At 34.4% G+C, this 72,089-nt stretch overlaps 6 protein-coding genes and 1 pseudogene across 6 annotated transcripts; 5 read left to right on the top strand and 2 right to left on the bottom strand.

The window, feature by feature from the left end:
• The first annotated feature begins 24,499 nt into the window (after positions 1-24,499).
• On the top strand, positions 24,500-34,029 carry LOC140181233 (uncharacterized). The gene is made up of 4 exons (XM_072224759.1): positions 24,500-26,246; positions 26,937-27,061; positions 27,995-28,119; positions 33,936-34,029. The coding sequence occupies exons 1-4, from the start codon at positions 24,500-24,502 to the stop codon at positions 34,027-34,029; spliced, it is 2,091 nt and encodes a 696-aa protein (XP_072080860.1).
• A 7,123-nt stretch (positions 34,030-41,152) lies between these two features.
• On the top strand, positions 41,153-43,615 carry LOC112771768 (probable L-type lectin-domain containing receptor kinase VII.2). The gene has a single exon (XM_025816586.3). It carries the CDS (start codon positions 41,309-41,311, stop codon positions 43,421-43,423), a length of 2,115 nt encoding a protein of 704 aa, XP_025672371.1. The 5' UTR covers positions 41,153-41,308; the 3' UTR covers positions 43,424-43,615.
• A 142-nt stretch (positions 43,616-43,757) lies between these two features.
• On the top strand, positions 43,758-46,533 carry LOC112771769 (L-type lectin-domain containing receptor kinase VII.1-like). Its single transcript, XM_025816587.2, has one exon. The coding sequence runs from the start codon at positions 44,250-44,252 to the stop codon at positions 46,296-46,298; it is 2,049 nt and encodes a 682-aa protein (XP_025672372.1). The 5' UTR covers positions 43,758-44,249; the 3' UTR covers positions 46,299-46,533.
• An 874-nt stretch (positions 46,534-47,407) lies between these two features.
• On the top strand, positions 47,408-50,429 carry LOC112772914 (probable L-type lectin-domain containing receptor kinase VII.2). Its single transcript, XM_025817925.3, has one exon. It carries the CDS (start codon positions 48,118-48,120, stop codon positions 50,212-50,214), a length of 2,097 nt encoding a protein of 698 aa, XP_025673710.1. The 5' UTR covers positions 47,408-48,117; the 3' UTR covers positions 50,215-50,429.
• On the bottom strand, positions 50,378-56,106 carry LOC112772915 (probable serine/threonine-protein kinase At1g54610; annotated as a pseudogene).
• A 6,723-nt stretch (positions 56,107-62,829) lies between these two features.
• LOC112770937 (mannan endo-1,4-beta-mannosidase 2) lies at positions 62,830-66,480 on the top strand. Its single transcript, XM_025815436.3, has 5 exons — positions 62,830-63,832; positions 64,182-64,379; positions 64,912-65,034; positions 65,373-65,584; positions 65,833-66,480. Exons 1-5 carry the CDS (start codon positions 63,467-63,469, stop codon positions 66,224-66,226), a joined length of 1,293 nt encoding a protein of 430 aa, XP_025671221.1. The 5' UTR covers positions 62,830-63,466; the 3' UTR covers positions 66,227-66,480.
• Positions 66,467-67,440, bottom strand: LOC112770938 (uncharacterized). Its single transcript, XM_025815437.3, has one exon. It carries the CDS (start codon positions 67,438-67,440, stop codon positions 66,658-66,660), a length of 783 nt encoding a protein of 260 aa, XP_025671222.1. The 3' UTR covers positions 66,467-66,657.
• Positions 67,441-72,089: the final 4,649 nt, after the last annotated feature.

Genomic DNA, 72,089 nt, shown 5'->3' with positions numbered 1-72,089 from the left:
TTATGGTAAAGTAAATAGTTTGCACCTAACTATCATTTTAATAAAAAATTGTGTTTTTGATTGACATTGTATGAATGAGTATTTATAGTTTACTAACTTAAAATGAAAGTAAGAATAGTGTATATTAATTTTTTTACCAAAAAAGAGTGTGTATTTATTCGCTAATATTTTCTACATCGAAATTATTTAATTTTGTTATTATAAAGTGTTAATTTATTTTTTTTAATTCACGTATAATTATTTTTATGTAAAGATGGGAATTAAAAATTATTAAATAATAATTTAATTAATATATTAAATTATTTAATAATTTTTAATTATAAATTTTATATAAAAATAATTACGTATAAATTTTATTTTTAAAATTTTATACTCCAAAATCTATAAATTGAATGATTTAAGAAAAAACAATGTTCAGCAATGATATAGTCTGAGGAATAGTGGTATGTGGGTTGATATAATGGGTCTAAAAAGGGATGATGACATGATGACCTCAATATTTAAGGAGGGGTTAGATTATTTTCAATAGGGAACTCATCTCAATTTCTATTTATAGTCTACCTGTCATAAAAAGTAACTTCACATCAGCTTTTGCGTCATAAACAGTAAATAGGAACTCAAAACATCTCTCTCTTCTTCGTTAGGAGGAACTAACTTTAGTCCCTATTGTGGTTTCACTTAATTAATTAATTAAAATACTTAAAATTAATATAATTGATTTTTTTCAATAATATTATTTAAATTTATAAATTTAAAAATAATTCACTATTAAAAGATATTAATATTAAATAAATTTATATATAACAATAATACACAATATATCATTCGGGATTCCACTAATTTGTAGACGGTAACATAGTAACGGCTAATTTTGCAACGGCTAATTTTACAACTACTAATTTTAATAATATCGTTAGCATTTTAAATTTTAAAAATAAGAATAACCAACCCAACTAAAAATTATTTTGTAAGATGTAAAAATTAAATTTATTTTTTAATGTAAGTAAATTTAATTAATTATAATTTAATATAATAATATAAATAATATTCAATATTAATTATGATATAAATAATTAATATAAATTAGTAATTAAATAAAAATTTAATTATTTAATCTAATTAATTATTAAAATTATTAATAAATTAATTATAATTTAATTATTTAATTAATTATAATTTAAATAATTAATATAAATTATTAATTAAATAAAAATATAATTATTTAATATAATTATTTAATTATTTTATATTTTATATAATTATTTATTTTTATAATAACTTGCCAAGTGGCAAGTTATTATTGGTGAATTTGAGTCCCTATTTAGAGGAACTCCCTCACCTGTGCAGAAACTCATTCCTTTTCCCCTCCAACGGTTTCTTGCTGCTTTTGTCAGAAATAGGACTTCAAAATCCTACCCATTGGAGTTGCTCTTAGAATCGAATTGAGGACGGTAGTAGAACCAAATTTTTTATTTAAATAAATAAAATAAATATTTTAATTATTGAAATAAACAATTATAAAAATTATTAACGAAATTCGTTCTCTAACTTTATCTAGTTAATATAAATGAGATAAAGTTGGGGGACGTCTATATATACATTTCATTGACAGCAAGATTTCGAGCCCCAGTTCGAACTTATCAACCACTTTTCTCCTCTCTTTTACCCATTTCTGACTATATTCTCGAGTAATACGAAGATGGCGCGCGCTGATGCACGTGATTGGGACATCAACAGGCTGAATGCGACATGACACTACATTGGGGTAGACGACTTTGCAATTAGTTATTGGCCCGTTTGGTTACTGTCTATGTCTATCAATGACATAGACATGGTGACACACGTTTAGTGTTTGTTGTATGAGACACAAAAAAGTGAGAGACATAATTATACACAAGAATACATGGAATACGTATATTTTGTGTCTCTTCCAAATAGTGAGACACAAATTTTTAAAGGTGGACACAAATTATATCAATTTTTTGGACAATTTCATTCTTACTAATTTTATAAAATTCCTAACACTACCCTCCTTCCTACTTCATCTCCTCCCACTTCATCTTTCTCGGTGAATCTGAATTCTTCCATCTCCTTACCTCCATCTTTCTCTTTTTCTTCATCATTGTCTATTTCTCTTCCAGAATAGCTACATATTTTTCTCTTCCTCCTCTTCATCTTTGTCTATTCCCCTAATCTCCTTTTTTATTCTTCTTCTTCTTCACCTACTCCTCTGCCTCTTCGACTTCTTATTGTATTTACCTTTGTTTATGCTTAAATCCGCCATTATTATTACTCCATATCGCATTATCATCATCTTTAATGTCGTTAGCTTCCATATCTGCCATTCTTCTTCTCCTTTTCTTGATTTGCTTCTGTTTTTGTCTCTCTTGTTCAAAAGTTTCATCATTTTTGAAATCAAAGTTACGATAATGGCTACTGGCCTTGCTGGTGGATCTTTAAACTGAAGATAGAAGGAAGACCTTGGTGTTGTTGGAGGCAAATGGTTAGGATTATTTGTTGATGGAGTGTTCTTTGCTTTTTTAAAAACAAATTGTATTTTATTGGAGGCTGATTAGGACCATTTGTTAAATATCTTGAGTTATTTTATTTGATTAATTTCTTTTATTAGTTCAAGAGTTGTTAATGGTAGTAGAAAAGCGGAGGTGGTTGTTTAACCAGTGGCAGTGGCAGAAAGAAAATGGTGATAGTGGTGGTGATATTTTATGGTAAGGGCAATGTTGATATTTTATGAAGAGTTAATTTATTGTTGTGTCTTGTGCTTACTTATCAAACAAATTAAAAAAATACGTGTATCACTATGTCTATATTTTCAATGTCTATGTATTTGTGTTTATGTTTCAAACTACACATAAACCAAACACAGTATATATTATCTTGAGTTTTATGTAATCCCATACATGTATAGCTATGGTTAGGGTATTTACCAAGAACTCGAATACAATTTGTATGATTAAAAATAGGTCACTGGTAGAAATTAGTAATTCCAGAAATGTGGTTATTATTTTATGTAATTTCATATATGTATAGCTATGGTTAGGATACTTTTCAAAAACTAGAATGCAATTTGTATCATTAAGGATAGGTCACTGATAGAAAATAGCAATTTTAGAGTTGTGGTTATCATTTTTTGGTAATTAAGTTGTTTATATAATTATTAATTTAGTTTTTAAATGCAAGAGTAGATGTTTTCCAAATGTTGAGTCTAGTTTATTGGTCATACATGTCTTAATTTATTAATTTAATTAGTAACTAGCCAAGTATGATAATTAGCTTATTAAGTTAACTCAAAGTTTGATAGTTAGATTATTAATTACTTTATTGAATGTTTTAATTTTACGTAACGCAATGAGAAAATATGTATTAGTTAAGACAGTTTAGTATGTCCATATACCACTCGTACCCAATCTTACTTGGACTATAAGTGGCGTTTATAAGGTATCGCTTGCCCTCCGTCGACTTGAAACAAGATATGAAGTTTGCGGCCATGTGTCTAATACAATAAGCGTAGAATGCCCTAGGAGGTTGCCAACCACTATCGTTGACCCTGAGTGCAGCCTTGATCGCGTGTGATCTATCAGAGATAATCAACAGGCCCTCTTGTGGGGTGACATGTCGTCTCAAGTTAGTAAGGAAGAACGACCATGACTCCGTACTCTCAGACTCCACAATTGCAAAAGTAATAAGGAGGATATTGCTGTTGTCATCTTGTGCCACTGCAATAAGCAACACCCCATCATATCTGTCATACAAATGCGTGCCATCGACGGAAATAAACGGCTCGCAATACTTGAAAGCCTCAACACAGGATGAAAAATCCCAAAATACTTTGTCGAACATGCTACAGTCACGGACCAGAAGGTGCCCATCGTAGTAAGGTACGACCTTGAGCTCACAAATAGTTCCGGGACAACAACTCTACAGTGTCTATAGCAGTTTCAACACTTTATTATATGACTTCTCTCAATCCCCGTATATTTGCGCAATTGCCTTTTGTTTCGCCATCCAGACTTCTTTGTATGAGGGTTTGAAGTGATAGCTTTGTTGGACTGCACCTTGCAGGATAGGGATGCTGACGAATGGGTTGGACTGTATTAACGACAGGATAACCTTGCAGATGAGGCTTCTTTCTAACTATTGATGGTCTTGAGACATTGTCGGTGCTAGACAAGTATGCGATCCACCAACCCTCCAGACCTCCCTAATGAAATAAAACATCCATGGTTGGAAACTACTCAATATATAGCAATCATAAATGAGTAAGTACACCTCAATTAAACTTGAACTCACCAGTATCTGAGGTTTTATCGGAGGGCAACATGTAGACTCCACAGACATTCATTTGCATCTTGATGGCAATGCACATGGTACTTTAATTGGTCCGATTCGACCACTCGGTGCTCAACACTTCTACGAATACTATAGTTCTTCACACCCTGCATTACTGCATCTCGGCATTTGAATATGTGGCCGACCCGAAACTCAACCCCACGTCTAAGTTGTAATCCTCTTCCCCAATGTTAGAAAATGGAGATTTCTCATGCATGGCATCCAGATCCAATGTATGATAGTGACTTGGTACATCTGAGAGCGCCGGAATCGGGTGGGGGAGGCAAAACATAGCGTACCGCTGTCTTAGCCAGCGTCTCTGATACAAACTCCTCCTCCTCCTCATCCTTAGACGAATCACTATCGTTGTTATTCGCAACATACTCTTCGTCGGCGTCTTTCTAATCCACCTCCATGTCTTCCACTCGTATGGCAACATGAATCGGTGATGGTGCGAGAAGTGGGTCATTCTGCACAAATGTCGAGTGTACAGAACTACCACCACCAACATCACCAACTTTGACGGAAAGCTCCATCACTTGTTCTGCCATAATTCTCCCATGGACGTCGAACATGAGTCGCACATGCTCGTCACCGAGGAGCCGAAATAGTCAAAATCGAAAAACTCCATTACCCAATGGTGCTAGCAACCTATACCCCACTTTTTCGATCTCTCTTCTCCCTGTGCCACCAAAGTTACTCAATATCAAATTTTTCAACTCAGACAATAAACTTACGTGCCGAGTACGCAATAATGACAGATTCTGACACTCAAATATCACCTCATTATCGCTGTTTCTCATACGACAATTTGGTACACACAGACAACTATATATCCGCTATTACGGGATATTTTTGCCTACTTTTTGTAAGAAAAACAGAAGAGAAGAAGATATAAAATGTATGTGAAGAATGTCAAGGGTTGCACATCCTTTTATAGCAGTTGGAACTTTGTCTTACTATATCTCGTTTACACTGTAAACGCATTAATTTAACACGTATCTCATTTAAAGTTTAAACAAGATAAGCATGCATGTATCTCGTTTACACTATAAACAAGATATACAAGTGTCACACGTATCCGTCTTATCTCGTTTACAGTGTAAATGAGATACATGCATGCTTATCTCATTTATACTGTAAACGAAATAAGGCTAAAGAACAGATTTCGATAATAATTTTTATAATTATTTATTTCAGTAATTAAAATATTTATTTTATTTATTTAAATAAAAAATCCAATTTCTATGTGAAGCCATTTTTGCTGGTAATTTGCAAGAACCTGGACAAATATGGCGAGCAGAATATGTGTAGTCGAAATTTATCGAAAAAAAATCAATCTGCCCACTGTTGACCTTAGCCAAGTCTCTAATCCGAATGTAGTTTTGCAAGATAAAGAATTGGGTTAATAGTTAAATTCATTTTAAATATTACTCATTTTTTAAATTAGTCTTCAAAAGATTTTTTAGTCATATTAGTCATTGAAAGATAAAAGGTAAGTTAAATTGGTCCTGTTCTTGTGTGGATACCTGAAGGGGAGCTCGGTTTAGGGGAGTCGGCGCCGAGTTGTTATCTTCGGTGCTGATCTATAAACCTTGAGCAAGTCCTAGTTTCACGCATAGGGGATGTCCAATTGTGCAGAGTGTGAACAAGAAACAAGGGGGGAGTATACCTGCAAAGGCACTCCGAAGTTTAAGTCAGTATTGAGAATTCAATGTGTCTTTAGGATAGAAGATCATACCTTTTATAGGTGATAGTACATAGGTCGGTTACTTTTCTTCTTTTTTGTTTAAATTAAAGAGCAGTAATCAGGATGTAACAGACGATGATATTGATCGGACATTTTGACTGCTAAACGCAGTCTGTTGGGTATCTGTAACGCCGAGCTATAACGTAAGTTTGCCGAATTTATGACTCATATTGCTGATTTATTACGTCGGGTTTGTAACGGCCAGATCATAGCACCTAAGTTTAGCCTGGAAATGTGTTTAATGAAGCAGATTGAGCTTTTTAATGAGTTATAAGTCGGCTTATTGAGAGAAGGTGTAGCTCGGCTAGTTTGGGTTACCTTTGGTGCCCCCAGTTCAAGGTGCTTTATTAAACAGTAATTGAGTTGGAGGTGAGAGAAAATTAACTGAATTCTTATTAATGACGTGCGTATTTCCAATGCACATCATTTCACCTGGGGTAGTTGAAGTGATGGATTAGTGGTATTGGGAAGCGGTTTTTGGTTTTTAATTAACACTTAGGATACGAAAGGTTTGATATTTGCACAAGGGTTTGAGTTTATCACAGGCATTCGAAGGGAAAATGAGCAAGCGAGGTACTTTCCTATTTTCTCTGTAGCTTTCTGCAATTTTCTCTTCTCTATCTTTCTGGGTGTTTTTCTTCTTTTATATTTGTCTTTGCTAATGGGTTTTGAGAAGGAGAAAAAGGGGAAAATTGATTGGTCGTATGATTGGGTGAATGAGGATGTGAAGAATCATGCATTTTTGTTTTTGGATGATGGTGTTGTGAATGAGATAGATAAGGGTAGGGTTGTTAGAGCTGGTTCTGGGGTTCGACTGGAGTTGCTTCCATGTTGTCATAGTGATCGCATTTTCCACAGGGGGATGGATTTGAATACTTTTATATGTATAGTTGCATCTTGGAAGAACTGAGGGTGGAACTCCCTTTTAGTGAGTTTTAGTGTCAGGTTCTTAAGCAGTTGAACTGCGCACCATCTCAACTGCATACTAATGGGTGGGCCTTCGTTCATGCCTTTGAAGTTTTGATGGATCTTCTGGAGGAGGAACCTACAGTGGAGTTGTTCTTCTCATTGTTCTAGGCAAAAGGTATTTGGAAAGAATTGTGGGTGAACTTGAATAGTTCGCCAAGGTTTGCTGTCTTCAAATTTTATAAATCGTCTTTTAAGAACTTTAAGGAGATGTATGTTAAAGTAAGGAGTGTAGAGGGGGAGTTTCCATTTTATATGGATGAGCATTTTGGGGAGAAGTTCCCGGTTTGGTGGTGCTTGGAGCCGCAGAGCATTCTGGGGCCAGAGAATATTAATGCTAGGAATGAGTGTATCATTGAGTATTTAGTTGAAGCTATTGATCGGAAAGAATTGATTTTGGTGTTTGAATTGCTTCAATGGGACGAGAATAGGCAAGCAGTGATAGAGTATTTAGGTGAGCTGTATTATCTTGCTAATTTGAGTATAATGGGATAATTGTGTTAACTGTGTTATTTTGTTGTTGGCAGGTGGAAAATATCCTGGGGTTTCGGCATCTACCCTGAGAGCTCGGGTTAAGAGCAAAAATGTTGATAAGGAGGGATCTACGTCGAAGGTGGAAAAAGTTGTTGGAGCTGGCGAGGTTAATCAGCCGAAGCCAGTGAGGAGGAAGGTTATTTTGAAGAAAAGAAAACAGGTGTTGTCGATCTGTCTGAGTGTTCTGAGGATGATCTGGGTGAAGTTCCTATGGAGAAAATTCATAATTTTGTAAAAAATCAACAGAGATTGCACGACATTGCCGATCAAAGTGATGGCTCGTTGTTGTGGGGAAAAGACTTCCCCTATATGGTTGTTGCTGATGATGTATGCAAATCTTTGGCGGATGTGATGCTGGCGGAAAAGGTTGGTGATATCGCCATAGATCAATATATGCAGGTAATTTTGAATGTTTGGTTGTTTATTAGATAGATTAAAATCTAAAGGTGACTTCGATCTGTTTCGTGTTTAAGGTAATTGGTTTTTGGCTTGCTAGTTTGGGGCGTAGCCAGGAGATGAAACACCGGAGGTTGTCCGAGGTTAAACAAGATCCGATTTTAAAGGAAGAGTTGGAGTTGAAGAGTAAGAGACTGGCTGAGTTGGAGAGTAAGTTATCGGAGATTGAGAAGGAGTTGAAAGTGATGAAGGAGAATTATGCGAAAAAGGTGGAGGATCTTAAGAAGAAGGAAGCCGACCTTTCTAGTATGGGTGCTCAAATTATTGAGGTTACCGCGAGATTGAAGGAGGTCGAAAAGCAGAAAGGGACGGAAATACTTGATTCATTTGTGGAAGGTTTCGAGCGAGCTTCTCAGCAGGCCAGGTTTCTTGCTCCTGATGTTGACTTGTCTCAGATGGATCCGAGGAAGATTATTCAAGACAGGGCCATGGTGGAAGATGATGGTGATGTCGAGGGAGAGGCCGAGAATGTTTGAATGAATTGCTGTGTTTGGTAACTTATTTTGTGTATGTGTTGTATGTTTGTTTTTGGACTATTTAGTAATTATTTTAGTTGGACTTGTTGCTCCTTTGTGAGCTTTTTTTAACACTGTTATAGTTGCCTTTTAAAAAAAAAAGGCATATGATGTTAGTTTGCATGAATAACTTTTGATAAAGGTTTGTATTAATTTGCTTGTATAGGCATTGTTGTTTGGGGATGCCGTTTTTAAGCTGTAGGTTTTGAAGGTTTAATTGATGATGGGATAATGATTTACCAATTTCGATTTGGGAAGATAGATGATTGTATTTTTGTTTTGTCAAGTTGAAGCATGTATTTGTATAATACTTGCTCTGTATGTATAGGTGTATAAATTGAGTTGTATGATATGGTCGGTGATTGTTGTATGATCGGCAATTGGTGTTAGGTCGGCGACTTCTGATTTGATTGGTGATTTTTGATAGCAAATTGTTTTGTGGTCGGTAACTTGACCGAGTTGATTGGTCATTGTAATTTGATCGGCACTTGTTCTATAATCGGTGTGTTAGGATTTGATCGGCCTTTAGTATTTGATCGGATTTTAGTATTTGATCGGCAATCTGTTTTGACTGATAAATTTCGAATAGTCGGATTTCGGGATTAGATCGGATATTTGGTTGACTGATAGATTCCGAATGGTCGGTTTCGGAGTAAGATTCGCTATGTTGTTTGGCGGATAGTTTCCGAATGGTCGGATTCGAAGTATAGATAGGTGGTTTAATGTTTATAAATAAAGGAGAATTGTAAAATGCAAAAATATTGACTTGATGAAATAAGAAATTTATTTGTTGGAGAACCTTTGATTTCAAAGGCCCAGGTAGGCTAGCCTCGTTAAAACCTCTCCAAGCAAAACCCAATTTGGGAAAAATCTTGGTAGCAGAAAAAAGAGTACTAGCCTGTCCCTGGTTTTAATTATAATATAACTTTAAAGAAGATACATTCCAAGTGTTAAGCAGATCTTTACCATCTAAGGTTTGTAATCGGAAAGCTCCATTGCTGATGACTTCAATTATTTGGTAAGGGCCCTCCCAGTTGGCTGCTAGTTTGCCATGGCTTGATAGTTTTCTGGCCTGTTCGATTCTTCTGAGTACAAGGTCGTTTATTTGAAAAGACCTTGGGTGAAGTATTTGATTGTATCGCCGAGTTATGTGTTGTTTCATGGCTCGGTGTTTGATTGCTGTTGATGATCGGACTTCTTCGACGATGTCTAGGTCGGTCTGCCGGGCTGTGTTTGCCGTTGTATGTTTGGCCAGTTGAGTTCACAATGATGACTGGGAGATCTCCACTAGTATCATAGCGTCGGAACCATATACCAAACGAAAATGGTGTTTCTTTTGTTGTTGAGTGGACCGTGGTATTGTACCCACATATGATTTTTGGTATAAGCTCGGCCCAGAGGCCTTTTTCATCGTCCAATTTCATTCTTAGGGCATGTAGTATTACTTTGTTTGCAGCCTCTGCTAACCCGTTTTTCTGTGGCTGCTCTACTGATGAAAAATGTTGTTTGATTTTCAAGTCCTGCAAAAAGGATGTGAACTTATGATCGGCAAACTGGCGACCATTATCTGTGATAATGTGCCGAGGTATGCCGAATCGACAAATAATATATTTCCATACAAAAGAAAGCATTTTTTGTGATGTAATCTTGGCTAGAGGCTGGGCCTCTATCCACTTTGAGAAATAATCAATTCCTACAACAAGGTATTTACTTGCCCTGCTGCTGTTGGGAAAGGGCCGAGGATATCTATACCCCATTTGTTGAAGGGACAGCTTACCTCGGAACAGTGTAGGAGTTCTGTTGGGAGATGTGTGATAAGACTGTGTTTCTGGCAGTTGTCACAACTTTTGACTTTTGTTTTACAATCTTGTTGTAGCGTTGGCCAATAGAAACTTGCTCTGAGGATCTTTGAAGATAGGCTTCAGGCTCCGAGGTGTGTACCGCAGATACCCTCATGTGCCTCGGCGAGTGCAATATCGGCTTCTGTTCTGCAAAGACATTTTAGTAAAGGACGAGAGAATCCTCGTTTATATAGGCAATTGTTATACATTGTAAAGAAGGTGGCTTGTCGGCGAAAGTGCCGAATGTTTTCGACGTCGCCTGACAAGATTCCTGTCCGAAGATAGTTTATGTATGGAGCTCTCCAATCTGCATCATGTGTTACACTCATAACCTCTGTTAATTCTATGCTAGGTTTTATTAAGGTAAAATGGTGTAGGGAGGAATTATTTATTTGTGTGCTGGCGAGCTTAGAGAGTATGTCAGCTCGGCTATTGTTCTCCCGAGGTATATGTTCAATATGACATTTATGAAATTTTGAAAGTAAAGTTTGTATGATTGTTAGGTATTTGGATAATAAAGGTTCCTTTACCTGGTACTGCTCGTTTACCTGTTGAACAATTAGCAGAGAATCACATTATACCTTAAGCTCGGTTATATTGAGATCGGAAGCTAGTCTGAGGCTGGTAATAAGGGCTTCATACTCACTCTGGTTGTTGCTTGCCTTGAAGGAAAAGTGAAGCGATTGTTCAATGACATTACCATCTCCATCATCGAGTATGATCCCGGTGCCACACCCTTGTGGGTTAGAGGAGTCGTCTACATACAGAGACCATTCTGGGGAACTTTCGGCAATGTCTGCTATTGTGAATTCAGCAATAAAATCGGCCAGGAATTGGGATTTGATAGATGATCGGCCCTGGTATTTGATGTCGAACTCGAAAACTTCGACCGATTAGTCGGCCAGCCAGTTCCGATTTCTGAAGGACTTGTCGCAGAGGATGATCTGTCCGAACATGGATTACATGACTCTGGAAGTATGGGTGAAGTCTTCTGGCCGAGAAGACTAGGGCTAGAGCGAGCTTCTCAATGCTCGGATACCGAAGTTCGGCATTCTGTAATATTTTGCTGGTGAAATAAATTGGCAACTGTTGCTTTTGCCTTTCTGCAATGAGAGCGGAGCTTATAGCCCAGTTAGTCACAGATAAATATAAGAATAGTGGTTCTCCTTGAAGAGCAGTTTGTAAAATTGGTGGTTTTGAAAGAGTTTCTTTAATTGTTGTGAATGCTTGTTCACATTCATCGGTCCATTGGAAAGATTTTTTCTTTTTTAAAGTTTGGAAAAAACATAAAGACTTAGAAGCTAGGTAAGGTAAGAATCTAGAAAGTGCAGCAAGTCTCCCTGTCAACCGCTAGACTTCTTTGACAGTTTGTAGGCTTGTCATATCCAAGACAGCTCGGCATTTTTCTGGATTCGCCTCAATACCTCGGCTAGTGAGCATGAAGCCGAGGAATTTGCCACTTTGTACACCGGATGCGCACTTCTCGGGATTTAACCGCATGTTGTATTTTCTGATTTGGCCGAAGATTTCTGCAAGGTCATCAAGGTGGTTCTTGCCGATCTTTATTTTGGCGACCATATCATCAACATAGAGCTCAATGTTTCTGCCGATTTGTTGGGCGAATACTTTGTCCATTAGGCGTTGATATGTTGCACTTGCATTCTTAAGGCTAAATGGCATGACTTTATAACAATAATTTTCATATTCAGTAATAAAGGTGGTCTTATTTTGATCTGATGGATGCATTTGGATTTGGTTATAGCCAGAGTATGCATCCATAAAGCTAAGTTTTTCATAACCAGAGGTATTATCAACTAAGCAATCCATAAATGGCAAAGGATAGGAAACTTTGGAGCATGCTTTGTTGAGATCGGTGAAATCAACACACATGCGCCATTTACCGTTATGTTTTTTCACCATGACGACATTTGCTAGTCATGTTGTGAATCTGATTTCTTGGATGAAGCCGGCGTTGATGAGCTTCTTGGTTTCTTCCAGGGAAGCTTGTTTGCGGTCATGGCCGAGGTTTCACTTTTTCTGTGCTATAGGTCGAACAGACGGATCTAATGCCAGCCTCTGGGATATGATGGATGGGTCAATGCCTGGCATATCAGCTGGGGTCCAAGCAAACAAGTCGGCATTTTGTTGTAAAAATGCTCGGTATAAGTTCTTCTCTTCGGAGCTTAATGTAGAACCGACGTAAGTAAATTTGTCCGAGCTGTCTGCAAAATAAATTTTATGCAAATCTTCTGTTGGGGTTGGTCGTTCGAGTGTTCCTGCCCCAGGATCAAGGTCGGCCAGTGCTGGTTGGTCATCTTGGTTGCCGATGTTATGCACATGAGCTTGTATGTTTTGGTTAGGTCTTTTAAAACTGTTGTTGTAGCATTCTCTAACCTCTCGGGCATCACTGTGGATAGTTGCAATTGTGTTATTCTGCAAAGGAAACTTAACACAGAGATGAATTGTAGAAATTATGGCGTAGAACCTATTTAAGAAAGGTCGGCCAAGTATCAAATTGTAAAGACTAAAACAGTCAACAACTAAGTGTTGAATATCTGCAGTTTTTTATAAGGGGACCTCACCGAGTGTGGTTTGTAACCACACAGAACCCATAACCGGGACTCTCTCACCTGAGAAATCGACTAGATCTCCAGTGGAAGGTTGGAGGATGTTGCTGCTCAGTTTCATCTTCTAAAATGTAGAGTAGAAAAGAACATCGACACTGCTCCCAAGGTCTAGTAAAACCTTTTTAACTAGGAGATCTCCGAGCTGCAGGGAAATGACGACCGAGTCTTCTAGATTTGTGATGTTGGTGTTAAGGTCGAATGTCTGGAATGATATCTGAGGGAAATGTGGAGGCGTATGTTGTTGATGTTGATCAGCTTCTATGGATAGCATAGCTCGGTAAGACCATTTTCTTGCCGAGCTTGTGGCTCCTCCTCCTGCAAAACCTCCGGAAATACAGTTAATAATACGTCTTGGTTGGTCGGGGGAATTGGTGTTCGGTAGATCTTTGTCTCAACCATTCTATGTTGCCAAGCTTTGGTCACCATGGGGGGGTGCACGTCGTTGTATGTGGCCGCTGATATACTTGTCAAGATGACCTTGCCGAGCTAGCCGCTCCGGAAGGTCTTTGGTGATTATACACTCGTCGGTAGTGTGTTCGTGCTTTTGATGAAAAGAGCAGTACTTTGACCTGTCTGCGCCTTTTGAATCCGGATAGTTGCCGGCTTTTCTTAGTGGTTTGACCAACTTTGAGTTCAAGATCTCCTTGATGATGTCGTCACGCTTAGTGTTGAACTGAGTGTAAGATTCGTACCGAGGAGTTGGTTTGAAGTTTTTCTTATTATCTCGTGCTTTGTCGTCGTCTCTGTATTGTGGTTTCTCTATTCTCCGAACTTGTCGAAGTTCTTCGATGTCTATCTGACCTTTCGCTTTTTCACGGAACTCAGCCATAGTTTTAGGTTTGGCCACAGCAATGGTCTCCTGAAATTTTCTGGGTCGGAGTCCACTCTTTATTGCATGCAGTTCCACCTTGAAGTGGAGGTCGGGTATACTCATGGCTATTTTTGTGAAGCACGTCATGTAGTCTCCGAGGCTTTCATGTTGGCCTTGTTTGATTGTATTCAGGTAGTCGGAGTCATGTAGGTAGATGGTTGATCCAGCAAAATGCTCCTCGAAGGGCTTTGATAGGTCTCAAAAATGAGAAATAGAACCTGCAGGCAAACAACAGAACCAATCAAGTATAGGACCGTCTAAGTAAGATGGAAAACAACGACATAAAACTTTATCAGATGCACGGTTGACTATCATTATGGAGGTGAACTTTTTGATGTATTTCTTCGGATCACCCAGCCCATCATAGGGGGTTAGGGTGGTCAGTAGAGTGAATCTCCTGGGCAACATGAAATTCATCACCTCAGCCGTGAATGGCCCAGGGGAGCTTTCTAGGTTGTCATCCCCATCTTCTGGCTGAGCTTCTTCATTATTCTCGGGTTGCTCTTCTTCGTGCCGAGGAGTTTCGAAGACATGCGTCGATCCTGACTGATGCTCGGCTTCTTCCATTCGTTCTTGTCGATCATTATTATTTTCGACTCGGGTATTATTCAGATTAGCAATCTGATTTTCCAATCTTTGGTTCTCTTCGGCCATGCGCTGGTTGGCTTGCTGTAACTCGGTCACCATCTGAAGAAATTCAGATGGCGTGGGTGGAAGTTATTCAGCCATGGCTTGAGACGAGAACGTCGAGGCCGATGATATGTAGAAAGGATTATAATCTCGGCCCCACGATGGGCACCAACTGTTCCTGTGTGGATACCTGAAGGGAAGCTCGGTTTCGGTGCCGATCTATAAACCTTGAGCAAGTCCGAGCTTCACGCCTAGGGGGATGTCCAATTGTGCAGAGTGTGAACAAGAAACAAGGGGGGGAGTGTACCTGCAAAGGCACTCCGAAGTTTAAGTCAGTATTGAGAATTCAATGTGTCTTTAGGATAGAAGATCATACCTTTTATAAGTGAGAGTACATATGTTGGTTACTTTTCTTCTTTTCTATCTAAATTAAAGAGCAGTAATAAGGATGTAACGGACGATGATTTTGATCGGACGTTTTGACTGTTGGACGCAGTCCATTGTGTATCTGTAACGCCGAGCTATAACGTAAGTTTGCCGAGTTTATGACTCATAATGCCGATTTATTACGCCGGGTTTGTAATGGCCGGATCAGGTCCTTTCGTTAGTTAGATGATAGCGTATCACGTTAAGTGCCATGTGGCATAATGATGTGGTAGGTTAATGCCATGTGTCACAAAATGATTAGTTTAAGTGTTAGGTCAGTGACACGTAGAACGCCACGTGTCACTTGACATGTAAAAAAGTTATTTATAATCAAAATAGTCTCTAAACATCTAGACGTAAGTCATTTTCATCTTTAAAATTTTAAAAATTAATCAAATTAGTCCTTATATAATTTTTTATTTTTTCTTCATAATATTAAATTTAAAATATTTTTTAATAGTACTAATTTTAATATTATTTTTTAGACCTTAATAAACAAAATTCTCTTCACATAAAATAATAAAAATAATTAAATTATTTTATCATTTGTATTTTAAAATTTTATATTTTCAAATTATAATTTTTTTTATAGTAGATTTTTTTTATTTAAACGAGTTTATCAAATTATTATTGATCATATATTTAAAAATTTAATATTTCAAATCTCGCTATATAATATAGTAGTTATTTTAAAATTTAAATCTTTTAAATTTTTTAAATTATAATTTTATTATTGTTTAATTTATATGGTAGAACTCAATAATTGAAAAATCGATTTGTGGGATCACTTGTTAAATCTTAATATTTTAATATAACTTTTTTAAAATAACTACTATATTTATTCAGTAAAATCTAATATATTAAAACTTTTAGTCTATAACTAGTTTTAATATTTTAAAATACAAATGATAAAATAACTTTATAATAATTTAATTATTTTTATTATTTTATGTAAAGAGAATTTTATTTATTAAGGTCTTAAAAATAATATTAAAATTAGTACTATAAAAACATAGTTCAAATTTAATATTATGAATAAAAATAAAAAAAATATATAAGGACTAATTTGATTAATTTTGTAAATTTTAGGAATGAAAATGACTTACGTCTAGATTTTCAGGAACTATTTTGATTATAAATAACTTTTTTACATGTCAAGTGACACGTAACGTGCTTAGTGTCACTGATCTGACACGTCAACCAATCATCTTGTGACACGTGGCATTAACCTACCATGTCATCATGCCACGTGATACTTAACGTGACACGTCATCATCTAATTAACAGAAGGATCAATTTGACTGATATTTTATCTTTTAAGGACTAATATGATTAAAAAAAATTTTTAAAGACTAATTTAAAGAATGGGTAATTTTTTAGAAACGAATTTAACTATTAAATTAACCCTAAAAAATTTCACTATTTTTTTTTTTTTTTTGTCATATAAACACACACACTCATCCACTATTTGAACTATGGTCTTGCATGCTATTCTTATTCTTATTTTTTTGGTGGTGAAGCTATTATTCTTGTTGACAACTATTTTGTATGTTGGACAAAGCTTGGGTGCACTTTATTTTGGAATATAACTGGGGCAAAAGCCCAAAAGAAATTCGGTGGATGGAGAATTTAGTTTGCGTGCACCTATTCTGGTTATTTTCTTTTTGTCATACAAACCCGCTCACACACTAATGACAAAAAAAAAACAGACTCACACACTCATCTTACTCATCTACTTTCACGCACAACCTAGCCACTGCTAAAAATCGAATTTGATAAGGCTACTTTTGAGGCAAATAGCTTTGCCACTTGAACACATGGCTCAGCCACATGATTATTCATTTATTCTTCTTAACAACTTCTTTGTATGTTGGGCCTAGCTTTTTTTTATTTTATTTGTCCAAGTATACATGTTAGTTTCTCTTTTTGTTGGTTTGTAGAGCTTTGCATTCAACAAAATAGGGCAAAAAAAGATGACCCTGGACGAATCATTAATAGAGCACTAAGTGAATGATTGAAGAACAAAAAATAAAAGGTAAAGCAGAGAAAATGTATATAGTGTATGATCTGAATGGAATTGCTATTGTGTGCATAAGAGAGAGTTAGCAGTGCTTATATATGCACTATCTGAGGTAACACACAAGTACACAACACACATACACCCTCAAGTAGCTATGCATAGCCAGGCCAAAATAACTAATATAACTGCCAATATCAGTAATAAGTAACAGAATCTGACCAAGCTTTATCCTGTGAGCTAAAAAGCCTACGGGTATACCAAAGGATACATTCATCAATTACATCTGTATATTTATTGAATGAAGATTCAGGCCCAAAAAGACTAATATGAATGGAGAATTGCAGATATGCCACACGAAATTTTTTAAATGTTCTGGTAACATCAGTATTTCAATCATTTTAATTATTGATTTTAATTAATATATATTATATATATTTTTATAATTAAGATCAACAATAAAAAATACTAAAACTTTAAAAATATTTAAAAATTTTTTGAGTCACGCGCCACTTATAACAGAGTTTTAATGTAAATCTCTCCTTGTTCGTTTCTCTTCAACGTAAATCTTTTCTTCTTTTCTGATTTCTCTGTGCTTTTGTTTAATTATTGTCTCTTTCTCTTCAAATTTTCGTTTTCTTCTTCCATTTTTTTGTGTTTTCCTCGAATTTTATTCTCTTTGTCTTTAGATTTTCGATATGCATTTGTTTTTTTTCTATTTGAATAGTCTAATTAAAATCGTTTAGGTTTTAAGTGTTCCAAAATAAAGAATGATTCAAGTTCAAATTAGTTGAATGAGGGCGATTTGGATTATTCTTCTGAATTGAATCAAGTGGACGAGATTTGGATCGTTCTTAATTTTATCTAGTTTCATTCTTCAACCATTTTGAATTGAATGGAATGAAATAGAATCTAATGCAATTGAATGAAGTGATAATGAATAATTTCATTCTTCTTTACTAAAATCAGTGTTGTTTATGAATTTGAATTTGGGAGAATGCAGGAGTTTATGAATTTATAGAATGCACAATTTTCGATTTATTTGTTATTATACAATGGTGTTATTATAATAATATTTTGGTTCAATTGCAGTCCAGGTGTGTTGTCGATAGACAATTTGTCCCAAAGGTTGAAAGGTTGGGATGACTTTCAAGACAAATTAAATGGAATCTAATGCAATTGAATAAAGTGATAATAAATAATTTCATTCTTCTTTGCTAAAATCAGTGTTGTTTATGAATTTGAATTTGGATAGAATACAGGAATTTCTGAATTTATAGAATGCACAATTTTTGGTTCATTTGTTATTACATAATAGTGTTGTTATGGTAGTATTTCGGTTCATTTGTGTGCACAAGATATGAATTATCCTGGAGCAGATATGATGCAATATGATAGAAGTTTCGGTGTTTAGTAAAATAAATTTCGATTCATTTATGTTTTACTCATATAATGTTTTCTCCTTTGATAAAAATGAGGATTAATTTCTTATTAGCGTTATGTTTTATTGGATAGTCATTTTTTTATTTTTTAAATTAGTTTCTGCAATTGTGTTGTGGTAAACAATTTAGGTGTTTATTTGAAATTGTTGCGGTTTGAGGAGACCCCTGACAGGTCATAACCTTAAAGAGATGTGCCAATCCCACTTCTCCGAGATTGTGTTTCTATGTGAAATAAAAAATCAATCTCATCTAGTGAAAAATAAGTCGAGATCTTGTCATTTTACGACTTGGAGGATTGTTAGTCCGACGGGTACAGTGGGTGGATTAGCTTTGGCATGGAAGGAGGGCACAACAGTTGAGATTCTTGCTGAAAAATACTTTTTCATAGCTGTCAATAACTAATAATGCTTTGAACTGTTCTTGGGGACTGATTGGGGTACATTTAAATGGTCTGGATGAGATTCGGTCTACCTAATACACAGAACTTTCTTCTTTTGTACAAAATTTTTTTGGAAAGGTTGTAATTATGGGTGATTTTAATGCTATAATGAGTCTCGATGAGAAAGAAAGAGAGGGTTAAAATCAGCTTTATCTATTTTTGAATTTGTGAATTTTATTGATGGTGGTGGACTGAAGGACTTGGGTATGATTGGAAGAAGGTTCACCTGGACTAATAAGTGACAAGGACAGGACCAGATCAGGGAGCAGCTTGACCATGCACTTGCAAACGGTAAGTGGATAGATCATCTTTCATCATCCTCACTGTCTCGACTCGCAGAAAACGGTTCAGATCATGCGCCTTTCCTCCTTGATACAAATTCGGTCATGGAAAAATCTAAACGGAGGTTTAAGTTTCAAGAGAGGTGGTGTGGTTTAGAAAAAATTCGGGTAATTATCACTGAAACTTGGAAGGAATGGGTGGATAGCTCATAAATGTTTGTTTTGGCTCAAAAATTGAAGCATTGTAAGCACCGTATTGTTCAATGGCAACAATAGAACAAATCTAATTCGAAGAAAGACATTGGTGGACTCACATCTTATCTTGAAATTCTCAGAGAGGAAGGTATTATAGGGGGAGAACAGGTTGAAGTCTTGAAAAATAAACTTGAGGATGCTTACTTTAAGGAAGAAAGCTATTGGATGGAGAAATCTCGTGTAAAGTGGCTTAAAGAAGGGGACAGAAATACAAGTTTTTTTCACCAATCATTCCAATCCAGAATTCGGAGAAATAAAATTTGAAAACTGGAAAAGAATGATGGTACGTATGCTACAACCCGTAAGAAAATTGCACAAGTAGCTGAAACATACTTCAAGGATATCTTCACATCAATTAACCAAGCTAATCTGGCACATGCATTCGAAGATTTTGAAACCAAAATTTTAGCAACCATGAACCGAAAATTAATTAAACCAGTCATTTTTTATGAGGTAAAATGGGTGGTCTTTAGTGTTCACCCCCAAAGCCCCTTGGTGATGATGGATTTACAGCTAAATTTTTTCAATTTACTGGAGTTTAGTAGGGGAGGATGTTTTTAAGGTTGTCTGCAGTTTCTTTGTCAGTGGTAGACTACTAAAGAGCTTCAACCATACACAAATCTGTCTCATTCCTAAGATTTCTAACGCAAATGATATGACACAGGTTAGACCCATCAGCCTTTCTTCAGTTGTGTATAAGATTATTTCTAAAGTACTAGTCCATCGGCTACAAAAATTTATGAATTCACTGATCAGTCCTAATCAGCGCGCCTTCATTAAGGGTAGATTGATTTCAAACAATGTTCTAGTCGCTCATAAATGTATGCACTATCTAAAGACAAAGAAGATGGGCCTATCGAGTGAAATGGCTGTTAAATTGGATATATACAAAGCCTATGATCGTGTTGAGTGGCATTTTCTTTAGTTCATTTTGGAGAAATTGGGATGTGAATCTATGTAGATTGGTTAGATACAAAAGGTGGTGACTATAGTTTCTTACTCTGCCGTTGTTGAAGGTCAACCTTTTGGTTTTTTTTTAAACCAAATAGAGGTATCCGTCAACGAGACCCTTTATCTCCCTACATTTTTCTTTTCTGTGCAGAAAAATTATCCTTTTTGCTGAACAAGGCAGAGCAAAACGGTCTCATTGAATGTATTCAGATTAACCGAAGATGTCCTACTATTAATTATTTATTGTTTGCGGATGACTCAATCCTTTTTTGCAAAGCGTCAGAAAATAGTTGTGAAAATATTCACAGTATTCTTCAGCCATACGAGGGGTTCAGTGGCCAAAAGGTTAATTTGCATAAATCAGCTCTATTCTTTAGTAATAATACTCCTCCCGCTGCTCAATTACTACTATCTCAGAAATTAAAAATTGTTCATATTGGTGCACAGGATAAATATTTGGGTCTTCTATTTACAGTCCAAAAAAAAAAAGGCCACCTTTGGAGAAATCAAGAACAAGGTGAGGAAGCGAGTTCAACGGTGGAAAAGAAAACTTCTCTCCTCTGCAGGCAGGCATGTTCTAATCAAAGCTATTGGGGGAGGCTATCCCAATTTATTCATTATCATGTTTCCGCCTTTCTGACACTTTAATTAGGGAGATTCACAACATACTCTCTCAATTTTGTTGGGGTAAAAAAGGTACAGAACGAAAAATGACATGGGTTAGTTGGGATACTATGACAAGACCGAAATTGGAAGGTGGACTAGGTTTTAAGGACCTAGGGACTCAGAATTTGGTGCTACTAGCAAAACTGTTGGAAAGTTGTCTCTTAGCCACAATCACTCCTATCTAGACTCCTCAAAGGTAAATGTTTTCGATACAGTTCTATAATGAATGCATATCAGAACAGTACCTTCATGGGAGTGGCGTAGCATATTGGAAGGGCGTAAGGTTATCGAAAAGGGCTTGTTTGGCGAATTGGTGATGGGTCCAGTATCCGAATTTTTAGCGATCCTTGGCTTGCTCTTCCACATCCTTGTGTTGTTCCTTCATCTGAAGCTTTCAATCTGCAAAATCAACCACTATTAATGGTCAAATACTTAATACTTTCTAATAGTCAGTAGAATCTGACTTTAATTAGAAGTATTTTTTTGAGGGTACTAGTCAACGTGTGCTAACAACAACAATTGGGGGTAGAGAAGATAAAATTTATTGGGCCCTTAATAAAAGTGGTTTGTATGATGTGAGTACTGGGTACTCTGTGGTTTTTGGGTTCTCGCATCCTCCCATTGAATTTTACCCAGAGATTATGAGACAACAAAATCTGTGGTGAGAATTGTGAAAGATGAAAATCCAACGAAGATTAAGATTTTTCTCTGGAGGGACTTCCATAAAAAGCTTTCAGTGCTGCAAAAGCTTCATCATCGTATCCCATTGATTTAACCCACCTGCCAAAGATGCCTACAATGTTCAGAAACAATCAATCATTGCATCTTCTATTGTGAAAAATAAAAAAAAATTGGTCAAAAATAGGCTTATTAGGTACTAGAAGGGGCACCAAAAACTCTAATTTCTATGTTGAGTGGAACTTGAAAACGAGGGTCTTACATACCCAACCTAATAGCTCATCTTAAAAGGATGATGATGGTGATTTTGAGCTGGTCTTTATGAAAGGCTAGAAACAGGTTCATCTTTGATAATGTATAAACTAGTGTGCAAGAGATAATGGCGTCGACTTTGAAGTTGCAGAAAGAGCTTCAACAAATCTCCCATTTCTTTTACTTGTCCCATATATAGACACATATATGTTTCTTTCATTTTATGAATGAAATTATCTGACTTCGAAAAAAAAAAAGAACAATTTAGATGTTTATTAGAATAAATTTTAGTTCATTTGTGTTTTTACCGTTGTTGAGGTCTGATAAATATATTCAATCTATTCAGTGTAAACTTAAATTCATTCAAATTAATGTGATCTCAATACATCCTAGACATTTCTAACAAATAAATAAATAAAGTTTAAGAAAAAATTTTCATATATATATATATATATATATATATATATATATATATATATATATATATATATATATATATATATATTAACATTTACAAAGAGTCAAAGAAGTGTTTGTTTTTTTTTTACAATTTCTTACAAAATAGTATTCAAGAATATCAATAGAAATTTATTATAATTTAAAAAATTGAACCTATCGACTTTCTATATTCTCAGATGATAATCTACAGAAAGGACTTGAGAAAGCAGCGGATGACTTTGAAATTTTTATGCTTTCAGATTCTCCAATGACTTTGTCTCTCAATTTATTTATCTTGTCCCAAGAGAATAGTTAGACCATATTCATGCTTGAAAGCATTAACTTGTTCCTATAATTGAAAGAAATTTATTAATATGTATTAATTTAGAAGTAGAGAAATAAAAGATTTGGTCAATACCTAACAGCAGCATTAAATGAATCTCAGTTAATTCACAAATAAATCGAAATTAGTTCAGATTTGAACAAGTAGTCAAAAAGACCCAATCATCAACAAAAATATATCGAATTCATTTATGGATCTAAATGAACCGCAAATAAACTAAAAAATGAACCAAAATTATATAATGATGATACCAAAAAAAATCAGAATCAATACAAATATTAACAAAATATTACAGTAAAAAAAATTTATATCCTAACATTTATTAAAAAATAGAACAAAAATAATAACCAAATACTAAATATATCACTTGACAAAAATTAATTGTGCATTACACAAATCATGCTTTTCTGCCATTATGTTTCACATAATAGGACTATAGTGAAAGATAAAATTCACTAAGGCCAGCACAGAAATGTATAGTACTTAATTGATCATGAACATTAAAATGATACCAAAGCTTTTACTAAAATATACTCACATAATAGTAAATATTAGTAAATCCGATTAAAGATATCTAAACAGCACTTCTTGATATGAAAATGTTCAAATTATTAGAGTAGAAAACTACTTTAATTTTTATAGCTAACAACACAGTTTTCATGAACGAAGAAAATTCTTACCCAAAAAAAAAAAACTCCTAACAAAAAATTTGACATATAATATCATTCTCCTTAAAATAAACCAAAATTATCCATCAGAATTGTTAGAGAATCATTAGTTAGAATCAATTTAGATCAATTAGCATCGTCTATATTTATATAGCATATCTGTACATTAATTGTAGGATTCTATGTCTTTATTACTTTGATTCATTTAGCACCTATAAATACCCCTTGTATATTATACCTCACAGACAACTCAATAATACACTTTTCATATTATTCTCTCAGTCTCTTGTTTCTATCATGGTATCAAGAGTTTAGGTCTTTTTTTTTTTTTCCGATGAATATTAGTTCATAGCCCCTTTGTTTGTCCTTGTCGGCAGTGTTCTTTGGCCTCCTTTTTCGTTCTCTTTTTGACGCTTTGGTTCGTCACCCCCATAACCATCTTGTTCGTCTCGTCGCCGTGATTCCAACGCAACCAGAACCGTTGCCATCCGCCTCCGGACGTGCCTCCACGCGCCGCCGAAAGACGCTGCCACGACCAGGTTGATTTCCCTCCAGCTTCCACCTGTGCCACTTTGCTCGCAATTTTCGAGCTCTTTCCGACGCTTTGGTTCGTCACCTCCGGCATCATCGTGTTCTTCTCTCCGTCAGCTTTCCAACGCCGCCAAGATCGCCTCCAGAGACCTCCGCACGCGCCTCCACGCGCCTCCAGAACGTTGCTGTCCACCACCATTCTTTTCTCCTCCAGAGGCTTCAGCAGCCGTTGGATCTTTGTGCAGATCGGACGTTCCTGGAGCGTCCACGTGTCACACGCAAGCTGGTTGGGCAACCCTGACCCACGACGATCCGACCCGACCCGTCCTTCGACCCGCGTGCCACCTGTCGCCAGCGTGCTTTCCTTCAGCGTATCACGTTCTGCCACGTGTCGTCACTCGCCGACGTGGCACTGACGCACCGCTGACGTGGCACTGACGTGGCGCTGACGTGGCCACCAAGTGGACCCTCCCTAAGGTTTTTTGGTGAGCTCTTTCCGATTCCGCGCTCTGTTTTCTCGTTTTCTGCCCCAAATTTGTAGTTTTCTTCTTCCTTTTGCTATTTCTTCTATTACTATGGAAAAACCGGATGTCTTTCAGCCTATCCCTGTTATTCTTAATGGCTCCAACTATGCACATTGGGTTGAAGTTATGCGAGGATTTCTTAAAGGAAGAAAATTATGGCGATATGTGACTGGTGATATTGCTTGTCCTGTTAAGCCAACTGTATCCAAAGATGGTGCCTCCAAATCCAAGGAGGATGCTGAGAAGGAGAAGGACTATGCAGAGAAATTGGAAGATTGGGATAGTAAAAATCATCAGATTATCACCTGGTTCCGCAACACTTCTACTCCTGGCATTCATTTACAGTTTGGGCATTTTGAAACTGCTAAAGAGGTATGGGATCATTTGGCGAAACGTTACACTATCTCTGATCTCTCTCATCAGTACCAACTGCTTAAGGAACTTCATAGCCTTAAGCAAGAACGCGGCCAAGCAGTTTTTGATTTTCTTGCTCAGATGGAGATTATTTGGGATCAGTTGACCTCCTGTGAGCCTGTTCTTAAAGATCCCACTGATGCTAAGGCATATGAGGATTATCGAAACCGGACACGTCTCATCCAATTTCTGATGGCACTTACTGATGACTATGAGCCGGTCAGGGCTTCTTTTCTTTATCGATTCTTGCCTAGTCTTGAAGATGCTCTTCCTCGTCTTAAGTCTGAAGAAACGCGCTTGGGATTGCTTCGTTCTAAAAGTGAAACTGTCTTTGCTGCCACCGACAGAAAGGGAAAAATCTGTCGCAATTGTAATCGGCCTGAGCATTCCTTCTCCGACTGTCCTTCTATTGAATGTCGTAAGTGCAAACAAAAAGGCCACATTGGCTCCAACTGCCCGAAACTGTTCTGCCATTATTGTAAGCTCTCGGGTCACTTGATTGCTACCTGTCCTACTCGACCACCACGCTCAGATCAGAACAAGTATCACCCTCGTCCCAACAACTCTTCGCATGTGCCTGCCTCTACTGCTGCTGCTGCTACTGAGTCCACCTCTTCCACATCTCTCAACACACCTTCTGTCTCTCCATCAGATGTTGAAACCCTTCTTCGGCAACTTCTCTCTTTTTCTGGTAATACCCCCGCTACTCTTTCCACCCCTCCAGGTAATTCAAAATGGTATTTTGATTCTGGTTGTTTCAATCATATGTCTCCTTTGCGTCATCTTTTTTCGTCGTTGTCTCCCACTACAAATGCACCTTCTGTTAACACTGCTAATGGTTCTCTCTTGCATGCAACACATCACGGGGTTATTTCACAGTCCAATATTCATCTTTCTGATGCTTATCTTATTCCAAAATTGAATTTTAATCTTATCTCTGTCGGTCAGCTTGTTGAACTTGGTTTTGATGTCATTTTTTCAAATTCTGGATGTCGTGTGCAGGATCGTCGGACGGGAAAGATCATCGGAACTGGATGTAAGGTTGGACGCTTATTTGAGCTCGAGAACCTTCATGTTCCCTCTACAAATCTCTGTGCTTCTTCCTCTCCATCTACTCTTCACTTGTGGCACCGTCGTCTTGCCCATAGCTCCTTAGGCAAATTACGTCCTCTTATATCTACGGGTGTTTTAGGTCAAGTTCAAAATGAGTCTTTAGATTGCATTTCTTGTCGCACTGCAAAACAACCTGCCTTATCATTTAATAATAATTCCTCTATTGCATGCTCTCATTTTGATCTTATTCATTCTGATGTTTGGGGACCCGCTCCCACCGCTTCTATGGGAGGAGCTCGATATTTTATCCTCTTTATTGATGATTATTCCCGTTTTACTTGGGTCTATTTGATGACTAATCGTTGTGAGTTGCCTCAGATTTATATTAATTTTGCCACTATGGTTCGAACACAGTTTTCAAAGGTCATTAAAATTTTCAGACGTGATAATGCTATGGAATATCGTGACTCCAAACTTTTAAATTTTCTCGCTGAACAGGGTACTTTGTCCGAGTTTTTTTGTCCTGGTACCTCTCAACAAAATGGCAGAGCTGAGCGTAAACACCGTCATATTCTTGACTCTGTCCGTGCGATGCTTATTTCCTCTTCCTGTCCTGAGCGTGCTTGGGGTGAAGCTGTCCTCACTGCTGTTCATGCTATCAATAGACTCCCTTCTTCTGTTCTTGGTAACACTACTCCCTTTGAGCGTCTTTATCGTACTTCTCCCGATTACAGTTCTCTCCGGGTTTTTGGTTGTGTCTGTTTTGTCCTTCTTCAGCCTCATGAACATAATAAGCTTGAACCTCGGGCTCGCATGTGTTGTTTTCTTGGGTATGCTTCTGAACATAAGGGTTATCGTTGTTGGGATCCTATCTCTCGCCGTATTCGTATATCTCGTCATGTTGTCTTCTGGGAGCATCACATGTTCTCTAGTTTTTCCTCCTTTGAGTCCATTCCTTCTACTCCATCACCGTTTTTTACTAACCCAAATGTTGATCTCTTTCCCAGTGATGATACTACAGGGCCTACCCCCAGTCCACCCCTCGAGGCTCCTGATCCTCCACCTTCTCCATCTCCCGATGATTCCAGTCCGGACGGCGATCCCGCTCCTAGCGTCATGCCTCCTCCTCCCACTCGTTCTTCTAGGGTAAGGAATCCCCCTCCTCATCTCCTTGATTATCATTGCTTTTCTACTATTCTTCATCAACATGAACCTAAGTCATTCAGAGAAGCCTCCACAAATCCAAATTGGCAACAAGCAATGCAGGAAGAAATACAGGCACTTGAAAAAGCACACACTTGGGATTTGGTTGATCCTCCTTCTGATCAGGAAGTTGTGGGCAGTAGATGGGTATACAAGATCAAGACTCGCTCTGATGGCTCTATTGACCGTTATAAGGCACGATTGGTTGCTCAAGGTTGTACGCAAGAGTATGGTATTGATTATGAAGAGACTTTTGCTCCTGTTGCTCGCCTTACGTCTGTTAGGGCTCTCCTTGCCATTGCTGCGGTTAAAAGATGGTCTCTCAGTCAGATGGATGTGAAGAATGCATTTCTTAATGGGGATTTGAAACAGAGAGTCTATATGAAACCACCTCCAGGATATCCTTGTCCTTCCAGTAAGGTTTGTCTCCTTCGCAAGGCACTTTATGGACTTAAGCAAGCTCCTCGTGAATGGTTTGACAAGTTCAGCACTACCATATGCAGTCTTGGTTTTACTTCTAGTCCTCATGAGAATGCGCTTTTCATTCGTAAAAGCGACTGTGGAGTTGTTCTTCTACTTTTGTATGTTGATGACATGATCATTACTGGAGATGATGTTGATGGTATCTCTGATCTCAAGACCTCACTTCACCGTACCTTTGAGATGAAGGATCTTGGTTCTCTCAGCTATTTTCTTGGCCTCGAGGTCATCTCCACAGATGATGGCATTTATCTCTCTCAGGCTAAGTATGCTTCAGATCTCCTTGCTCGCGCTGGGATTACAGATAGTCGCACTGAGTCTACTCCTCTTGAGCCTAATGTTCGATTTACCCCTATGGATGGCACTGTTTTGGATAATCCGACACTTTATCGCCAGTTAGTTGGCGGTCTCGTCTACTTGACTGTCACCAGACCAGACATTGCCTATCCAGTTCATGTTCTCAGCCAGTTCTTGTCTGCTCCTCGTACTACTCACTATGCGGCAGTTCTTCGCATTCTTCGGTATGTCAAAGGCACTCTTTTTCATGGCCTTTATTTTTCTGCCCATTCCTCTTTGACCCTTCAGGCATACTCTGATGCTGATTGGGCTGGTGATCCCACTGATTGTCGTTCTACTACTGGTTATTGTTTGTTTCTTGGAGACGCTCTCATCTCTTGGCGTGCTAAGAAGCAAACGTTCACTGCTCGCTCAAGCACAGAAGCTGAGTACCGTGCTCTTGCTGACACCACTGCTGAGGTTATCTCGGTTCGTTGGCTTCTCGAAGATCTGGGTGCTCCTCAGTCTTTCCCTACTGATGTTTTTTGTGATAACCGCAGTGCTATTCATATTGCCCATAATGATGTGTTTCATGAACGCACCAAACACATTGAGATTGATTGTCATTTTGTTCGACAACGAATCCTTATTGATGCTGTTCGTCTCATTGCTGTTGGGACACTGGATCAGACTGCTGATATCTTCACGAAAGCTCATCACCCGACTCGCTTTCGAATTTTGTTATCCAAACTCAAGTTGGTATCCTTAGCTCCCACTTGAGTTTGAGGGGGGATGTTAGAGAATCATTAGTTAGAATCAATTTAGATCAATTAGCATCGTCTATATTTATATAGCATATCTGTACATTAATTGTAGGATTCTATGTCTTTATTACTTTGATTCATTTAGCACCTATAAATACCCCTTGTATATTATACCTCATAGACAACTCAATAATACACTTTTCATATTATTCTCTCAGTCTCTTGTTTCTATCAAGAATCAATAAAAATATTAATAAAATATTACAATAAAAAAAATTTATATCCTAACATTCATTAAAAAAGAGAACAAAAATAGTTATTAAGTATTAAACATATCGCTTGATAAAACACGATTAGAGTAATGACTAATTAGTGATAAAAAAAAATAGAAAATCACAAACAACAGATATACCGTAAGAAAAATAACATCTTATTATAAATGATTCTAGTGTATACAGCTGATAAATATCAGAGTTATAACTAACTAAACAAGCACACATACATGAACAAGTTCAGCAAATTCAAGTAAAATAAAATTAAATGAACTTCAATTATACTAAGAAATGAACCGAAATGACTTAACAATAGCATCAAGTTAACCTCAATTAATTCACAAATGAACTGAAATTAGTTCGGATTTGAACAAATAATCAAAAAGACTCAATCATCAACAAAAATACATTGAATTTATTTCTAGATCCAAATGAACCTCAAATAAATTAAGAGATGAACCGAAATTATTGAATGATGGCATCAGAAAAAATCAGAACCAATAAAGATGTTAACAAAAATGAAACGAAACCAAATGAACCTCAATTAAAGTGCAGCACAACTACTACAGTTTTATTCGATGCCCTAGTTACAGAGAATAACAAGAAAAAATTGAATAAGAGCAATTCGATCTACTAAATGAACGAACTTGATTCACTAAACCATAAACCGAACTAGTAGAAATGCGAAAAATGCAAGAAATCTAAAAGAAAAAACTGAACATAATGAACAAGTAATTAGTACTTTGAGAAATTTTTGTTGATCTTATGTGTTTTTTGTTGATGATCTCAAACGCAGTACCAAATTTTTCTGTAGTTTTTGCAGAAAATTTAAAAGATTTTTAAGAGATTTTAATTTAAAATTCTTTTGTTATAGTTTTGAGTATTAAAGTACGAAGCGAGAGATAACGTTTGTTTTGGGTTTCAAACGCGTGTTACACGCTTTTTTAATGATGAGAATAGTTTTTATTAGTGTTAGATCTAATTAGTTGAACTTAAATAATAATAAAACTGAAATGTGTAACAAATTTGTTATGAAAAAATGAAAATTGTTCGTACAACATTATTGTAACAACAATAATATAGAAGGATAGTAACATTAAGTCCGGAAAAAAAAAGAAAGCATCAGAACCCTAAATGAGAAAGCAAAACTGCAAAATTACATACAATAAATTTTTCACTTACTTTATGAATCTCATTTCTGGCAAATTCAAAGTGACTGAATAGTATTGAAGGCATTATCATTTATTGTATGGGGAGTTCTCTGGTGACCAAGGTAATAGTGGCTAAAGATGGCCAAAGATTGACCTACAAATAAGATGTTGACATGTGGAATGGTTGATTATAATAAGAATCATCTTAAAGGTATGTTTTTGTGAATTACATTAATGTAAACGAGCCATAATTTTCACAAATTTTCAAAAAAAAATTTGTAGGTCTTCGACAATGTAAACAAAAAAATGGGAAAAGCTAAATTATAAGAAAAAAAGAAAAATATAAATACATAAAAAAAGAGATAAACAAGAATGCTGTGCAATTAATAAAAATGAGAAATCAAGTAAAAAAAATAAAAAATAAAAAACTACAACATAAATTTAAAATTTATAAAAAAATCTTATTATTTTTATTTTTTAGTTATTTTAAATTTTCGTAATTGAATTCCAAACCAACAAATTGAGTAAAACCTCATTTAATTACATTATATTTTGATTTTTTTAATTTTTTATTATATATCTATTAATAATTATTGATTCTTTCTTTAAATGAATAATATAAAAAAGAACTAAGCTAAAAACTTAAAATCAAAATTCGTCGTATTATGAAATTTTAAGTTTATTTTTTTTTCTATTCAAATATTTATATTGATAATTTGGTTTCTATTATATATTAGTTATATCTCTTAATTAATTTTTTATAATTAAAATTTGTAATTGAGTATATTTTATTTTTTTAATTTAATTTTTTTATTGATTATTTTTTAAATAAATGTATACGACAAAAATAATCCAAATACTTGCACAAAAATGTGGCCATTATGTGTGTATACTTGGTTTATTTATTTTTATTAACTGCAAAGCTTTTTTTATTTTTTATACTTGGTTTCTCATTTTTATTAACTGCACAACTTTTTTGTTTATCCATTTTTTTGGTGTATTTATATTTTTCTTTTTTTCTTATAATCTAGCTTTTCCCATTTTTTTTATCTACACTGTCAAGACCCACAAAATTTTTTTTGAAAATTTGTGAAAATTATAGTTCGCTTACATTAATGTAATTCACAAAAGTATATCTTTAAAATAATTTTTATTATAATCAACCATTTCACATGTCAACCTCTTATTTGTAGGTCAATCTTTGGCCATCTTTAGTCACTACTACCTTGGTCACTAGAGAACTCCCCTTATTGTATATGTATATTTATTGTATATTTAAAAATAGGAGAAAGTAAAATTTCAGAGTTAGTTAATTGTTGAATCAATTAAGATTTTAAAATTTTAGGATGTGTTTGATTTATTTTTTTTAGTGTTTTTTGTTTTTTGAATTTTATAAAAAAAAGTAAAAATAATAAAATTTTATTTTATTTATTTTATCTTTTGCTTTTAATTTTTTTTATAAAATTTAAAAAATAAAAAATATTAAATAGTAAATAAAAATACAAACTGAACGCATCCGCAGTTCTCATTTCATACTGCATTCCCACTATAGTCTTTCAGGGAAAAAAAAGAGCAAGAAATAATAGCAAAGGTGAGAAGAATGGGTTCTGTGCTTATGCAAGGAAAGGAGAGGTGAAATAAAGTATTGCAGAAGTTAAAGGACATAATAAATAATTGAAGAAGTATAAGGAGCCAATGAAGTATATATACAATGTGTATAATAGAAAATTTAGAAATATTTGATTCAATAGGATATAAGATGTTTATTATTTTTGGTATTTGGATAGTTATTTTAGATAATATGAATGTATTGTGTTTGAAAAATTAATAATATTTTATTTTAAATTTTTATTTTTTAATTTATATTAGACTAAATAAATGGTTCATTATATACATTATATAAATACTATATTGACTCTCTAACAATATTTTAAATAATTTATCCTGTAAAAACCAAAAAAAAAAAAAATGTGAGTAGAACTTTGTTGTGACTTGACCAGTGCCATATCGTGTGGTCTCATTCAAGCACGGGTTTTTGCACTTTTTGTAAATGAATAAAATGTGAATTATATACGTGGCTAATGCTTGTAGACACAGAACTTTCTTGATTCTCGAATTCTTAGTTATATTAACTAAAGTTATTTTATCGGTCCAAAGAATGTTGGATTATGTTTAGTGTTGTAAAAAATATAATAAAAAAATAAAAAATATAAATAAAAAATTTAATATTAATATTTATTAATATTATTATCTCAATATAATTAAAATAATTCATATATATTCATTAATATTATATATTATAATTTACATTTTTATAAAAAAAATATTTTATATTAATTTTATGTGTGTCATGTCTCAGACTATATTATTCTATTTATATATATATATATATATATATATATATATATATATAAAAGGAGTATTATTTTTAAATTTTACTATTGATAATATGAACCTCTCAACCTTAAAAAATTCAGCCGTCCATATTGAAAGAAGTCATGGATATCTACATCACAACACTTCCTTTTAAATGTCCATTTAGAATTATATCTTATTAAAATCTTACTAAAAAAATTCAATAAAAAAAATTTTAGTAAAAGAAAAAGAGTACAATATTCCTTGTGATGGGGACTGCCTCGCTAAAAAACCTTGTTAAAAAAAATTTAATAGGGATAAAAATCTAACCAAGGAAAAAAGAGTATAACCCCCTTCTTGTCGACATTATTTAATATTTCGAAATCGGTACATCCCAATCTGATGTACCAATCTTTTAAAGGAGGATTTTAAAAGTGATTTTGTAAATAAATCTACCAAATTATTGTTTGAGCTGGTCTGTTGGATATCAATTGTTTCTCGATTTTGAAGAACATGAATGAAAAAGAATTTGAGATAAATATGTTTTGTTCTATCACCTTTGATGTATCCACCCTTAAGTTGAGCAACGCATGCTGTATTATCTTCAAACCGAATAGTTGGGGTTATTTTATGATCAAATAGTCTATATGGTGACAAAATATATTGGATTAAATTCTTGAGCCAAAAACACTCGCGATTTACTTCATGTATCGCTAGTTTTTCAGCACGATTAGAGAATGTGTTGCTATCGTCTGTTTTGTGGACCTCTATGATATAGTTGTATCACCATATGTGAATAGGTATCATATTTGATATCTTTCTTTGTGTGGATCAGTCAAGTATCCTGCATCTACATAACAACTAATTGTGCCTTGAATTCATATGGATAAAATAGTACCATATCAACTGTTCCATGAAGATATCAAAAAATGTGCTTGATTCTATTCCAATGTCTTCTGTTTGGAGAGAAACTATATCTTGATAGTAAATTCACCGTAAATGATATATTAGGTCGTGTATTATTAGCAAGATACATTAGTGATCTAATGGCATTGAGATATGATACTTCAATACCAAGGATATCTTCATTTTCTTCTTTAGGGCGGAATTGATCATTTTCTACATTCAAAGACCTTATGATTATTGGAGTACTTAATGAATATGACTTATCCATATAAAATCTCTTCAAGATCTTTTCTGTGTATGTTGTTTGATGAATAAAGATTCCATTGTTTGTATGCTCGATTTGCAGGTCGAGGCAAAATTTAGTCTTTTCGAGATCTTTCATCTCAAACTCTTCTTTTAGAACTTTTATATTTGTTGGAATCTCTTCACGAGTTCCAATAATATTTAAATCATCAATGCACATAGCAATTATAATGAATTCAGATGCAGATTTCTTTAATTTATGAAAACACATGGGTAAATATTGATGGTAATCAGTGGCTAAGAGAAGGGGGGTTGAATCTTAGCCCCTTTTTGCTGAATCTCAATCTCTGATTTTTCAACCAAATTTTAGGAGATATTTCTGCTTTTTGTCTCGTGTCGAGTTGAGAGACACTTTTGTTTTGTCTTGTGCCGAGTTGAGAGACACTTTTGTTTTCGTCTCCTGATTAACAAAAATAGAGAAAGAAGTAGAGAAGAAGAATTAACACCAGATATATCCTGATTCAGTCACTAGGTGCAATGTGGCCTACATCCAGTCTCCATCACAACAATGATAGAAGTTCACTATGTTATCACAACATTACAAACACCAATTTCTCTATAGGAACTACCCATTCCTATCTGGGATAAATCCAGATTCTAACCCTAATCTGAACTTGACTTTGACTCAAACCAAGCTTTCAACAGCAGAGTGCTAACCCAACTTGTAAGAAAATCCCCACAGGATCATGAAACACAATAAAAAGATGTACAAAGAAACTCGGAGACATTTCTGGCTTTTTCTCTAATTTGATCACTGCCTTTTTTCTCTCACTAGTTTTTTTTTACAAACCTCACCATGTTTGCCTTTTTTATTATGAGACTCAGACAGACAAATACTAAGAAAAAGAAAACAAAATGAACACCATTGAAGGAGAAGAACTCAAAAAGCTTGGGTAGCTGTGAGAACTCTGTGCTTTCACTTTCTCTCCTTGTTCTCAACCCTTGGCCGTTCACCCTTAATATAGAAGGAAAAGCTTCCAAGGTCGAAATCCTAACCCAGCAACTTCTTCTCCAACCATAGAGTAGCAGCGGCTTCAACAGAGAGAGATGAGAGAACCGAGGCTGATGCATGCATGCTTACCTCATCTTTCTCAACCTTTTTCTTCAAGCTTCTTCAATATGGACCCTTGATCTTTACTTTGGCCCCAAGAATGGATTCGGACTCTTGATGAGCTTCTGACCCAGGAGTGCTTCAGGGTTTCCATTTTTGCTTCTTTCTACTTGAGACTTCAGACGTTATCTTTCTCTTGGAGGAACAAAAATGGAAAAGAACCTTTATCAAACTAGATCTTCTTCCTGACAGAGGCGGATTGCTTCTATTCTTGGCTACTAAACTCTTGAAGCTTTTTTTCAAACCATTCCTTCAATGGCAAATATCTTTCTTGGCTTAATTTCTATGACTTTTCTTTTTTTTCCATCTTCTTCTCTGATGGATAGATGTGACCAAAGGAGAGAGGAGAGAAAAGAGGAAGAAAGAAAGCTTTTGGTGGAAGCAATAAAAGCACATTCAACTTAATTGAAATCCAAATCTCAGTTTCCAAGAAATGGAGTAACGTGTGGAGCTATCAATGCAAATTAATCAAATTGAATTTTAACTTCCTGTTACCAAGGCATAGAGTAACCGAGGCATGCTTGAGGTCTTTGGGCCACTTTCTTCTTTTTCTATTACTTTGCCAATATTGGTTCTTGGGCTTGTGATTTGGGTTTGTCTCAATCTCAAGTTTCAGCCACTTTATGTTTCCATTAATTTTTCATTAATTCATTGATCAAAGCGGGCTGCTCTAACTTTTTGGCCCAATAGGAAACTAATTTGCTTCCTGTACACTTGAACAAAAATCATCAAACAACTTATTAGAAATTTAAATAAAACACTTAATAATAATTTTAATAATTTTACATTTTAATAATATTTGATCATCATTTAATTAAATATAAATTTTTCATACTCAACAATCTCCCCCTTGATGACAAACATTATTAAAATTGAATTGAAAAGATTTGGATAGGAAACTTCCCTTTGGAGAATTTTCAAAATCTCTCCCCCTTTCATTAAGCTCTCTCTTAACGTGTACCTGATTCAACCAAATATTCAAGGGAGCATGACATGTATACAAACTTTAACAGGTTCCTAAAGATCAAAAAGAATATATAAACAATGGAACCTTTTAGAACAGAGCCAATTTTTCATCAAGAAACATTTAGCAAAATCCTTAATAAAATTCTACAAACCAGCCAGCACACATACACTTGAGCGAATAAATTTATCAATAAAGGTCATTGCTCAAGATGTCATAATCATAAAATCAGAGAATCAAAGCAGGGTAGCCAATATCAAAACGGGGCAGCGTAATTTTGAAAACAAAATAGGGCAACCTACTTTTGAAAAACAAATCAGTTTTCAATTCAGTCCTTTATCTTCCCCTGTATGTTTTTCTCCCCCTTTTGTCATTGAAGAGGGATAACTGCAAACAAAATAGAGAAAAGAAATGCAGTCCATAATATTTAAAACATAAACAATGTCAAAGTTAAAAGTTATAGTCATCCAAAAGAAAAGAGTTCAACAGAGACAAGTTCATAAACAGCAAAATAAAATGTGTTCAGCAGCAATAACATCAGAGAGCAAATCTTAGGCATCAAAGGAGTTGGCATCAGATTCAAGAAAGTCTTCTTCTTCTTCGAAATTGGCTATGTCCTTGTCAATAGATTTCAAACGTTTAAGAAGCAAATTCACCCGTTCATGAGATTTAGTCCAAGCTTTCTCATTTTCAAAAGCATGCTTTCTAGCATCTTTGTAAGATTTTACCATTAGTTTAGACATGTTGAAAAATTCTGTGAGGACATCCTTGACCATTCCGGAGAACCGATGTTTATCAAAGGTTTCAGCAAAGGAAAGACTTTCATCTTCACTTTCAGAAAACATAGATGCCTTTGAACCTTTGGCCTTTTTCCTTTAACAGATTCGGGTACACCCCCACCCTTGATCATAGAAACCCTATTCTCTATAGGCTCATTACTGAGATCAACATTAAAGTACTCAAACACACAAGTTAAAAATATCCCATGAGGCAGATTGTATTTTTTGTCACTCCGAACACAATCCCACATGTGCCTAATCATGAGATATGCAAATGAAATAGGAGCAGAATTTAGAAGAGCATATAGCACAAGTGTGTTACAAACTGTCACCCTTTGATAAGAGCCACTTTGTGGCATGATAATATGGGTAATGATCCGATGCAACAAAGCACTAATAGGTCCAAGGGCTTTGTGTGTCAGGATGGTACCATCCAAAGATGAAAAGTGTTCGCACACACGAGCCAGGGCATCTCGAAGGGAAATACCAACATGGTGATCCCATTTTCCTGACATAAAGGCCCTGGCCCCCTCATCCTCATATCCCAGGGCAGCACTGATGGTTTCATGACTCATAGTAAGATGAGTATTTTTAACATAAGAATGGAGTTCCCCCTCATGAAAAATCAGGTTTGCATAAAACTCACGTACCAAGTTAGGATAAACCAGTTTTTTTATTTTGAAAATTGGTGTCCATTTTAAATCATGAAAATTTATTTTAAAATCAATTCCTTTTTCAGCAAGTGCTTCTAAGTCAACAACAAAAGAGGCACATAATTTTCAATTTACCAAAACTTGAGAATGAAACTCATATACTGCACAAGAGATGAAATGATGAGGGTCATAGTGAGAATGACTTTTACCAAACTTATTCTTGAAGTTCAAGGAGTCAAGATTCGGAGGTACCCAATAACAATGGAGAATGAGGGCACGAAGCAGAGCAGAGACGTAATCTGCAGTGCAGAGATGGAGACACCAAACAAAGCAAAGCAAAGAGCTAGAGAGTCAGAGATCCAGAGTTGAAGGCATGAACCAGAGTAAAGGAAGGAGAAGTAGGCGAATGGCAAGAACAACGACAAATGGTGGACGATAGAGGCGCAAAGCATTAGAGCAGTGATGAGAGAGTAAGAGTTGAGCGAGGGGAACGGTGCAGAGAGTGAGAATTGAGTGAGTGGCTTCGTTGGGTTAGGTTAGGTTAGTGGGTGGGTTAGGTTTCGGCCTCAAAACGACACATTTTAGGGCATGTTAAAAATTGGGGTTTAAAAAAATCCGGCCGGTTTGTCCGGTTCGTTGATTAACCACCGGTTCAGTCGATTTTTTCTCTGATTTTTTGCAACTCAGTTCTGGGGTCAATCGGACTAGTTAGATAACCGATTATCGATTAATCCGGTCGAACCGGTCATTCCGACCCAATTTTTAGAACCTTAGTTTCCATATATATCAAGAGCATTAAATTCAAGATGAAAGAGTTTTGACATAATGAAAATTTATTATTTGAGTCTTCTTAAATTTTGATCAGAGTCTCGTACTGATAACGTGTTGTAAAATAAATAAAGAAGAGGAAATAAATATAAAATATAAAAAGTGTAAATAAAGAACTTTAGTATTAATATTCACTAATATTATTATCTTAATATAACTGAGATGATTCAAATATATTCACTAATATTATATGTTACAGTATACATCTCTATAAAGAAAGAGAAGTATTTTATATTAATTTTGTATGTGTCATATCTCAAGTTATGCTATTCTATTTATACACATATAAGGGACATTATTTTTAAACCTCATTAAATACAATTTTTTTTATAACATGAGTCTCTCAACTTTAAAAAATTCAATGCCTATATTAAAAGAAGTCATAAACATTCATATCACAATATTAAGTTGTTAACTCTTTGTTTTTAGTATAGAATTTTTCAGAAAACATATATAAATATAATGATATTAAATTTCATTTACAACGTTGATATATATGTACTTTTATCCTCATTCATTTTTTAAAACGATCTTACTTTTATTTTATTTAAATATCAAAATAAATATCGTCGTTTAAATATCTGTCTAACCTAATAAATCAGAACCAGCTCAACGCTCTATAATATTTAGAACCAAATTTTAGAAATCAATATAATAAAATTATTTTAATTTTAAAAACTAAAACAATAAAATAGTAAATTTCAGAGAGTATTGGGAGGATTTAATCCAATTTCTGGTACCAAAACCCAAAGGGACAAAGGTCAAGGGTGATGAATCACGAAGCATGATAATTGAAGGTTACGTACTTGCGTAATTATATGCAATAAAATGCGTTAGAATATTATTGGATCTAAACCACTTTCTCCGAAGCCACAAGTTAATTGACGGTGGGCCCGTAGCACTTTCTATGAAGATGTGGATCAAATAATAAATGGGATGCTCCAAAATACGCATAAAATGTCTTTTTATAAAAATATTTATGTGTTGCATTATTATTAAACGTATTAATGAATTAGTTATTTTTTAATTTCTTAACAAATTAAAATAAAATCGATTTTTTTTATAACAATAACAATAAACTCAAATTTTTTTCTAAGAATTTAATTATATTTTTTAATTTTTAGAATTTTAAATGTCCGAAAAATAAAAAATTAGGGATATAATTATCTTTTTATCAAAAAATTTAAAGATATTCGATTTAGATGATATAATTCGATCGGATTAAATCAGGTTTAAACAATTAGATTTATTATTGTTGGTATAATAAACTAATTTTATTCTGATTTATTAAAAAAATCAATTATTAACCGATTTAATAAAGATATCCAATAATAATATGACATGTGTGAATATCTTTAAAAAAAAATATTTTTAGTATCTTTATTAAAGTGGTCTCCATAATAAAATAATAATCATACGACACAAGACCAAAAATAAATAAAACTAAGGAATCGTTGTGGGATAAGGATAATTAGTTTAACGTAAAACTTTATGATAAAAAGAAAATGTAAAAATGTTTTTGTAAATTATAATAAAGTTGATAAAGTGTTTAGGCCACGACATAAATTGAAACAAGATCTCCTCCGTGGAAAAAAAAAAAATAAATGGTGGCACGATTTATTCATCAATATTCAATACAACGTGGCTTATGAGTTATGAACCCAAAAGAGAGTGAGACAAAACACTCCCTCACCAACTCACACTGGCTGACGTATCACGAATTATGTGATTGCAACTATTGCCTTGTTTATTATTCTCATCATTTTTGTTTCCTTTTTCATGTAATGATATGTTTCTATATTTATTTTTGGTAATCTTTTTTTGGGAAAAATTATATCATCCATAGTGTCACTTCCACCATGCTTTTATTTTGTGTGGGCTGGGGACTGCCTTGCTTGCTCCAATCAAAGAAACTAAAATAGAATTAGACAAGTCAAAATGATTTTATCTAATATTATATATATGGTGTGTAGACTTTTTACCGTTAATTAATTTTTTTTAAAAAAAATAGGAGATTCGAATCCACAACCTCTTAATTGAGTATGGAAAGACTATGCTATTTGAACTATAACTCATTGACTACTGTTAATTAATTTGATTATCTTTTCTACCACTAATGAAATTTATATTAGTTAAATTATGTAAAAAAGTTAGAAAGATAAGTTAGTTAGGAGGGTTAGGAATTGGTTAGCTTGAAATTGAATTTCACTGATTAACTCCATCTTTTGTAATTATCCAACATAAGAATAACAAACACTCCTGCTTTTTAGTTTTAATTTTTAGTTTTAATTGTATCGATGAAATAGACACTTTTATTAATAATATACTAATATAATTACACACTGGTGTTAATAATGATAAAATGATAATAAACACTCATCCTTTATATTTTATGATTTTTATCTACTACTCCTAATATATATAGAAATGACTAAGATAATGTAAAAAGTGTAATTCTATAGAACAAAAATAAGATAATTGCAAAATAAATAAATAACGGAGAGAGTGAGATAAAGTCGCATTAACTTGCGCACTTTAATTTAGCTTTCATCTCATGTAATGGGTCGGTCGATGTTCGACTCTTAGTCACTAATTAATATTTAAACAATTTGTTACATTCCGTTTATCATAGTAATAGAAAAATAATTGACTATTGTCTATTGTAGTAGTTAATATCCCAGTTGCCAACTTGTCTTTACTGAATATATATAATCCTAACTTTAAAAAATATATTATATTTTCTTACAGAAAAAATAAAATTTTAATTCATAAAAAAAAATCAAAAGTCACTTACAGATAGTAGAAAAATCATAAAATTTATATCTAATAAAAAAAATAAGTATTCCGTTTATAAACTATTATTTAATAGAAAACGTAATATTTGATTATAAAAAATTTTAAAAGATAAAAATAAAGATAAATCCAAATCTATTGCATTTCTAAACCGACATAGACGTACTGCACTACAATAAAATACTATTTCTCTTTTTTTGAATAAATCTAAATATTTTCTAAATCTTCATAAACTTTTATAAACAACAAACTTTTTTTTATAAGATATTCCTTCCAAACTTATAAAAATTATACTACCAAAAATCGCAACACATAAAGATGAACTATTATCATCACAAAAAAAATCACCACAAATAACCACAAGAGGATTATATTAATTCTACTTCTTCAATTTTATTATTATTTTTTCCAACAAGGACAAGGGTCAATAGTCAATACTTAATACTACATGATACGAAAAAACAGCACATGTTTTCTTGGTAAGCTTTGTACAAATTAAAGTAGTAGAAAGTGAAGCAAAGAACCATCTTCGTTTTTGATTGTCTTACCTTAACCATGAAGATGATGATGATGGTTCATGATATTCATACCTTGTTCTTCTTCATGGCCATTCTCAATCTTAACATAGCTCTTTTGAGTTGTGTGTCAGCAACTGAATTTGTGTATAACAGAAACTTCAACTCTACAAACACCAAGCTCTATGGAAATGCCACAATCCAAAATTCCATTCTCTCTCTCACTAACCAAACTTACTTTTCCATTGGCCGTGCCTTTTACCCTTTCAAGATACCAATGAAGAAACAATCAAATTCTACCCTTCTTCCCTTTTCAACTTCTTTCATATTCTCCATTGCTCCTATCAAGAACTTCCCCATTGCTCATGGCTTTGCTCTCTTCTTCACACCTGTCATGGCCATCCATGGTGAACTCTCAGGGAACTACATGGGACTATTTAACCGTTCCACAGCAGGTAACGCCTCAAACCATGTATTTGCCATTGAGTTTGATGATTTTAGGAATGAGGAGTTCAATGAATTGAATGATAACCATATTGGTGTTGATGTGAATTCAATGATGTCTGAGTATTCTGAACCTGCTGGGTTTTGGGGTGGGAAAGATGGTGAAACAATGGAGGAATTGAAGCTTGCTAGTGGTGAAAATTATCAGGTTTGGATTGAGTTTGATGGTTCACATATCAATGTTACTATGGCCATAGCAGGGCATAGGAAGCCTCAAAGGCCTTTGATTCATAATAAGCCTATTAACCTTTCTGGGGTTTTGTTGGATGAGATGTATGTGGGGTTTTCTGGGGCAACAGGGAGAATGGTTGATGAGTGTAGAATCTTGGCTTGGAGTTTTAGCAATTCGAATTTTTCGATCGGTGATGCCTTGCACACCAACCGTTTGCCTTTATTCGTGCATCCAAAGGCATTGATTTATAGATCAAAATATTTCATTTTGGGGGTCATTTTTGGTGGACTGATAGTTATTGGTTGTGGTACTTTGGTGTTTTTGAGTTTATTATTAAGATCCAAAGGAAAAAGAGGAGGGAAAGATGAACAGGTTGAAGATTGGGAATTGGAATATTGGCCTCACAGAATTAGCTATGAAGAGATTTGTGTTGCGACGAATGGATTCTCGGAGGAGAATGTGATTGGGAATGGGACAAGTGGGAGAGTTTACAAGGGAGTGTTGAAAGGTGTAGAAGTCGCGGTTAAGAGATTCAACCATGAAACTCAGCATGAGATGAGAGAGTTTCTGGCAGAGATCTCAAGCCTAGGGAGAATGAAACACAGGAATTTGGTTGGTTTCAGAGGGTGGAGCAAAAAAAAAGGAGGGAAATTGATCCTTGTATATGATTATATGGGGAATGAGAGCTTGGATAAGAGAATTTTCGAGTGTGAAGATGACACCATGATACTCAGCTGGGAACTCAGGCTCAGTGTGCTTCAAAATGTAGCTTGTGGAATTTTGTACCTACACGAAGGCTGGGAATTCGAGGTCTTGCATAGAGATATTAAAGCAAGTAATGTACTACTCGACAAGGATATGAACGCACGATTGGGAGATTTCGGCCTAGCCAGGCTGCACCGACAGGAAAACGTGTCTGACACAACAAGAGTGATTGGAACTCTGGGTTACATGGCACCAGAGCTAGTCCGAATCGGTCGACCATCAACCGCTACTGATGTGTACAGTTTTGGAATATTAATCTTGGAAGTGGTGTGTGGGAGAAGGCCTATTGTGGTAGATAAACCTGCATTGGTTGATTGGGTATTTTCCCTTATGGAGAAAGGGCAATTGAGTTTTGCTGTTGATGAGAGGCTGAAGAATCAAAGTGGTTTCAGCACTGAGGAAGTTGAGAGAGTGTTGCATTTGGGTTTGTTATGTGCAAGTTCAGACCCTGGTATTAGGCCAACAATGAGGCAAGTGGTGAAAATTTTGGAAGGAATAAGAAACTGTGATTGTAATGATTCATGCATCAATATGAGTCTTCTTGGGAAAATAAACTCAGCGGCATCATGGTCTAGGAGTTCAACAAGTTCTGCCACTGTGAATTATCCTACTTTTGATGAAATTTTGCAGACTAAGTTCTATTCCACAGCATCTCAAAGCTTCTCTTATCCAAGCCTACAACCAGATTCTGAATCAATCTCAGAAGGAAGATGAGAATTGAAATTGAGTCTATCACCATGTAGAGTGCTAGAAGCACTTGCTGCTTTGTAAGTCTTTTGTAACACTGAAGGATGATGCTTCTTGTCATCAATTTCTGTAACATAATTTTTTTTTCCACTTTTGTTTAATTTTTTTTTTTAAATGTTCATTGCAACATTATAATTAATATATCTCGTGGATTTTTCATTTCCATTCTTTATACGATCATAGTAAAACTACCTTATTTTAGTATTAGCATACCTGTTGAATCTTTTAATTTGATTTTGATGTATTTTATTCTATGAATATTCTTTTGTCGACTTTTATTCAAGAGAAGGACTTACGTTTTTCCAACGACAGAGACACATTTTTGTACACTATAATAATATTCATATATACTAATTAATTCACAATGCGAAAGGTAGGTGCCATACATTTTTCTTTCAACCCATTTTTTCTACCTCTGTTTTGTTCCAAAGGAATACTCTATAACAAGAAGTTGCAACATGCTTCTAGTCAAAATTAAACTACCAAGTTCTCTAAATACCTCTTGTGGGACAGATGACACTTATGTTGACCTAAAATATTCTCAAATGTTTAAATCAGAAACAAATATGAGAATTGAGAAGGAAATGCTAATTTTCAGCAACCAAGGCTTGAGTTGATATGACTGATCTGCAATGACTTGTGTATGCCGGCAAGTACCTTTCAAAGAACATACCATTAACTTTCCTCCTCCTTATTCTTTTGGACACTTCACTGGAGATAAAGAATCATATGCAGAGCCTTATTTCAAGTTTCAAAAGTTTGTGTACCATTCTCATTCCTCAGTTACATTCCAATGTCTCTATTTCATTTCCTTGTTATCCTTCTTCATATTGTAACCACTCTGAACTTAGCTTCAGCCACTGAATTTGTCTACAACACAAATTTCAGCCACAAAAACATCAATTTATTTGGAAATGCAAGTATTGAATCCTCCATTCTAACTCTAACTAATCAGAGTTTCTTCTCCATAGGCCGCGCTTTCTATCCTCATAAAATACCTACCAAACAAGCCAACTCTTCAACTCTTCTCCCATTTGCAACCTCCTTCATCTTCTCTGTTTCCCCCATTAAAAACTTTGTTATTACTGGTCATGGTCTTGCTTTCATATTTGCACCATCAAGAGGTGTAAACGGCAGATCCTCGGCCGAGTATCTTGGCCTTTTCAATCTCAGCAATGAAGGCAGTCCCCAGAACCATGTTTTTGGAGTTGAATTCGACACAATTATGAATGAAGAGTTCGACGATATCAATGGAAATCATGTTGGTGTTGACATAAACTCGCTTGCTTCGACAATTTCACATGAGGCTGGATATTGGTGTGGGAATGATGATAAGGAGTTCAAGGTGTTGAAGATAAGCAATGGAGAGAATTATCAGGTATGGATTGAGTTCAAGCATTCACAGCTTAATGTTACTATGGCTAAGGCAGGACAAAAGAGGCCTCGAGCGCCTCTTATCAGTATAAACCTTAATGTATCTGAGGTTCTTATGGATGAAATGTATGTTGGTTTCAGTGCATCAACAGGGAAAATATTAGACAGGGTTAATATTCTTGCTTGGAGTTTTAGCAATTCAAATTTTTCAATTGCTGATGCTTTAGTGACTGACAACTTGCCTTCATTCGTCCTTCATAAAAGATGGTTTTCCGGATTAAGAGCCTTACTTCTTGGAGTAATCAGTGTGCTAATCATTGGTTGTGGCTCTACAGTGTTGTTTGTGCTACGCAGGCGAAACAAGAAAGGTGAAGAACTTGAAGACTGGGAGTTAGAGTATTGGCCTCATAGGATTAGTTTCCATGAGATTGATGCAGCGACTAGGGGGTTCTCTGAAGAGAACGTGGTTGGTAATGGCGGAAATGGGAAGGTATATAAAGGAGTTCTGCAAGGTGAAGAAGTAGCAGTGAAGAGAATTCTTCAAGAAAGAGAACAAGGGATGAGAGAGTTCTTGGCTGAGGTCTCAAGTCTTGGTAGAATGAGGCACAAAAACTTGGTTGGATTGAGAGGTTGGTGCAAGAAAGAAAAGGGAAACTTGATTCTTGTTTATGACTTGATGAACAATGGAAGTTTAGACAAAAGGATCCATGACAGTGACGAAAACATGATGCTATGTTGGGAAGAGAGGATAAATATTTTGAAAAATGTGGCTGCAGGGATTCTATACCTGCATGAGGGTTGGGAAGTTAAGGTTTTGCATAGGGACATCAAAGCAAGCAATGTTCTACTGGACAAGGACATGAATGCCAGGTTGGGAGATTTCGGATTGGCGCGAATGCATGATCATCATGGACAAGTAGCCACCACAACACAAGTATTAGGCACAGTAGGATACATAGCTCCTGAAGTAATTAGAACTGGAAGAGCATCAACACAATCTGATGTGTATGGTTTCGGAATAATGATGTTGGAAGTGCTTTGTGGAAGAAGGCCAATTGAAGAACACAAGCCAGGGCTACTTGAATGGTTGGTCTCCCTAACGGTGAATGGCCAGTTGCTTAGTGCTGTTGATCAGAGATTGAAGGCTAAGGGTGGATACACCATTGAAGAAGCTGAGAGGTTGCTTCATTTGGGTCTGTTATGTTCAAATTCAGACCCTAATAAGAGGCCAATGATGAGGCAGATTTTGAAAATGCTAGAAGGTGATATGGAAGGAGTTGATTCTGATGAAGAAAATATGGAGATCAGTTTACTAGGAAAAATAAAATCAGCATCAATGTGGTCTGATAATGAATGTACTTTTCCACAACCTACTTTGGATGAAATTAGGATATTCAGTCCTAGAAGTGGCTCAGGTACCATTCCACCAGAATTCTCAGAATCAGACATCATTAGAGAAGGTAGGTAACATTTTAGTTGTTGCAATTTTCAGATTATCCACCATGTTGAATAAAGAAAATTCAAAGGGTCTACCTTGTTAGGAGCTTGTGAAAAACTACCAAAAAAAGCAATTCAAAGTCTTATAGACTTTTCAATGCACGTGACCAATTGACGTCCAAAGGAGGACTCATATATTCTTGTGTAAAGTGTAGCCTGGTTTAAAAAAAAAAAAGTGAATTGATTTACTACTGCTATTTTTGAATTAGTTGTTTGCCTATCCTTCTCGTTTATTGACAGGTAAAATTTAGAGAAATTTTTAATTTTTGAAAGTTTTATTTGAACATTTAAAACTTAGTGTCTACGACAGACTTATAGATAAAAACAACGAATTTGGATAATAAAGTGCGGACCACACCAAAATCTAAGGTGATGGAATGAGTGTCAATATAAAATATTATGTTTAGATATTCGAAATGCATTTCGCACTCAGAAATTGAACTTTTTATTTTTAATATTGGAGTGGTAATTGTGTTTTTTTAAAATGTGAATTGTTGGGTGTTATTCTCAAATGTGAAATTGTTTAATTAAAGAAGTAGAAATCAGACCGTCCGATTGATTAGAGGTACATAAATCAGACTGTTCGATTTCTAGAGGTACACAAATCAGACCGTCAGATTTGTAGAAGTATAGAAATCAGATCGTCCGATTTGTGTTAAAAAAATTAAAACATTTGAGGTAATCCTCCAATTTATATATTTTTCACAATTTTGAAAAACACTAAAAATTACAAGGTTAAGGTATATCATTACTTTTACTTCCATAACCAAAAACATTAGCCTCAGAAATTAGTATCAATTAATTCAGCATGCAAACTTATAAGATTTATATACCTCTGAGCACAAGTAGTGTTCGCTAAAACAGTAACTGAAAATTTGTTAGAATGAGCTTTTTATAAAGAACTTAATACAAATAATTTGAAGCCATATATGGAGTGGTCCAAAGAAGTAGTTTTCCATTTCATTAATATCATCTAAATAAATTTATGACATATGTTGAGATGAAAAAGAGACATAAGTACAGAAGCTGAGCCTTTTTTGGCCCTTTTTTTTTCATGGTATCCTCAATTTAGTAGATCAAAGACTAATGTGTTACGAATTTGAATTTCATTTAAGGGTTTGCTGCATGTACAAAACAAAATTTGAACTCTCTAACACTTGTTTAAGCGAACGAGTGTGCTAACCACTCAACTAACTCATGAAGCTAAGTTTGTTTTTTTTTTTAAGACTATTTAGGGTGCATTTGGTTTATATTTTCATTTTCAGTGTTTTCTGTTTTTTGGATTTTGTGAAGAAAAAAGTAAAAACAGGAGGTGAAAATAGAAAACAAAATTTTATTGATTCACTTCTTCCTTCACAAAATCTAAAAAACAAAAAACATAGAAAATAAAAATAGAAAATAAAAATACAAACCAAACACACCCTTAATTGCCCAAATTAGCTAGGTTACCCTCTAGAAACTTGGCATACTTAGCTTAATGACTCCGCAAGATATTCATATCACTTTCTCTGATGGAATAGCTACCTTCATCATAGGTGAATAATGTCTAAAATCTTGATAAATTGTATTACATTTGAATGCCAAGTATACCTAAAGATGAGTACTTCACGTGCATGCCAAATTGCCAAAAGACAATTTAATTTATGCAACAACTTCTGTGGTGAATTGATGAGGATTGACCTACAAAGACTTGAATTTGTCAGCAAATACTTTTCGAAGTATTAGATACGATACTTTATATATCTTTGCTGCTCTACACTCTTTTGGAGGATTCATAAGACATAAATCATATGCATCAACCTGTTTCAGTTTGGAAAAGTTTTTTCATAATGTCTCTACTATACCTCGTTCTAATTCTTCACACTTTAACCACTTTGAACTCAGCTTCAGCCACTGAATTTGTCTATAACACAAACTTCAGCAACAAAAATATCACCTTATTTGGAAATGCCAGTATTCAGTCCTCCATTCTCACTCTTACAAACCAGAGTTTCTTCACAATTGGCCGTGCTTTTTACCCTCACAGAATACGAACCAAACGAGCCAACTCGTCCACCCTTCTCCCCTTTGCAACCTCCTTTATATTCTCTCTTGCCCCCTTCAAAAACTTTGATGCTGGCCCTGGTTTTGCTTTCTTGTTCACACCATCAAGAGGTCTAAATGGCACAACCTCAAGTCAGTATCTTGGTCTCTTCAATCTCAGCAATGAAGGCAATCCACAGAACCATGTTCTTGGAGTTGAGTTTGACACTATTAGAAATGAAGAAGTATTTCAAGACATAAATGACAACCATGTTGGTGTTGACATAAACTCGCTTGTTTCCTTGGTTGCACATGAAGCAGGCTATTGGGGTGGGAAAGATGATAAGGAATTCAAGGTGTTGAAGATAAACAGTGGGGAGAATTATCAAGTATGGATTGAGTTCAACCACTCACAGTTCAATATTACTATGGCTAAGGCAGGAGAAATGCGGCCTCGAGTGCCTCTAATCAGTTCGAATGTTAATCTTTCTGAGGTTCTTGTGGAAGAAATGTATGTTGGTTTCAGTGCTTCAACAGGGAGGGCAATAGATAGTACTAAAATACTTGCTTGGAGTTTTAGCGATTCAAATTTTTCAATTGGTGATGCTTTAGTCACTGATAATTTGCCTTCATTTGTCTTTCATAAAAGGTGGTTTTCTGGATCAGGAGCTATAATTGTTGGAGTCTTCATTACTATCATTATTGGTGCTGGGTTTGTGTTGTTGATTTTCTGTAGGCAAAACAAGGCAGATGAAGAACTTGAAGAATGGGAATTGGAGTACTGGCCCCATAGGATTAGTTTCCATGAGATTGATGCAGCAACAAGGGGGTTCTCTGAACAGAATGTTGTTGGTAACGGAGCGAATGGGAAGGTATATAAAGGGATCTTGCAAGGTGAAGAAGTTGCAGTGAAGAGAATCCCTCAAGAAGGAGAAGGGATGAGAGAGTTCTTGGCTGAGCTCTCAAGTCTAGGAAGAATGAGGCATAAAAATTTGGTGGGGTTGAAAGGCTGGTGCAAGAAAGAGAAGGGAAACTTGATTCTTGTTTACGACTTCATGAACAATGGAAGTTTAGACCAAAGAATCTTCGAGTGCGAAGAGAGAATGATGCTAGGGTGGAAAGAGAGGTTTGAGGTTTTGAAAGATGTGGCTGCAGGGATTCTTTACCTGCATGAGGGTTGGGAAGTTAAGGTCTTGCACAGGGACATCAAAGCGAGCAATGTTCTACTGGACAAGGACATGAATGCTAGGTTGGGAGATTTCGGATTGGCACGAATGCACAATCATCAAGGAGAAGTCGCCGCGACAACTAGAGTATTAGGCACAGTAGGATACATAGCTCCTGAAGTAATTAGAACAGGAAGGGTATCAACTCAATCTGATGTGTATGGTTTTGGAATCTTGGCATTGGAAGTGCTTTGTGGCAGAAGGCCTATTGAAGAACACAAGCCAGGGTTACTTGAATGGTTGATGTCCCTATCAGTGGCTGATCAGTTGCACAGTGCTGTAGATGAGAGGTTAAAGGCTAAAGGGGGATACTCTATTGAGGAAGCTGAGAAATTGCTTCATTTGGGTTTGCTTTGTTCAAATTCAGACCCTAATATGAGACCAATGATGAGGCAAGTTGTGAAAATGCTGGAAGGGGAAATGGAAGGTGTTGAGTCTAACGAAGAAAGTGCAGAGATGGGTTTACTTGCAAAAATAAAATCAGCAGCAATGTGGTCTAGAAGTGAGTGTACCTTTCCACATAATGATTATCCAACCATGGATGAGGTTAGGATGTTCAGTTCTAGTTCTATGATGTTCAGTTCTAGTTCTATGATGCAATATGCAAGTGACAACAGTGCCATTCTAGAAGGCAGATAAAGTTTAGGTTCAAAGTTGTTGCCGTCTTTAGAAGTGTTTCAACGCATGTGATCAGATAACCTCCAAAGGAGGACTCTTTATTAAGTCCTATTTATAAAAGTAGCTTTTTCTATTATTCATTTGCCAATCCTTATTGTTCATTGACTTTGAAGAAGGGAAGGAATATTCAAATCAAATTCTTCTTATAAAATGCCACAACTTACATTATTGTTTATATAATTACAAAATGTGCTTGCTTGAACATACCTTTTCAGATTCTGCAATGTTTAGAGATAAATAATATTGCCATTAAAGGAGAATGCTACTATGCATAAAATTGAATTCAATTTATCATACACTAGGTAAACCTAAAGGTGAGATGGACGGTTGAATAATTTGAAGTACATATAAACATCACAATCTCACCTTTAAATGTACCTAATGCATGTTAATGATTCTTGTGTTGAATGTAGGATGCGTAATAATTATATATAAACAGAAATGAAGTATGTGATTGACTAATGACTAATCATCTAACTTTCACTTTGCATGAATCTTGTCACCTTTGGACCTATCATTTCTTAATCGCCTTGAATATTCTTGGATCTTTCTATCATGTTCTTTGAGGATCTGATCTACATTGTTTGATGAAACCACCAATGGACCAGAGAGATACATTTTGTTTCCCATGGACTCGCGTCCATCCTGAAATAGCGACATTATTGTTCAGCAAAACCACAGGATCAAAAGCAATTTTATAGAAAACAATGACAAATATTGGCATTTTTATGATACAAAGATATAATTAAAAAAGGGTAAAGTATACTTTTTGTCCCTGAAGTTTGGCAAAAGTTTCAAAAATACCCTTAAGTTTTATTTTGTTTCAATTTTGTCCCAGAAGTTTTCGATTTGCATCAAATATACCCATGACGGCTAAATTTTCAAAAAATTTAAGACCAATCTAACAATAATGCATGAAAATGATGCTTGATTTGCTTGTGTTGAGGGTTGTTCTTATGAAATTGTTGTTGAATTGGTTTTAAATTTTTTGAAAAATTAGCTGTCAAGGTATATTTGACGCAAATCGAAAACTTGTGGACAAAATTGAAACAAAATAAAACTTAGGGGTATTTTTAAAACTTTTGTCAAACTTCAAGGACAAAAAGTATACTTTACCCATTAAAAAAAAATGAGTTCTTACCAAAGATGAGAATTAGTAAAATGAGTTCTTGCCAAAGGAAAAAGACTTGTACGAAAAAGTAACTATAAGCAAATTATTTTGTGTAGTGTTTATTTTAGTTTGTGAAGTAAAACCTAGATATTTTAACTTTCAGAAAGTACTTAATTGTACAGCCAATTTGGTCCAAACAGAACACACCCCATAAGACAGAAGAGGAATCTAAAAACCTAACCTGAATTAAATTTTCAGTGGGGATTTTTCCTTCTTGAAGTTGACTGATATCGATTCTCTGAGACAAGCGAGACCTATCATGCCTCCTCCTTGTTCCTGAACCACCATTAGTCGAAACAAAAGATTGTTGTAGTTGACTTGTTTTCTTCGACTTCAAGGGAACTGGCTTTTGTTCTTGATCCTGAGACACCGTAGTCCTAGATGCCACTAAACCAGACACTTTTGAAAGATTGGCTTTGTTTGATCCAGAAATCTGGTCACCAACTTCGTTTCTAGCCTTTTCCCAGGCAAAGACCGGAACTAATGGACCTGAATGTGAAGGCCTCCGATAAAGAGGTCCAGAGAAGTCATTTTCCATTTCTTTAGTGTCATTTGACTGGTTATGTGGAAACACTAAATATCCAGACACTGCTTCGCCATGAGAGTTTAACAATCCACTCTGGCTCTTTGAGCTTGAACAATGTTGCCCTTGCTGCATCCAATAAACTTGTCATATATCGAGATGAAAATTGAAAGAATATTTTGCAGTTGAGAGGGCAAAAGGAAAAAGAATAAATAGACATTTTTTCTCCCTTTTGGCATATTTTAACTAGTTCTTCTAATTTGAAGAGTATATACATAGCATAGTGTCTCATTGTATCTGTTTATTCTTAGCAAAGCAAGCAATTAAATTGGAACTCTCAAAACATAATTTTCACTTGCCATTATCATCCTATGAAGAACAATCATGAGAAATCCTATAACTGGATGTATTCAACAGAGGCAGATCATAAAAATTGATTTCAACTAGGAAACGTAACAAGGAGAAATGATGAAGCTTGTTTGAATTACCTGCACTGACTTGCGGGAGTTAACATTGCCTTTTGATTGGACAAAAGAATGTTGTTCGTTATCCTGTCTGACTCTCCATCCAGATTTTTGCTGCTTTCCCCCAGCAGCTCCTTGCCTAAGATGATAAACAAAAATGTATATCAACAATATTACTAGGTAAGAAGTATAGCTCCCATGTATGAACAAATGATGAATCATGTCATGCACAATACAAAGTCGACATTGGCCAAGAAACAAAAGCTGCAGTTGATTGAATTGCTAAAAAGCTTTAAGAGGAAACATATTACTATTTTTTCCAGACTTCAAACACCAATGATATGCATATTTCTTTGTTTTATATGTATTTTTGACATATGATGTTGCTTTTGTTCATGTTGAATATATCATAGGGTATAATTTATTTCCGAATGATAGTTTATGTTCTAATGATGGAATATAATTTTCCACTTACAGTTAATAAAAAATGCATCTCAATTTGTCTTTGTTCTACTTAAAAAGAGAATAATGATAATCTTATAGCAGGTACCTTCTTGTTGCCTCATCCAAGATTTTAGAGTCAATCTCTTTGCTAGGAGGATATTTTGGTAAACTTGATGGATCACAAGCAAGGGGTTCCAATTTAAAGAACTGCCGATAAAAGGGGGTAAATATCAAAATGGAGAATTACTGCCTCCAAAGAGTCTTAGAAAGGAAAAGGTTCCTTCAATATCTTGTAATACAGTATTACATGAGAGATATAGCGCTATCTTACACACAGTATGCAGAGAACATAGTCTATGAATCTCACAAAATGCATTACAGATAGATGAAAATCAAAATCAATCTAAACCATATTAACTGCACTTGCTGAAAACATAAATCCACTTACATCACTCTTTAGAGCATCGGCTGCTGTTCCTCGATTTGTAGGATCAACAGAAAGTAGGGTCTCTATAAGCCTCACGGCAGCAGATGGGCATTCCTTAAATGTGTCTGTAATACATCGCCTATAATGGTGCGGAGGCCTGAATACCGTTGAATGTGGCAACCGCAATTTGCGCCAGTAGTCCTCGGATGGTGATCCGCAAAGTTTAAAAATCTTATGCAATTGCTCAACCTACAAGGAACTAAAATTAAGCTAATGTAAAATATCAATTCAAAATTGTGCACGAGATTCTGAAAAATCATACCTCTGTTTTTCCAGGCAATATGGGCCTGCCAGAATATAATTCTCCAAGTATGCAACCAGTGCTCCACAAATCCACTGCAACTCCATAACGAGATGCTCCAAGTAAAAGTTCTGGGGTCTATACCATAGAGTTACAACACGGCTGGTCAATGGAACATTAAGATGGGGATCTAAAAAATTTGCCAAGCCAAAATCTGCAATCTTTAAGATGCCGTTATTGTCAATGAGAAGATTTGAGCCCTTTATGTCACGGTGGAGGACACCATGACCATGACAATGATCTAATCCACTAAGGAGCTGCTTCATGTAGCATTTAACCTGAAATAAAAAGGAAAATTACTTAGATAAGTTAGACTATCAGACTAACGAGTTACACAAGAAAAAGGTTAATATCAAATAACAAAATGCTTCTATCATTATATCTGATAGGAATATGCATAATTATTGATAACCAGACACTGCAAAAGCTTAAACTATTAGGTAAAGACTTGTGAAAAATTTTAGTAATTGGTACCTGTGGTTCAGAAAACTTAATGGCAGGATTTGCTGCAAGTCCAGTAAGATCATGTTCCATATATTCAAAAACAAGGTACAAGCTGCGAGATGTTGGCGCTGTTATCAAACCCTCCAACTTTATTACATTTGGATGGTCAAGCCTGCGCAGAATGAGGATTTCCCTTGCCATAAACTTGACACTCTCAGGATCGAGATTATCAAAACGTACTCTCTTCAGGGCAACAATCTTTTGGTGAGTTATGTCACGTGCTTTATATACAGTACTATAAGTTCCTTGGCCAATCTGCACCATATGATACCATCACATCGATCATTTAGGAAGTGCAAGTGAGGAATGTATCAACGATAAAGCATCATCAAATTAACAAGTTCACACACACAAAAATAAAAGGACAGTTAAATCGTCTTAACTTGCATTCTTTTTCTTGCTTCCCCCCATCCTCCCCCCTTCCCCTTTATTAACCATAATAAAAATAATGGAATGATGCAGTATTAACTCCATTTTATAAAACACTCAACTATAGAAAACAATGCAAAATGAATTACACACAAAATCCAGTCATCTAAATAAGTGTATACCAGCTAGCAGCCACATTTATTGCCATGTATGCTTCAAATGTAAAAACATGATTCATGCGCATGTAAAGTATCAATGAAGTTAGTTATCTTCTGAAATTTAATTCCCTTCAAATCTTCAGTATACTCTACATGGATTCATTCACACACCATAAGACACACAATTACCAGAAATGAAAATGTAATTAATCTAGTAACCCTCTTTAAATAAGGAAAACTGTAGATACTAATTGAAGTTAAAATTTCCCAATAGTAAATTAAGCAAAGCATGTATTAAGTAATTAGTAATTGAGATGTGAGAGCAGTAGAGCACATAGTCATACAAAATTAGAGCCTTACTTTATAGAACTTCTCAAAAGTATTAGCACTCCTAGGTATCCACCCTCTGATAGCTTCACCAGCAACAGAAGAAAGCCATGTGGGCCACCCTGCTGCAACTTGCTCTCCCTGTGAAGCCTTTGGAACTCTTCCAATTCCATGATGATAATTATGATGATGATGATCAACCACACCACTCAATTCATGCTTCTCTATTTTATTCTTTAACTCAACACCATCCAAAACCTTATTATCCTCAACTCTTCTAGAAGAATTCAGCCTTGGAACACTGATATTTGATGATACCCTTTTGCTTGATGATGATGATGATGCCAATTTCCTTTTCATACCTTCCCTACTGTCATCAACAGCTGCAGAACTCTTGGAAGTTATGCAACCCATTATTGAAGCAGCGACGATAAGCTAATCTAATATATGCAACAACTTCAAATCTTCAACAACTGTAAATATTGCTACCCTAGGATAATATCAACAACCCCTTCATGTAAATTCATGCATATCACCAACTAATCCGGGAAAGAATGAAAGATAGGAACTTTTCCCTATATGCATGCTCATATAACCATTGCCATCTAACAATCGTGTTTCAAAGTTGAGACCATGAATAGTATGAATTTGAAACTTTCAAATTGACCCCATTTTTGGCCCAATTCTAAAGTCAGCAACTTCGAATAACTACGCAATTGAGAACCCTCCACTAACACAAAAGAAACACCGATCGTTAAAATTGAAAAAGGAAGCGTTTTTCCATCAAAAGATGGGAACAGGATCGTGTATGTTATGTGGAGCTTGAAAAATTAAAATGGGATTCAAGGGTTTTTGGGTGAATGATGGATCTTATGCTCAGTGATTAAGAAGTGTTGGTTGGGCAGTTGGGGAATGGTAATTAAGGATTAAAAGTTGAACGCGTATGCATAGTTCATAATTCGTAAATCATTAATAAAATTATTGAAAATGATACGCGTATTCAGTCAAAGATCTCATTTTTTTTTTCCATGTTTCTGAAAAGTTGACTCCATCTTTTCCTATTTGCTTTTCCATGCTCACGCAGTCACAATAGTGATAACCAGAAAACTACGGAGTATAGTTCCGTAAATTTATTTATTTATTCATTGAAAAAATAATTTTTAATGGATTAAAATAATAAAAAATAGTTTAAAAGATTTTACAATATGATACAAATTTAATATTAACTATATGTCTATATATTATTTAAAACATTTTAAAGATGAAGTTTTTATGCGACTGTTTGATAGTATAATTGGAAAAAAAATTCATTTTTTATCTTTAAAATTTTATAATTTTACATTAATTTTTTTGTTTTTATATTTTTTTGTAAATGACAAAAAATTTAAAAAATTAAAAAGAGTTTAGACATTGAATTTTATTCTAATATTTTGCATGGATCTTTTAAATAATTATCTAAATTCTCACCAAAATTTAGAGTAAATTTATAATTTATTGATTAAATACAAAAATAATTTAAAATTTTGCTATTCTATACCGTAAGAGTATATCATAAAAAAATTGTTTTAATGTTATTTAAAAGTAAATTTTTTTTACGTTTTTAATATATAGAAGTAATAAATAATATTACAACACTTTTTTTATCGTATGCTTAATTTATATCTTTAGGATATGGATAGCAAAACCAAATAATTTATTATTTATAAATAAATAATATTTTTATTAAAATTTTAAAAATATTTATTTAAAAATTTAATCATTTTAACTTTTCAATAATATTTTTATTAATATCTAAATCTTTCAAAAATATTTTTTTTTTTTTTACCAAAGATATGGAGACTCGAACTCGCAACCTCTTAATTGAGTATGAGGAGACTATGCCATTTGAGCTATTGCTTCTTGGCTTTCAAAAATATTTCTTGTCCAAACCAATATTTTGCATGTTATAATTTAAATGGATAAAATTTATAATAATAACTTATTATGTAATCAGGGATTCAGGGTTGTTAGTAACGTTAGTGGTTTTAACGTTAATTCTTCTTTTACGTGTTAACTTTGTAACCACGGAGAATTTGGTTAGTCAAAATTAATATTATGGTCAAAGATAATAACAGCAGGTCTAATAATCCCAGAAGACGTTGAAGCACGAGAGCCAGAAATGACGTCACCAATCACTTTCTTAGAACTTGTCTTAAGTCGGCAACGCCACCAACTCACGAACCTACATCTGTCCTTATGATCCAAAGTCCAAATAAATACTAATATTTTTTGAGCCACAAAATATTATTAGCTTTAAATTAAAAACAAGATCTATACTAAAAAATAAAAATAATAAAAAATATAAACATTGGTAATAAATAGATTTCTAAAAATAGTGCAGTTACACATTTAAATTTTGTTGGTAACCAAATCTAATTAAGTTGGTTTAAATTTAACAAAAATTATTTTTATTACACCAGTGTATATACACATACACTTCAATAACGCAAATATATTCTTCTTCATCTCCACGTTCCTTTTTCTTTGCATTCTTCCTTCGTCTTTGCTTTTCTCCTTCTCCGTCTTCAATTCCTTCTTCTTTTTCTTTGTGTTCTTTCTTTTTCTTCGTCTTCGTCTTCCTTCTTTTTTGCGTTCCTTCTTCTTTTTCGCGTGTTTTTCCTCAATTGTCATTTTTTTATTACTGTTGTTGTTGCTGCTTTTTTCTTTTCCTCCTTTTAATTGAGGTTCATTTAGATCATAAATGAATTTGATGTATTTTTGTTGATGATTGAGTTTTTTTACTGCTTGTTCAAAATTGAACTAATTTCGATTCATTTGTGAATTAATTGAGGTTCACTTAATGTTGTTGATAAGTATTGACCAAATTTTTTATTCTTTAAGTAATTTCGGTTCATTACTTAGTTTAATTGAGATTAATTTTGATTCAGAAATAAATTGTATGAGTTTTATTAATGATTGAGTCTTTTTGATTGCTTGTTCAAAACTAAACTAATTTCGATTCATTTGTGTGTTAATTGAGGTTCACTTGATGCTGCTGATAAGTATTGACAAAATTTTTTATTTTTTAAGTAATTTCGGTTTATTTTTTAGTTTAATTGAGGTTCATTTGGATCTAGAAATGAATTAGATGTGTTTTTGTTAATGATTGAATCTTTTTGACTGTTTGTTCAAAACTGAACTAATTTCGGTTCATTTGTGAATTAATTGAGGTTCACTTGATGCTGCTATTAAGTATTGACTAAATTTGTTATTCCTTAAGTAATTTCGCTTTATTTCTTAGTTTATTTGAGGTTCATTGGATCCGGAAATAAATTCGATGTGTTTTTGTTGATTATTGAGTCTTTTTTACTGCTTGTTCAAAACTGAACTAATTGAATAGAATGGAGTGGAATCTAATGCAATTGAATGAAGTGATAATGAATCATTTAATTCTTCTTTGCTAAAAAATTTGGTCAACACTTATCAACAGCATCAAATGAATTTCAATTAACACACAAATGAACCGAAATTAGTTCAGATTTAAATAAACAGTCAAAAAGACTCAATCATTAACAAAACAGATCAAATTTATTTTTTGGATTTAAATGAACCTCAATTAAACTAAGAAATGAACCGAAATTACTTAAGGAATAAAAAAATTGGTCAGTACTTATCAGCAGCATCAAGTGAACCTCAATTAACACACAAATGAACTGAAATAGACTAAAAAATAACCAAAATTATTTAATAATAGCATCAGAAAAAAATAAAAATCAATAAAGATATTAGCAAAATATTGGTGTTATTTGTGATGACGACAATAAAAAAGAAAGATAACGAAAAAGGAAAAGAAGTAGAAGAAGAAAAAGAAGATGCAATATCGGGATGGAGAAGAAGAAGAAGGAGGAGAAGGAGAAAAAAGAGAAAGAAAAGAAAAAAGCGCGTAATTTTAAAAATAGTTATAACAAATTGGTTAGACTTAGTTAAGTAGTTTGCTTAAATATAGAGTTTTATTCTTATAAGAAATAACACTTAAAATTACAATATTTGTAAAAATATGAAATGAAACGAAAATATCACATTTTTATATCATTTTTAGAACATAATTGGTATACAATATAATAAATTTTTTTCTTTTGTATTTCAAAAATTTTGCTATCATTTTTAAGTTTTAAATATTTTTTATTTCTTCGTCATCTAATAAGAGCCGGCCCCTTCAATTCATGCTCCCCTTTTCCTAGTATGATATCTGATAAAAGGAAAATGAGAATGAAGAATTGGTATTAGATAGAATAGAATAATAAACATATTTCATTTGAGTATGATATAAAATATTTAATGAGAAATAATAAACAAACCATACGAAAATAAACTATGAATATCAGAACAAAAATTACACATCATCATAAGTTTAGTGGGTGACATGTTGATGATTTCACTTAATAATTATTTATAGTTTGATATATACTTTTGTAATAGGAATTCAAAGTTCTTTATCTTAAATACAATTCATTATTTTATTTTTCTCTTTAAACATGTGTTTACCAACATCTAATTAGTATTAACTATGTTAAGTATATACTAAAATTAATAAAAAATTATTTATTAATGTAATATATATATATATATATATATATATATATATATATATATATATATATATTAAAATATAAAATATATATTAAAAATAAATTAAATTATATATATTTATACAAAAATATATTAATTAAAATAATATAAAAAATAAATTAATTAAAATAAAATCATTCAATAAAATAACTTAATTCATGTATAATAAACATAAAACAATTAATATATAATTTCATCACGTATACTTTTTGTTGATTTTTTATATTTGATAGATTAAGTATTAATTTGTTTTGAATTAAAGCTCTATTAATAATATGAGTTGTTATATAAATCAAGTAGAATTGGAATCATCAACATTTATGTGTAGTTGTGTACATAAAATTAAAATTATTTAAAACAAAAAAATATTTATAACATAAATTTAGATCCAACATGAGTTTTGTGTTGCCTTCCTTGAGGAGAATTACGCTAATTAAGGGTTGCCCTAAGTCAGATTAATTACTTAATGATAACTAACCTCATTTGTTTTCTAAGAACTCGACTATGTTAAAGTGAGAGATATTACAATATTCAAATTTTTGTCCTTCTCTTATCATATTTTCGGCTTTACACCACCATATTATAATAAAAAATTGTGACCATAAAAAGTCAGAACAAAAATTAAACCAAACTAAACCAAAGGACAAATGATTATAACGAACTTAGAAGGAGTAGTAACATGCATTTGGTGTGATGTGAGACTACATGAAATTGAATTTGGGCTGTGGAACAAAGAAAAAATTAATTAAAGAGAAGGCCATCCAAGTGCTCTCTTGAGCCTTGACCTAAATGAAAGTAGTGCATGGTGCAGAAGTGCAAACTTTAGAGTAGAGAGATTATGATCATATAGGCACAACTTTAACAATTTAAATTTACTTATTAAAATTCATTTTGTGATTATTTTAAAACCATAATTTCTGTATCTCCATAGTGTATTCAACTACTATACCTTCACATACAAGAATTGATTTGGTTCCCCGGCCCCACTATCAAAAGGTCAGAATAAGCTGCATGGTATATATAATATATATTGTCGGTAATACTTTTTTATTTTTGCGAAAAAAAAAAAGCTTCCATTTTCAACCACTTGAGAGAAGAGCATTTTCAACCAATGCTGAAAGCTTACCATAATACCATCTTTTACTCAAATATAAACTCTTTCGGCACAAGTTAGTAAATGTACATATCCTATATATCATGTAATAGTCATGTAGAACAAAATGCATGCACCATTTTCTTTTCATATATATATATATATATTGCACATGATATTTTTTGATCGACCGATCAAGAATTAATCTGTCATAAATCTGAATTTTTAACTTCTATTATTAACTAATAAATTATTACATACACAAATAAAATTTAAATTTTTCACGCTTACTTAATTACTGTCAATCAATCTAAATGATTTCTAACTTGGATATACTTATAGAAGAATTATTTGGTTCATTTCTTCTTTGGTAGGTGGAAAATGATTTTCCAACTCTATTTGTCATTTTGGATTGGAAAGAGAAAGACATAATTAATCATCTAAATCCATTAAAGATTCAAAGCATTAACGTTTGGTTGTAACGAGAAATCTTAATTATACACCTTTAGCTCACACTCATTGAAGGTCCCACACTCGATCTCACTCAAAATCATATATGACTGGCAATAAAATAAACCTACAAAAAACGGAAAAGATTGAGAGTGATTTCCTAGCTTCCCATAGAAGAGTTATTAAGACCCTTTTATGGCAATCTTTCTTATTAAATGGTTCATTTAACTTGCCACTACTTTAGTATTTAGCTTTTGCATGGCTTGTTTCTAGTTTCTTGTTCATTTTAGGTAAAACATTGGTAAAATTGGTAACTATAAACGTAATCATGATTCCAAAAAGATTAAAATCAAGGTTGATAGTTTAGGAGTTAGATTATATATTTTTTTTGTTAGGTACTTCCGAGTTTGAAAGGGACAAATTCTGAATCAAGATTCAAGAAGATGGTCATGGAGGACCATGTTTAGGTCAATTGCTTCGCTTACATGGATGCATGAAAAAAGTAAGATTAATTAACATTTAGGGTTTTGTATAGATATACATTTTAAATATTACTATTATAACAGAATTTTCCTCTATTTTTTATTTAAGTAAACTATTCATCCAAATTTAGATAAATTTATTCATAAATTAATGGAATTAGCTTTTTAATTACAAAAAATAATCTTTATATAATAAATATAACCAAATATTAGTTTTATTTATCGATAAGTTTTCAGTATTTTAAACATTTATAAATAAAAATAATAGCATATTCATTTTTCATAAATACAAAGTTAATATAAAATTAATTTTGTTTATTTATAAATAAATTTACTAATATTTTAAGTTTTATAAATAAAAATAGTACTTTATTTTTTATTTATTTATTTTTCATTACTTTTCCTCTTTTCTACAAGTAGTAATATAACCAACGTACGGTTTTACCTGAAAAAATAAATTAATAGGGTTATCATTGAAAATTATTTTCTAAACAACCAATATAAATTTCAATAAAAGATATATAGTACTAGACTTACAAGTGTACTTTCAGAAGATTTGGTAATTAGCAAATACTAAATGAAGGAAAAGGATGACCCACAAATGCACGATAGTAAATTGAATAGTGGCATGATGTTCCTAATCCTTAGAAAAAGGGTTCTTCTGGTACAATGGGGCATATGCCAAATTAATTCTCGCTTCATGACTTCATAGTTCCAATTTCCCTTTCCCAGCACATCCAAGTTATAGCCTAATTAATTAATTTAGATTAGTATCCCATAAAATAAGTATTAGAGATTTAAATTATATTTTGTATATGTAATAATTTATTAACTAATAATGTTAATAAATTATAACTTAAATAATATATTTTTTTATTTTTATCTAAAATTTTTGAATTTAAATCTCAATCTTAATTATAAAAAAAATATTATTAACCAATAATAAATTTTTAGAGAAAGTCTAGAAAACTAATATTTTTGTTGAAATTTGGTCAGCATTTTACTATAAAAAAAAAATAATTAATCTTACATCATTAAATATCATCTTACACCATTAAAAATATTGATAATGGCTAATTTGATGATTAAACATCACAAATCCTGCTATCCGTAGCACTCCTCAAATTTTTAAATAAAAACTTAAATTAACAACAAATTAATCGTTAAGGTATAGAATTTCGCGAGAAACCAAAAGAAGTTACAGCAGAAATTACCAGTTACCAAACCACACTATCACAGTTCACATCGACACTAACATTTCACCGCACACACTCTCCGTCATCATCATCATCATCCTCATCATCCCCACTTGACAATTTTTGACTGGTTTTGAAGATAGATAAAACCCCAAAGCATAGCCATGTGATTCTATCTCAGCTCAATTTCAATGCATGAGCTGAAATAGGAAGCTGCAACCATAAGCAATTCCTCATAATTTATGCACACTCATCGCCCTCTGCTCATCTCATTATACCATTTACATTCCCCAAGTTGCTGCAACTTACAAACTTGTCAAAACTCAAAATTCCCCAAAATGCATTATTGTTGGGGTCACTAGATTTTCTTTTCCATTTTGTTGGTACTCAATAAAGTCGATGCCTTTCAAGGCCGTCCATACTATTTCTCAATCTTGAAAGAGAGAGATCCAGACACTTCAACCAATTGGGGTGTTAAGAACCGCAAAATTCAATTCTGGGTTAGCTTCAGCAATCTCCAATAAAGTGCGACTAATTCACTATAAATTTTTGGCCTTTCCGAACAAAGGGCCAAAAGGGTACTCGAGAATCCCAACAATTCGTTAAATTTCTTCGGTTTAACCCACCCCTCAGATAATGGTCTCAGGAAATGGCGTGTGTTTCCCTATTCTGGGTTTTGCATCCTTTTTGCTTTTCTTTTATATGTCTTTCGGAAGCTTAAGGTTCAGCTTTCTATTTGAGGAAAATGGAAAACCGTTGTCGTTTGTGGAGAGGAACGGGACGCAGTTCGTGTTGGATGGAAAAGCCTTATATGTGAATGGTTGGAACTCTTACTGGTTAATGGGGCAATCAGTGGAAGTGTATAATAGGCCAAAGGTGCGTGAAATGCTGCAAAATGGTGCAAAGATGGGTTTCACAGTTTGTAGAACTTGGGCGTTCAATGATGGTGACTACAATGCCCTTCAAATTTCACCTGGCCATTTTGATGAGCAAACATTCAAGGTATTTCTTGCATTATAGCACATAATTTTCAGGGAATTTTGCAGTAATATTGGATGTTATTGTTCCTAGATTTCAGTATCATGATTGTGTTTTGGTCCGTCTGTTCCGTGTTTCACGCTGGGCACCGACAATTTTTTCCCCTTTATTTTTTATTCTGTATTTCTATTTGTTTATTTATTTATTTAATGAATTTAATGGTGATGCCGAATTTTTTTATTCTTGTCCTTTTGTTTTGTTTTGTTTGTTAATCTATTTTAGGCTCAATTCGTTTTGCCTATGCTACAAGTTGTTTAAGGTTTAGCATGATTTGCAATGAATGGAAACTGTGTTGAGGATTGGTGCTTTGCAGGCCTTGGATTATGTCATAGCAGAAGCGAGGCAAAATGGTATTAGGCTGCTTCTTAGCTTGGTGAATAACTTGCAAGCTTATGGTGGGAAGACTCAGTATGTAAAATGGGCATGGGAAGAAGGGGTAGGGCTAAGCTCATCTAACGATTCTTTCTTCTTCGATCCGTCAATCCGTAGTTACTTCAAGAATTATGTCAAGGTATGATAAGCCTGTCTTTCTTTTCTGTGAATACTCTCTGTTTTCTGTTTCCTTATCTATGCTAAATTTCAAGCATAGATGACCGGTGTGGCGGTGTACACTTTTCTACACCATCCTAATACTCACGATGCTTAGTTAAGTTTATGTAAGTTTTAACATATAGGGTTAAGTAGGGAATTGCAAGATTACTGTATTGCCACTACTTTTACCTATGGTGATGCCTGATTGCTTATCTATTGCCGCTAATTGCATGGGAATTCGTTTTACCTATGTTGATGCATGATTGCTTTAATCCTTCTTCAAGGACCTGATTCTTGATTTGTTGTCCTCGTTGCTTTCATTTTTTCCCCCTTATATATGAATATGAAGCTTGCATCTCTTGCCCTTCCAAAAATGATTATTATCTGTAGTTCTCTTTGAAATCTAAATTGTATGATGACAGTGTTGTTTTGCTGACTTTTCAATTTTAGCTGCATGTGTACATGAGGCTGGTTTTATTTCAATTAATACTTTAGTCTCAATTTTTCTGCAGACTGTTTTGACAAGGAAAAATACTATCACCAAAATTGAATATCGAAATGACCCCACCATTTTTGGGTGGGAATTGATTAATGAACCCCGTTGCATGTATGATCCTTCTGGTGACACTCTCCAAGTAAGTCCTATACCTTATATTTAAATATGCTAATTAAAAGTTTGAATGACTACTTGAACTTACGATTGAGCCTACAATAAGAAGATTAAAAGGTTCAAATTTCTGCAGAAACTTGACAACTCACTATTTCATTGTCAGATTTGATATTATAGATTGCTGAATATCCATCTTGTGGCCATTAGATAATTGTGATACTCTGAAGTTTTGATTCTGCAAAACGCATTAAAACAGGGCACCTTTTGAAGGTTTTAACTCAAGTAACTAAAATGTAGCAAGAATCTTATTGCTTCTTAGTTCTTACATTGATATCTTAGTGTGCACTTATTGACATATTGCAGGAGTGGCTTGAAGAAATGTCAAGTTTTGTCAAATCAATTGACAAGAACCATTTGCTGACTATCGGTCATGAAGGTTTTTATGGTCCTAATGACCTGAAAGACTCAACTGTTAACCCCAAGTATTGGGCATCCCGACTTGGAATTGATTTCATCCGGAACTCCAACATCTCGAATATTGATTTCACCTCGGTCCATATCTATGCTGACCATTGGTATGCATCGCATGAATGCTGTTTTTGTAATGTGTAGTTTTAGATTTTCTTAGCTTCACCTAAATTTATAAGAGCCAGAGGGCAAAAGCTACAAAAAGGAAGGCTTGTGTCTTAAGTCTTCAAATTTTGCCACAACCAACAATAGTTCTTTTGAAACTTGCATTTTAATGCCTTTTAAAATCAGGATTCTGATTATATACATAAGTAATATGCAATATTAATTTACCTACGTATTTATTTTTGCCTAGGTTTCATGATCAATCATTTGAAGACCAACTGAAATTTGTTTCCAAGTGGATGCTTTCCCACATTGAAGATGGTGACAATGTACTGAATAAACCCGTCGTGTTCTCCGAATATGGATATTCAGAATTCAACAAGAACTTTTCATTTTCAGACAGAGAAAAGATGTATAGAAGAGTTACAGACATAATCTACAAATCTGCTAAGAAGAACAAGTCAGGAGCAGGTGCTTTGGTTTGGCAATTCTTAGTTGGGGGAATGAATGAGTTTTCTGATGAATATGGTATGGTCCCATGGGAAAGTTTATCAACCCACTCACTCTTTATTGAGCAATCATGCAGATTGGCCAAACTCAAACAATTGCCCCAACAGTATCCAAGTTTCAAAGACCTTTGTTAGCAAAAAAACATGGAGGTAATTTGTATAGCAAGTTTTCATCATAAGACATGGATCCTTGGGGCTGCTTCATGAGAGGGTTCATCGCCAAAATTACACCGTATTGATTTGATTCGTTGAGTATAAATTACAGTTGATAGCATAGACTAGAGACTATTATAAAACATGGCATTGTTTCAGATTGTTTTATACTGTTCTAAACAAAATGTACAAGTCAAGAATCTTAATAAAATATGATGCAAATTTTTGTGCTAGAATCATCGAAAATTCTTTACTTTTCCACAGATCAGAGAAGCTTCCAGCATAAAAAGGGCAAAAGAAAAATTGAAAACAAAAGAAAAAAATTTGGAAAATGCTAGCCCTGTTTCTCCCTAAAACCCTAAAAGATTAAGAACAAAGAAAACAACAGTGTAGCTAATTACATAAGATAGAGTCTAATTGGATCTACTCTTAGCCAACCTCGGTGAAGTTCTAACCACATTCGAAGAATTAGATCTCTTTTCAACTTGACCACTCTTTTTCTCCTTTGGATCCGATGATTTATTGGACTCATCAACCACCTTGTTCGTCACAGCTTCACCACCCTTCATCAACCTCCGGCGACTTCTCTTTGTGCTCGCTGACACCGAATCCAATACATCATTTGGAACCGCATTTAAATCCAGATTGTCAGCCACGTCAGCACCTCCGTTCTCCGAAGCCACGCGATCAAAATCGTCGCCGAGTTTCTTCACCAACCGCCTTCCAACGCAGCGCTTTGAATCCTTAGCCTTGGACTTAGCCTTAACCCTAACCTCCTCTTCCTTCCCCTCTTCATTCTCTTCGTCCTCTTCGATCAGCGCTGTGAGCCTTCGGCGCTTGGGTGCAATAGGAGCGGGAGGCGGGGGAGGAGAATCCACAGCGGGCCTCTTGGATCCGCGGGAGAGCGTGGGCTTGAAGTGAGGTGGCGGGCTTTGGGATTGGGCCCCGGAGTGAGAGAGAGACTCGAGTTGAGCGCGGAGTCTGTCGACGTTGCCTTCGATTTTGCCCTGAAGGTGGAGGCGCTTGAAGGAGAGACCGCCCATGGACCAGTGGGCCTCTCTGGCCCAAGACATGAGTGGGTCAGCGACGGAGACAGGGGGGTCAACGCGGTGGTCGTTGAACTTGACGTCGGTGTAGATGCGAGGGCGGGGGAGGCTTGTGCCGTAGAACTTGCCTGGGCCAAGGGACACTACCATCTTAATCTTGCTACTGAATGAATGGCGAAGATCTACAGAGAGAGGAGTGAGGGAGGGAGTGAGGGAGTGAATTGGTAAGTGTGGATTGGGGATGGTGTGATTGTTGTTGTTGTTAGTGTTAAATAGAAAGAAATAAAGAAGGATGAAGTGTGGAAGGAGAGGGAGCGAGTGATGGCGGGAACGTCACCTTGGCGGGACGGGTTTGGCGCCTGCGGGAAAAAGGGGTGAAGTTGGCGCCTCTGCTGAATTATGTGAAAATTTTGGCGGCTTTTCTCTTTGGGATGTGTTAAATAGATTCAGATTACCTAATGATGGCTAGGCCAGGAGGAAAATGTCACAATGATGGTTAAAATTTGAAAAGTGTATCCAAATCAATCCTCAACAATTTTAAAAATAAAATTTTAGTCTATAAAAAAATTTAATATACACATTAATTTTTAAAATTTTACTTCGTTTTTTTTATTAGAATAATTACTCAAATTAATCTCTAAGCATTTTAAAAATAGATATTTTAGTCTTCAAAAAAATTAATATAAGGATCAATTTCGAATATTTTTTCTGTCAGATATAACAATCTCATTCATTTTATTTTTACTATATATCAATTTTTATTATTATTAATAATGGAACTGCTAAAACTTGAGAAGGGGAGTTGAATCAAGTTAACTCAGAAATGACGTTCTTATACTCTATTTTCGTGGAAACTAATTATGCAGGAAATTTTTTTGTTTTGTCTCTAAAACCAGATAGAAACAGAGAAGGGAAGAAGAGAATAAAGTCAGCATGTATTCTGGTTCGATTTTCAAGTGTCGTGAAATTTACATCCAGTCTCCATCACAATGATGGAATTTTCACTATAATCAAACAAATTACAAATATCAATACTAATGAATTACAACCTAATTCATCTAGTATCTTTCGCTAAACTTTCTATCCCAAAGCCTAGCTACCCAAGTGCTATCCCAACTTGAAAGGAAAACCTAACCAGATTCAGACCCACTAAGTGTTATCCCAATTTGGAAAGGAAAACTAATTCTAGTTCAACAAAATCAAATACACATAAACAATTCTTTGACTTTTTCATGCATCTCTCTTACCTCTTCTCTCATGAGTTATGACTTTTTCAACTCATATTCATAAGCCTTTTTCTCAAATACAGAAAAATGATAATAGATATCTATAACAAAAAAAATCTGAAATAAAGCACAGATTAAAGAAAAATGATTTCAACTTAAGTGTTTTGAGATGATACTCTTGTATCACTTTCTTTTCCTTGACTTTAATTGATGTTGTGACTTGTGAGGCCAGCTTTATAGGATGAAGCTTTCCCCTCAAAGTTCAACACTGTCTCTTTCAATTCCTTTCTTAATTTTTCCCCTTGAAACTATTTCTATTGGCATGCAATGCTTTTTTCATTATGCTCCACTAACACTGTCTCTATCGCCACGCTTCAAAAGCGTGGCCATATCTATCTCTATCGCCACGTTTTAAAAGCGTGGCTGTAAGCGTGGCCATATCTCCCATACGGCTACGCTTTAAAAGCGTGGCCATATCTCCCACATATGGCCACGCTTTAACGGGTTGCCATTTGTAAAAAGCGTGGCGATAGGTTACCAAAAGTGTGGCAATAGAGCAACCGCCACGTTTGTAAAGGCCACCCTTTCAAAAGCGTGGCAATAGCTCAAAAAGCGTGGCAAAAAGCTATCGCCACGCTTTTTTCAGCTTTTCGCCACGCTTTAAAAGCGTGGCAATAGAGTTGTTTTCTTGTAGTGGCTGTACATTTCTCTGCATTTTTGTTTTGCTCTATCCAACTTTGTGAATATTACTTTACTGATGTCCTTTGTATAATGATATTGTCCTTATGTCTTTGTTACTTTCCTAGAGTCCTAACTGTCTCCTAATAGTACCAAATATCCTTGCTTTTTTTCTCTTTTGTTCCAACCATGATCATTCGAAACTCTCTCTCTTGGCTCATAGGAACTGATTTGTTACTCATTAAAATGTAATGGGCTGAAATTTTGGAGTTGTGACATTTTAAGTTGCTGAAGCAACATGAACTTGGGTTGAGAAGTGAATAAATAGGTCTGCATCACTTAGCACATGCATTAAATAAACTTGGATTTTAATCCAAAGAATGTTTATCATCATTTATATAAAATCCAAAATCAAACTTAACTCAACAATCTATTCCTTGATGACAAACATGATTAAAAAGATAAATAGATTGAAAAGTTAATTTAAATAAGTTGAGAACACTTCTCTTTGATGATCAACCAAACTGTGTAGTGCTCCCCCTTAATGTTAGCATTTCTCTCCCTTAATCAAGGCTTGCTTTTGAAATGGAGATAACTTAAAACAGCCAAAAACAAATACCAAAACAATGTATCATAGCAATAATAACACATAACAAATAAAATTAAGCATTAACTACAAAGCAATATATCACAGTGTCTAAAGTTAAGCATGCATTAACACATAAGGCAGTTTATATGCTAAGCCAAATCTAACTTTTCTTTTTTTTTCTTTCCCTTTGGTCATCAAGGAGGAAAATGAAAGATCCTGCAACAAAATTTGTTAGTGACTTAACACAGATAGTCTGAAGTAGCAGTCAATGCAAAATGTTAAATAATGGTTTCAGTGGCTAAGAGAAAGGGGGGGTTGAATCTTAGCCCCTTTTTGCTTGCTAACACTTTCTGGATTCAGAGGAGACTTTTCTGTTTTTAGCTCGTCCCTAGCCACGAGACATTTTCATTTTGTCTCGTCACTTGGCACGAGACATTTTTGGTTTTTGCTCCTGTGCAGTAGAAAACAGAAATGGAGTAGGAGAGAAGGAAAATTACACCCAGATATATCCTGGTTCGGCTGCTAAGTGCAGTGCAGCCTACATCCAGTCTCCATCACAAACATGATGGAATTTCACTATAATCTTCCAGATTACAAACTGTAAAGTGCTAACCCAACTTACAAGGGGATTCCCACAAAATCATGAAACACAACATAGATGAACAAAGGAACTCTAAGACATCTATGGCTTTTTCTTTTAATTTTGCACTCTCTGCCTTTTTCCGCTCTATGGTTTTTTCATACAAACCTCACTGTTTGCCTTTTTCCATGAGACTCAAGACATGACAAAATTAAACAGAAAAATACAAAACAGAATACATTGAAGGAGAAGAAAATCTGTAAGCTTAGGTAGCTCTGAGAATCCTGTGCCTTGCACTCTCAATGCTTACTTCTAACTCCTTGCTTCAACCAGTAGCTGTTCCCCCTTTTTATAGAAGAGAGAAGCCTCCACACTTGAAGCCAAAAACCCAAGCCAACTTCTTCTTCCTTCAAGAAACCGGTTCGGCCATACAGAGAGAGAAGAGATAACCATGCAATAACCAACATGCAATTACCTTTAGTCCTTTCTTGATCATCACCCTTCATCAATCCGAGCTCTCCATCCTTGGCTTGCTCTCCAAGATGGATTTCTGGCCCTTGATGCTTCATGATGATAATGACTTCATCTGCTTTAATCTCTGCCTCAACCATCACTTCGCCACTCTAGCTACTTCCTATGGTGGTTGAGCAGAATCAAAGACAAGCCATGCTTCAAGAATCTCCCTTTGCTGGCCGAGATCTTCTTCTTCTTTTTTGAGCATGGAGAAGCCAAGATTACCTCACCAAATCTATCCATAAATGGTGATAATCTCAGCCACAGCTCATTTTTATTTTAGTATGTTTTCTTGCCATCATTGTGATGGTCTTTAGGCTTGCTTTCTCTTCCTTTCGGTAGCTCACTTTTGCTTCTATGGCTGCCAATATTTTCTGAGTAATAACCGAAGAGAGAAAGAGATGTGAGAGAGAAGAAAGAGAAATTGAACATTAACTAATGTAATTTGATAAAGCAAAAAAGTGTTCACTTCCCTTTACTGAGTAATGTGTAGCTCAATGATGCACATCAAATCAAAGTCACTCATATTCTCTCTCATAGTTCCCATGCAGTAAATGGCAATTGAATAAATTTTGGAATCCATCACATGTTTGAATCCTTGGATCCGTTGAAAGCAATTTTGCTTTCTTTCTTCTTTGGTTTCGGATCATGCATGAGAAACTTTCATAAAATTGGGCTTGATTGCAACTATATTTGATCTTGGCCCAATAACAACATTTGCTTTCTTGATAACATTTGGAACATGCATAAAGCAAATGGAAAGCATGTAACACACTTGGGCTTAGAGCAATCAAAATCATTTGGGCCCAAGTAACATAAAGAATTAAATCAGCCATATTCATCATATATTTTTAAAACCAAAGGCTGAAAGTAATCGGGCTTGCACCAGAAATTTGTTTTCGGCCCAATATTAAAACCTGTAACAAAATTATTTAATCAATATATATTGAATGAAAAATTCAGATTAATAATTTTGCAATTAATTAATTTTAATAATGTTTAGTCATCACAAATATTAATTTAGAGTTTTCCAAACTCATCATTAAAGTGTCTACAATCATCCAAAATAAACAAAGTAAACTAAAAAGTTTCAAAACGAAAATAGAGATTGTTTGAAAATGTCTAAATCAGAGATGAGATAAGTCAGGCATCAGAATTGGAGTCATCGGAGCCTTCATCCTCGTCCTCATTGTCAGTTATATATGGTACACTC

This window comes from Arachis hypogaea, chromosome 18 (genome assembly GCF_003086295.3).
Source record: "Arachis hypogaea cultivar Tifrunner chromosome 18, arahy.Tifrunner.gnm2.J5K5, whole genome shotgun sequence".
NCBI classification, from domain to species: domain Eukaryota; kingdom Viridiplantae; phylum Streptophyta; class Magnoliopsida; order Fabales; family Fabaceae; genus Arachis; species Arachis hypogaea.
The sequence above is the reverse complement of the archived record's forward strand: the minus strand, read 5'-3'. Positions and strand labels throughout refer to the sequence as shown.

Coding starts and splice junctions, on each gene's coding strand:
- LOC112770937 (XM_025815436.3), top strand. CDS start 63,467: ATGGTCTCAGGAAATGGCGTGTGTTTCCCTATTCTGGGTTTTGCATCC. Junction 65,035..65,372: donor CTTCTGGTGACACTCTCCAA/GTAAGTCCTATA, acceptor GACATATTGCAG/GAGTGGCTTGAAGAAATGTC. Junction 65,585..65,832: donor CATATCTATGCTGACCATTG/GTATGCATCGCA, acceptor ATTTTTGCCTAG/GTTTCATGATCAATCATTTG.
- LOC112771768 (XM_025816586.3), top strand. CDS start 41,309: ATGAAGATGATGATGATGGTTCATGATATTCATACCTTGTTCTTCTTC.
- LOC140181233 (XM_072224759.1), top strand. CDS start 24,500: ATGGAAAAACCGGATGTCTTTCAGCCTATCCCTGTTATTCTTAATGGC. Junction 26,247..26,936: donor CTTTATTGATGATTATTCCC/GTTTTACTTGGG, acceptor ATGATACTACAG/GGCCTACCCCCAGTCCACCC. Junction 28,120..33,935: donor GCAGTTCTTCGCATTCTTCG/GTATGTCAAAGG, acceptor ACCAAATTTTAG/GAGATATTTCTGCTTTTTGT.
- LOC112771769 (XM_025816587.2), top strand. CDS start 44,250: ATGTCTCTATTTCATTTCCTTGTTATCCTTCTTCATATTGTAACCACT.
- LOC112772914 (XM_025817925.3), top strand. CDS start 48,118: ATGCATCAACCTGTTTCAGTTTGGAAAAGTTTTTTCATAATGTCTCTA.
- LOC112770938 (XM_025815437.3), bottom strand. CDS start 67,440: ATGGTAGTGTCCCTTGGCCCAGGCAAGTTCTACGGCACAAGCCTCCCC.